Raw genomic sequence first — 60864 nt, 5'->3', positions numbered from 1 at the left:
GACGAAAAACCGCAATCCAAACAAGGTAAATTGAAAGCCCAAAGTTGTCTGAATCCCATTCCCCCTTCTTCTTTTTTTTTTTTTTTTTTACAGAGCTTGTCCAACTTATCTATTGAATAGGCCTTTCCTTATTACCATCACCCCACCAAAATTTTGTTATCATTGATTGAATATCAGATAATAACGAATATGGAAATTTGAAACATGACATTAAATAAGTAGGAAGTGACTAAATTTAGTTATATATACATTAAAAGGTTAAACAGCATATATAAGTACTTCTAGGAAGTGACTAAATTTAGTTATATATGCAAGACGAGCCTAAATTTTTGTGACACAAGCCTTCTTTTATTTGTTGAAAGAAATCGAGCCTAATACAAACTCTCACAAGTCACAATCTAAATTATGCGACTTTTATGCCTTCTTAATCCTTTCTTATCATTGGTAGTTCCTCAAAAGAAGTACTGAAAAAGTAAAAAAAATTTGCAATATTGGTAGTAAAGAAAGCAATATGTGACTGTTAGTTTCTGTTCACGGCTGTAAATGGTATTTCAAACTACTTGCTTACGATGCGCATCTATATATGCGTATTCTGACTCTGTCGTTCACATCAATTACAAATCATCTTTCCATGAATTGTTGGGTACAACTTTGTAGGCATTCCAAAGTTACACTCTCAGACATTTTCAAAGCGTAAAATATCTATTTCTCGCTCCAGACACTGAGGCATCCAATTTGGTAAAAGTCAGGTAACCTTTTGTTTCTGGCTTTATCAAGCTGCAACTTTAGATATACATAACTACGTATCTATTTTGTGATCAAGTCTTTGTTCATTTTGGTCTGTTTTTTTGTTGAGTGGAATTTTGCATGCCAAAGTTTAATCCATATTGCCACTGCGCTAGGTGTTCATCCAAAGCATAAGTCTAGGCATATGACATTTGCGTTCATTAACCATGCACACAATTCTTTGTTTTATTCATAATTGGCAAGTATGTGTGTGTGTATATATATATTTTTTAAAAATGTTTGTTTCTGAAATTTGTCCTTTGTGGTTAAAATAGTATACTTGCTTATTTGAATTTCATTTTGTTGTTTAGTTAGAGGTGTTTAATCCAAAAGGGATGAAGGAACACTTGTGTTAGACCGATAATACTCTTTAATTAAATTTATGAAAGACACTCTTCAATTAATTTATAGGCAAAAGAATCACGTTGCATTGCGAACACATAATCTTCTCTTTTTCTATTTGATGGATATATCAACTTGATCTAAGCAAAGTAGTTTTAAATGGTTGTAATTATGCTAAAGAAACAAAAAAAAATTATCCGACTGAACTTTACAGAAGGCAAATTGAATTGCCATAATCCTATGATTTAGATTGCTTGATTAATTAATTAACTATTTATTAGTTATGAGGATACAAAATAGTATAGTCGTTTAAGCTTAGCTTAACGCAGTTGAGTTTTACTGGGATCCAATGAATAATCAAAGTTGTTACGTAAACTTGATGAAAAAACAAATTTAAACACTCATATATTAAAGTATTCAACTCAATTGGACTTCTTTTATACCTTTTGATCCAATAGTTTTAACTTTGACATATACTTTCTTGAGCCAGAACCTCCAAAAGTCCACGCCTGATTCTAGTTGCATCTTTTAATCACCTCCACTGGCGTATTTCAGATTTTCTATATTTTGCAATATCTAACTCGTTATTCCTCTTTTCCCGTAATAATTATTCACATAAATATCCACAAATCATCAATCCACGGTCTCGAAAAAATTTTTAAGCCTCCTAGAGGTAGTGCTGCAATACTTGATATACTAGTAAAATATAACTTAAGTCGTGTCTATTTTGAATCCGAGAATTATCTAATTTTTATAAATATTATTTTTCTTACATCATAAATACGTTTTTTAATTATCTTTTTTGTATCACATATATCACATTACAAAAAATGGTACAATAATTATTCTAAGCAATATTTTAAAGGATTAATCTTTCCTACACTGACAGTATATACACTGTCAGCGTTAGATGAATGACAATTATGTAAAATTTGAATTTAAAATTCAACTTTTGCACATATGTCATAAATCCAACGATGATAGTGTATACACTGTCAGTGTATATAAGATTTACTCTATTTTAAGTAGTATTCTATCTAAAAGTATTAAGTAATATGAGTAGGGGTTGTTGCTATTATCGTCATACAATTAGTTACCCACTAATCTGATAAACTTCTCATTACCTAGGATTGTAAATGAATCGCGTCAAGTCGAGTTTTGAGCTTATCGAACCTAACTCGATTTATTTATATATGGGCTCGAGTTCGATGAGTCAAGAAATTGGAACTTGAGCTCATGCTCAACCAAAGAAAAGGCAAGCTCGAGATTGAGTCAACAAGGCTCGCAAATTGAAGCTCAATTTCTAGCTCACGAGTAGCTTGAATTGAGCTCGATTTCTGGATCACAAGCAGCTCGAAGTCAATATGAGTTTCTAGAAATTCAAACTATAAAAACAACATTTTCTCCATTTGTTCCTAATTAAATTTAAGCATAATAACAGCCTACAATTCAGGCAAAGTTCATAGATTTTCACATGTTTCTAATTGAATTTAGGCCTAGAAATTATCCACTAATACAATTATAAAATTAGAAATACATGAACACGTAAAAGTCCAAGAATTCAATGCTTCAATTATTCAATGATTGTCACACAATTAATCAAATACACAAACAAGGTTCAAAGGGGAAATGCATTGTCGCAGACAACTATGAGCCTATGAACAAGCTATGAGTTCTCCACTTCTCCTCTCCAGTCAAGCCTCAAGTCCTCAAGTCCAATTGCAAGTCCTCGATCTAGAAACTCGAAGTCAACTCAAGTTTTTGGAAATTCAAGCTATAAAAACAGCATTTTCTCCATCTATTCCTAATCAAATTTGAGCATAATAACCGCCCACAATTCAGGCTATAATTGATCATAGTTTTTCACATGTTCCTGATTGAATTTAGGCCTACAAATTATCCACTAATACAATCATAAAATTAGAAATACATGAACACATAAAAGTCCAAGCATCCAGCAATTCAAATGTTCAATCATTGTCACACAATCAATCAAGTACACAAACAAAGTTCAAAGGAGAAATGCGTTGTCGCAGACAACTATGAGCCTATGAACAAACCATGAGTTCCCCACTTCTCTTCTCCAGTCCTGCCTCAAGTCCTCAGCTCTGCACAATAGCTAAAATGCGCAACATTAACTACATTAAACAGCCAAAAAAATCTAGCAAGTAAGCTGGCAAAAAAACAGCCAAACACTAGCCAAGAAAAAGGGTCAAAAAACCAGCCAAAAAACTTTCAAAAACATGTGGAGATCAAACTTGCAGAGTATCTAAAATGTGAAAATTCACAACATATGCAGCCAAAAAACTAGCATAAAATAGCCACAGACTAGCCAAGAAAAAAGGACAAAAAACAGCTAAAGACCCCACAAGTAAGATCATAACAAGAAAAATTAAATGCAAATTATCTCAAACATAATGAAGTCAAGAAATAGGCAATGCAACCTCTTGTGCAGTCTTCATTTCTGCAAAAAGCAAAAAAATAAAGAAAAGGAAGTCAAGAAATAGTAAGAGTAAGACATATTTCAAATATTATGTATAGTAATTTTGCTTTTTAGTTACCTTTTCCCCTTTCTTCAACACCAATCTCCAACACATTAGAATTAAAGCTGATCACCTAAATAGGGGAATAAAAATGCTAGATGCAAATTTCCAAACATAAATATTCTGCATAATACATATGAAGAATTTCAATCAATCAGCTATATCTATTGCTTTGCAAGTGTACTCTCACAGACTCACCTACCAGTATTCCATATTGTGATCATTTCCAGCAACTCATACTTGAAATCTATCTACAATTTAGTGAACCTAGCCCAGCAAATGACACCTTGGACATAGCCATATGACCCAAACTGTTGGTCTGGACTCTAAAGAACAAATATGACAATTCAAAAGAGTCTAGCTTTCCTTGGTGATTCCAATTTTTTTCATGCTGCCACAATCTAATAATAATGAATGAGAAAGGTAACATCAAAATCATATCATTTCATGCCAGCAACCTCTTAAAAGAAAGTGCATCTTTCCTTTCCATTTCCCTATGCTGAAATGGTGCAAAAACCACAAACATCAATGCATCTTTCCTTTTTTCATTTCCATGTTCATCAAAACTAAATATCATAATCAGCTACTCCAAACATAACAAATGGCAATACACTATAGTCTGGCTACAAATTTCTTCATGTATTATCACTAACTACTGCTAACAAATGAGAAAGGTAACCAACAAAACAATAACACGTTAGACTAAAGAACTTTTAAAAACCCCTAAGCTGAATTAGAATAAAAATTACATTTAAACAGTCATTGGCACGAAAAGAAGATATACATTTTAAATCAACCTGCAGAAAGATTTGTTCAGGAATTTAGAATCCAAAAGAGCCACCAAGTTATTTCACACATGCATACCATATGCCTAAACTAATCATGTAAAAAGAACCTTCAATCCCCTTCAGGAATTTAGGCTAGGTTTGGGAGTTTAGGATAGAAAATAGAAGAAGGGAAAACTTAAGTTATGAGAGAAGAGAAGAGAAGGGATTGTTATGTTGTTTGGGAATTTTGAGAATTAATGGAATGATTTTGGATATGAAAGTCATTAAATATTTTTTCAAGACATTTTTAAGGATAAAATAAGTATTTTAAAAAACTTTCATAAGTTTCCTCCAACTTTCTCTCCATTTCTCTCCAATTTGGGAGGAAAATTTTTGCCTACTATTCATCTTCTTAAATCCTTCCATTTCCCTTCTTTTCTTTCCTACTAAAAACTAACAAATGAAGGAAAAGTTAACTTTCTCTTCTTTCCCTTTCTTTTCTGTCCAAATCCGCCACTGACAAACGAAGCCTTAAGAAATTCATGCTATGGTTATTTATCTCCATCAGCAAAATTAAAGTCCAGTGAGCTACTTGACCTTTTTTCTTTAAAAAAAAAAAACATTGTTATAAGATGATGTATAGCTAAGGGGTAATATATAGGATAGACTTACTTCGCCTAAGGATGATGTGAGGTAGTCAACAAGCTCCAAAACCACAAGAATATAAGCCCTCTTCTTTCCCTAAATATCAAAAAAGAAAAAGGACAAAATAAAGTTCAAAATGTAGTAACTGCAAAATCAAGCTAGAAAATGATGACATAGAAGTAAAAAGAAATGATGTAAGGTTAAAAGGCCCAAATGGAGTAAAACACGTACCTGTTGTTGCGACTATTCTGCTATTGCTAGCTAGTTTCAACTCTTCTTGGTCTTCGATTGAAGCCTTGAAGGTTGGTTGCTTCTTGACCTTTTCTAAACAGAAGTCTAGAAATTCGGCTTTTATAAACCTAATTCCAAAAGAAACCTCAAAAGCCGGCAACTCTTGAGGTCCTCCTGAGGACTTATAAATCCAAACCCAAACCCCCCAGAACCGATGTGGGATGGCAACCCCACAAGGGCACTTGAAGGTTGGTTGCTGGTAAGATGAATGATGGTATACTGATGACGGATGTGGTGGTGGTGGTGACTGGTGAGGTGAATAGTGGTGGACCAGTGGCGGATGGGGTAATGTGACTGGTGAGATCAATGGTGGTGGATAAGGGCAGATGTGGCGGAGTGGTGTTGACTGTGACCTAGGGTTTGGGTTGTTCGATTGGATCTTGGTGTGAGGTCGAAGGATTGGGGAATTCAAGAGGTACTTGTTTCACATATTGGAATCGGAAATGGAAATGGAATCATAAATTCTGATTTTGGAATTAAACTTTTCATTCCAATATCTAGTTTGGTTCACACATTGGAATTAGCATCATTCCAATTCCTGATGCTTGGTTTTATGAGTGTTTCGGAATTAAATGCAATTAAATTTCAAATTTACCCCTGATATAACAATTCTTATCAAACAAAAGAATTACACATACGACAAATTAACATCTCCATAATTATAACTACAATAGTTATTAACTTTTTTGATAAAATGTAAGAAAATCATAAACCATAAAAAAAATTAATACTAGAAAATAAATATAGTGGTTGTATTAACAAGGAGTAAATTCCCAAAAAAGATGGAGTTTTTGAACTAACTTTCCAAAGGGTGGCGATTTTTGAGTCTCTTCCCAAAGGGTGAAAAACGTATCCAAGGAATGCGTTCTTCCAAATTAAAAACACAACTTTCAAATACGTTATTTTAATTTTCATAAATTTGTTTAAATATGAAAAATTGATTAAATAGCTCATAACATACCAATTCTTTATGAAAAACTGGCAGGTTTTGTAATATGTTTTGTACCAACTCTTTATGGGAAACATACTAGTTCTTTATGGAAAAAATTGGTTAAATAGCGCCCAAAGGAAAACTAGTATGTTTTGTATTTAACATAAATTAAATATGTGAAAGTTAAAAAAAAAAAAAAAAAGAAAAAGAAATTGCCCATAACATTCCAGCTCTTTATGGGAAACTGGCAGGTTTTGTATTTAATGCGCTATTTAACCAATTTCGTTGGCCTGTGGAGTCCTCCCTCTTCCAAAACATGAACGGCTCATCAGTCAAAATCTCAGAGACCTCAACAATACATACATGATTTAACCCCAAGCAACCTGTAAATTCAAACTATCTGCAGTTTATAAATGAAAGGGATTGCGTTCACTTTTCTAAAGGTACTTTGTAGTCAGGAAAATTTGGTAAAATGTAAAATCAGAAGTTTTGGCTCGACCCAGATCGTCCATTTCTTTGTTGGCTAAGGATTTTCCACAATCGGCCAAAAGATGTAGGCCAAATTCGAGAAGAACAAGAGTTGTTATGATTGAGTGCCTCTTTATCGCTGAAGATATTTGTCCATTCCTATCCCATTTAGATCTACTTTAGATTTTTTTTTCAAGAAATTTTGGATAAGAGATGAAAACTATATGATGAAGAAAATGAGTTAGGAAATCTGATGAAGAAGAAGAACAGAAGGTGCGGCGTGTGATGGAGAGAAAGAGAGGGTAGGTCCGTCATAAATGTTGTCTGAGAAAATAAGTTGAGAGTTTTGTCTAAAACCTCCCAATTTGCTCGGGAATGGGATAAGTCCGATTTTTTAGAAATGATTCCAAAAATTGCATTCCAATAGGCTTAACCCGAACAACAAATAAGGGGTTTATTCCATTCTGTGATTCCCAAACCCTTTAACCAAGCAGCCTCTCAGATTTGGGATTTGGGATTTGGGAATATGAGTATTAGATAATTGTATTTGGTGATTTTTGTAATGTTTAGAGGTATAATTGTCATTTCACATCTTAGACGAGCTTAGTCAAGTGGCTTGACCAGCGATTGAACCTAAGAACAAATAACTCGAACTTGACTCACTTATTCACACGAACCGTTCAAGTTCGACTCAAGTTCGGTATTGATTGATCTTGAGTCGATTTCTGACTCGAGTAACTGCTCACAAGTAGCTTGGACCATGAGCAGCCCTACTCTTGACTAGTGCCTTGCCCATTTTTTTTATTATTTATTATATATATATGGTTTATTATCACTTTATCTCCTTAACGTTTGGTGTTACTATCAATTTCCCCCTTAGCATTACCTTTTAGTCATTTTACCCCTAAGATTAACGGTCAAACTTAACAGAGTTTGTTAATTAAAGTGAAAAGACATGTTTAGCCCTTATAATTATTATCACTTTATCTCATAAACTATAGTGTCATTATCAATTTACCCTCTAGAGTTATTTTTTTGGCAATTTATCCCATCATTAAACCAATTTAACAAGTAAAAAAACTTTAGAAGAAAGTAGCCTACTCTTTGTATAATAAAAACAATAAAAAATTTAGAGTGATTTTTCTCCTTTTTAATATCAAGAAAAAAAGTCAAAGTATTAATCTCTTTTTTCTTCGCAATCTTATGAATATTGAAAAAAAATAGAAAGATGGGGAGAGAGAGGGGGGAGAGAAAGAGCGCTCAATTATTTTTTTAAGAAAATACAAAGAAATTTTATTATTTTAAAATTATTTTACTTTTTTGTTTATCACCCAATTCCAATTCTAATCCCGATAACTTTTAAAATAATACAATAATGTTATACTCTTCTTTATTTTCTTTCTTTGTAAAATCTAATTTTCTATATCATTTTCTCCTATCTCTTTTTCTTTTCCTAGTATTAATAAGTGTCAAAAAGAAATTTGAGAAAATCCTTTTATTTTTATGTTTTTGGATCTCTTAAAGTGAAAACAAAAGGAACAATAACCATTCCAACTTTTTTTAATTATATATAAAAAAGGTAAATACTTTTAAAAAAATTTTACTATACTGGTTAGATTAACGACAAGATAAAATATCTAGAAAATAATGTTAGAGATTAAAGAGATTGTATTAATATAATTTAAAGGGATAGAGTGATAATAATAATGTAGTAATGCTATATAATAAAAGGATATTTTTATCCAAAATTTCTTAAATATGTTGAGTTAAATTACCTATGGGGTAAAGTGATTAAAAGGTAATGTTAAGAGATAAATTGATAGTAGTGATACAGTTTAAGGGATAAAGTGATATTAATCCTATATACATACATACACTGTTTATGTTACTAAGAACAGAAAAACGACCGAAAGAACTGGAGCCTTTAAGGCCCGTTGAGTATACCGGGCTCTGATTTTCGCTGTCCGTCTCTGCATTTCTTTCTCCAATTGTGTGATTTAAGCTTGCTAGAGAAAACTTTATCAGAATCTATCTGTTTAGCCCTGAACTGGGCTGGGAAAATTTCGGAATTTTTTAGAAGGTAAACTTTCCGCCACGTTATTTTTGTTGGCACTAGATTCTTTAATTGAAAGGACCATGGACTTGTGCATTAATTTCGTTCGAATATCATCTGGGTTCGGTGTGAAATTGCTGTTCTTTGCGTTGTGGTTACATTATTGGGAAAGCTCTTTCCTTTTTTTTCCACGATCATGGGATTAAATTATTTTAATTGAATAGATATCAGAGATAAAGATTCAATTTTGATTTTTTTTTTGAGTAATATGATGAAAACTGTATTTTTAGCTTGTCAGCAAGTGTTGTAGTGGTGTTGTAAAATTTTGTATGTTAACCGTTTGATAGAAATCCTCTGAAACTTATGCTGTTTGTGATGGCAATGGACATTGTTATTTACATGTTGAATACTGGGGTTTAGTGTTCTTCCTTTATTGGTTTTGTGCCGTCCTATATTAGTCTTTTGTTATTTGAGGATATAGCCAGTATGTGCTTATTTAGGAGAATATAGAGAGAAGTTCTCTGATAAGTGCAACAGAGGTGTGTAATTTATGGTATTCGGACCTATACAGAGAGATACATGATTTACATGGCTGCTGAATGGATGCAGCTTTTGTGCTTCAGCGGAGGGCACTGATCCCCTGCCAAAGACTCCCTTCTTCTTCATAATCTCATTTAGGTCATTTTAGGTGTATATTTATTGAGAATGGAAGATTATAGCAAGTACTTGTCATGTTCTTGGAGACTTGGATAATGATAGCTAAGAAAAGAAAAAGGTTGTTGGGTTAGATGGAGCGTTTCTTTTTCCTTTACAGATTGCTTGTTATTCTCGATGTGACTTTTTCCATGTCTCTGGAGAAATTATCTTATAGAATAGATTTATATTACAAATTCTGCATGATCTTTGGAGTTACAGGGCAAAATGAAACCTTTTGTTTTCTATAGAATCAAGCTGAATGTTTATTTGGGCAGGGAATTTTGATACGGCGGTCATGGCAACAGCTTTGCGATCATTAACCCGGGCTATGAGGAGATCGAAACTGTTATCCATGTATAGTTCAGGATATATGTTGCACTCTCATGCTACTAGTTTTGGTGAGTCAACTCATCTTTCTATCTATATATCCTCCTTTGCATCATTATCTGGCCGAAAAGGCTATCTTTAGCTGTTTTTGAAGTGTTTTCATCCCACCCATTATAAGGAACAGGATGGTTTCCATTCTTCGACATGTTTCTGTTTTGGAGCTTTTTGCAATCTCTGACTTTTGTGTTTTTAATTTCGTGATAGTATGCCAAGAAACAGTCAGTTTGAAGTGATTGTTCAAAATTGATTCCATTTACATATATATATATATATATATATATTGACTTCTTTCAAAGCTGTTGGCAAGTCTGGTTATAGTGCAACAGATTGAAGATGCTTAGGCTAGATATTTTTAATTTAAGGGCCATGCTTTAACAACTGTGTTTACTTAAAAGGTCACAATTTCAGGGTATAAAGAGGTGCGGGAGGAAGAAAAGAGCCAAATGGTTGGTAACGTTTTCACCAGTGTTGCCTCAAACTATGACCTAATGAATGACTTGATGAGTGGTGGATTACATAGATTATGGAAGGACAGGTTAGTTTTTGGTGATTCAACTGTTTAAATTTTTTCCATTTCTGAAATTGGATGAATGACTTTCATTCTCTGAAATTGGATCTTTTGTACATCTTTTCCATTTAGATTGGTTTCCAAGTTGAATCCTTTCCCTGGAATGAAGCATCTTGATGTGGCTGGTGGTACAGGTGGGATTCCATTGTGGTGTTTACTGATTTATGTGACCCTGCTTCCATATAATCTTGTATCGCTGAAAAGAGAAGTGCCATGTTAAAATGCCGTGTGATGTTCCTGTTATTTTCTTAAAATTCCTTGTGAGTTTTGTTGTCCTCTACTTTCTGGCTTGGAGATATGATCCCCAAAGTTAAAGGTTCATAAAAGTTATTGGTGTATTTTTTTCTCTTGCTAAATATTTGAGCTTTTGTCAAATATTTATTGCTCTTCAAATCATCAAAACAAGTATCTGTATGGTATGTAATTATGTTGTAGTTTTGGATTTCTTTCAGGCAGAAGCTAGACTTATGCACAAAACAATTCCTATGCCCCTCTTTTCTTGATTATTAATATAATGCAATCTGCAGTCCAAATGCATGTTATACATAGGTATGGATATATCTGTTTTTTGTGCTATGAAATGTTCCTTAATCTTGGTTCTGGATCTTTTTTACTGGAGTTGCTTTTTCTCAGGTACATCTGCTTGCAAGGCTATTTTTCTGTAGCCACTTTGACCTTCCAATCTGATCATATGTCCACTATGCAAACACGTTTGGCATCTAAATTAGAGGCCTTTTGATATTTGAAACAAAATCTGAAAAGTTTGATTTTCGGCTCAGTACAAATTGTTTATGAAAACCTTTTGCTTCTAAACAAACTTTTGAAACCTGTGGAAGGAGTCCAACCTTAGATATCTTAAATGGCGAGATAAACCTTCATAACAAAGAAAGTTGATTTTTGGTACGATTTTTGTTTCATAACTAAGAGGAAATAAAGTTTCCATAATCTGTTGTCATTCAGGTGGTGAAAAAACTGGTACTGTTGAATTGAGTAAATTGCTTCTGGTTTTACAGGGGATGTTGCTTTTAGGATTCTAGAAAGTATAAACAGTGTTAAACGTAGAGCTTTGCAAGATTCTCCTGAAGATAATTTGCTGGAGGAAACTCAGATTTTTGTGTGCGACATCAACCCAAACATGTTAAATGTTGGTAAGAAGCGGGCACAAGAGAGAGGTAAGAAACCCATGTGAAAAGAATCTTCATTTAAACCCTTTGATGGCAATGGTTATAATTTTGACATGAAATTGCTTCCTGGAAACAAGAATTCGTGGTATTGAAGTGAGGAGGTATTTTTTTTGACTTCTCATTCAGGTCTTGCTGAGGATAGAGCTCTTGTCTGGGTAGAAGGAGATGCAGAAGCTTTGAATTTTGAAGACAATTCAATGGATGGTTACACAATTGCCTTTGGGATCAGAAATGTTACGCATATTGAAAAAGCTCTTGCAGAAGCTTATAGGTACATTCTTGCTACATTATGGTTGAACTTTGTCACATAGAAAGTTCCGGCCAGTGATGCTTGTACATATAGTTCGTAAAGTTTTCATTCCTCCTAGTGGTTCATTAAATGGTAGTAAACAGAAATTCTCAAAATTCTTTGGAGATGGTTGTTTAATAGCACTAAATGTCATATATGGCTGGCACGAATGTGTAACTTGCTATAGTTCCGGCACTTTCTGTGTAATTTTCATTACTCCTAGTGGTTCTGGCAAGTGATGCTTGTACATATAGTTCATAAAATTTTTATTCCTCCTAGTGGTTCATTTAATGGTAGTAAACAGAAATTCTCAAAATTCGTTGGAGATGGTTGTTTAATAGCACTAAATGTCATATATGGCTGGCATGAATGTGTAATTTGCTAAAGTTCAGCAAAGGGTCCTTGAAGTTACTTTGAACCTTATAATTTTATGAAGGGTGATTATCTTGAACTCTATATTACTATTTTGAGCAAGTACCAGAAATAAAATATTGACAAAAATCTCAAAGTTCTGGTTTAATAGCAACTAGAGTGAATTATTGGTCATGTGTAAGAAACTACGTTTGTGAGGTTTTTAAAAGAGGGGAAAGTAAGTTCTACATTTCCTGCAAACCAAGTTTAGATTGTGATTATGATCAGCGCTCTTTATTGGATGGTCAAACCAAGTTTAGATTGTGATTATGATCAGCGCCTCTTTATTGGATGGTCCATTGTGTTGTTAAAGCAAATGCTTCATGGTAAGAAGCACAATGCACGGTTTAATATCTTTCATCTCGCACGTAGAACTTGGGACCAAAAAGGTTTATTTCCTTCATGTCATGTTGATCTTTGCCCTAATGCTGTTGTTCAAGTTCTCAATGTTTCATTTTCCTATTAACATTTACCTCTGGATGACTTGGTACATTCAACTTTGTGTATATTTTTCAGGGTGCTTAAACGAGGGGGAAGATTTCTTTGCCTTGAACTGAGCCATGTTGAAGTTCCAATTTTCAAGGAACTGTAAGTGTCTTCCTTTACATGTCTCTGTCATTGTAATTTACTCAACAAATGGTTCTTCACTCTCTCTTTTTGACAGCAAGAAAAGATTGTATTTGAGTATGACCAAGGTCCAAAGTGTAATATGTTTGTAGCATTTACTTATGTGCTATACACATATAGTATACTGCCTAATGACTATCTAAAAGTTTTTGAAGTTTTGAAAACTATGAGCTGCTGATGTATCTATACTTCTATTCATTGCCTATATGATGCTTGCTTACTATAGAAGGTGTATATAGAAGGAAAATATCCTGTAAAAGATAGGAAAAAGTCTTACTGCCACAATTATATAGTTGGCACAGTTAGTATCATGTGATTTAGAACTTCATTCCTGGTAGATTTGGCATCGTTTTACAGGATGTATAGGTGTTCCTTAGTGTGCATTATTTGTCTTGTACAGTGGAGGAGATGAAAGTGACGTGTATCACTGTTGCTTCCTTCTTTCGCAATAGGTGGTTAACTCATTTCTTCTTTTTAATGTGTTCTATTTACCTTTTGGTAGCCTCTACTGCCATGAGTTAGATTTGATAGTGTTTGTGATTTGGCAAGGGCTGAATCTACATGAATGAATTTGGTCGATGCTATTTCTCCTTTTCTTGTGTTCCCCCTTCTCTCTCTCTCTCTCTCTCTCCCTCTCTCTCTCCATCGTACAAATGCACATACTTAAGCTTGAACCTGATCCTTCTTTCCCCAGGCACATCAGCTTATTCATTAAGCACTTACGCAGCTGAGGTTGATAAGTTAAAGATGAATGTTGGTCCATACCCCGTGCTAGAAACATTGATTGCTCTAAGAATCCTTTTAGCCACAACTCATAAATTGTTTATGTGTATTTTAAATGAGTTGCATTTAATGATCTGTAGACATGATTTTTCTTCTTATTTTTTTCAGGTATGATCTGTACTCTTTTTCAGTCATTAGTCATTCCAGCAGTGAGGCAGAGCTAGTTGCTGGTGATCGGGAGGTCCATATCAGGTATTTGTGGAAAAGCATTCGGTCGGTTTTCCACCTCAGGTAAAAATATAATTGCATGCAATTAGGGAATTACCATTCTCATGCTACTAAGGCTTTGTCAGTATCTTGGGTCGCTTTCTTCATCTTTTGCCTAACCACAAAATTCTGTTGCAGAGTGCTTGGGAAAGTTTAAATGTGTTATACTATCACTGAAATTCTTATTGCACTTTTTTTTTGCCGGACTGAATTGGTTCACTTTATGCATGTTTATTGATTCAGTGATACATGAAGAGCATATAGTAACCCAGCAGCTAGAAGCCCTGCTTATCGTAAACAAACTTGCCACAGGGTTTTTTTTTTCTTTTTTTCAAGTGGTTGATAGGATGATCTCAAACCAGGACCCTTCTCACTTCACACTCCCTCCCCCCATCCACCCAACCCAATCTCTCCCCCACACAGGCTTCTTTGCATCAGTCTAAATTCGTAGTTTTATGTTTAAGAAATTGAGAGTCAAGCAAGTTTAACGGTGAAGACACTCATTTCCTACCACTCGTTGATAACTATAGCTCACACTTGAAGCTTGTTGGCTATTAGCACCAACATGTGCGACCACCTGCATTTGGTTGTTATGCTCAATAGTAGCAATGCCTTTAATCTTCTTCCTGAGTTTGACTAGCAAAAAGCAGGTCGTCTCCAAGCTGCTAATTGTTTCATCTGCATTCGGCTGTATCTCTTGGTATGATTGTCACAAATTATAATAACAAATAAAACTACAATCACTTAGATGATATAGACAATAATACAGGTTAGGGTAAAGGTCTGTTGTATACGCAGAGTCTGGCTGGCACTCCTAAACAAACTCTTCATCTGAAATTAATTTCAAAACCATAACATGGATGCTAATCATTAAAGTTCTACATAGTGCCACGTCTATACGTGTAAATCTTACCTAATCTCTCTGACTACGACTGCAGGAGAAATTTGCTGCTATGATTGCAGACGCTGGATTTCAGAAGGTAGAGTATGAGAATCTCGTAGGAGGGGTGGTTGCCATCCATTCTGGGTTAAAGTTCTAATGCTAATTCGTGCGTCAAGGCTATATTTTCATCTTTTTATGGAAGAGTGAGGCGGGAGAAATGTTGTAGGGTATCAGTTGGATGTGGTGCAAAATAGGTTTTACCAGAGATTCCGTTTATGCTATACATCTCTTCTGTCTCAATTGTGAGTTCTCAGATGTACAGCATTTGCTCGGTACAGAGTTTTGCTCTCAACGGGCTAGGCTGTTGCATTCTCTGATCTTCATCTTTTAGGTAAAAATTCTACAATTTTGATGCTCATTTTTTCAAGAGAAGGCTCGTTAATATGCAGTTGTACCTAATTTTGCTGGATAAATGATCTCAAGCAGCTTATTACGTGATTCCTTCTGGGTTGGATCATGCTAAAGTATACTGACACTTGGCTTTTGTCCCCTCCTCCTCCTCCTCTCTCTTTTAACCTACAAAAAGTTCAGAATTCTGTTTGAATCTGGGCAGATAACTTCTTCATAGCATACTTGAAATTACGAAAAAGTCGATTCACAATTTGAAGCTAAGCCGTTAGCATTATCTATTATGTGCGTGCTAGCTAATTTGAAGTCAAAATATATGGCAAACTGCTAAATACGAACTACACTCTCAAGTTTTAACCCAAAACTTTGAGTTTAACTATAACAAACCATTTAAAAGGTCAGATCAATTTGCACAATTTTGAGGAACTTCAATTACATGAGAGGTTGGAAAATCAATAAAAACGAGTTCTTGCTTCTCAAAAAGAGTGGGAGGAGTGGCACTCAATTATAAGTGGTTTGTATTGTTTGAACGCTATTTAATATTAAAACTCCTATTTGATAATGGAATGTGTATTAACATTTGAAGAAAATTTTTGAGCACCCAATACTAGAAAACTAAAATTTGATATAAATATGAGATAGAAGTTTCTTCACGTCAATCACTATGGCGTATGAACAAATATCATATTGTCATATCATATTCAATAATGTAGAGCTTGCTCTCGATTACTTTAAATATAAACTAATTATCGAGGATAATCAGCTAAACCTCCTATTTGACAAATTCTTGATCTTAACTTTTTTGACTATTAAAAAATTTAAAATTTAAATACAAAAGCAAACGCAAAAATAATGTGTATTACTACGCTTCAAATCCTTTGTTCCCAAATCTCTTTGTTCCTTTATGTCCTTTCGAAGATTTACTACCACGTAACTATGGAATAAGAATTCTCAAATTCCTCTTCTCCTTTCAGAACAATAAAGGAAGTGTACCTTCACGTTGCAATGTAAAATAAAACATAGATAATAGGAATAACAACCCAAGTAAAATTCCTCCATTCTTCACATTCTCATGTAAATCAATCAAGCTTTTGTATGTCAAAGGATTCTGATCACTTGAAATCGAGGGACACAAAACAAGGATGTGGCAGTCCATTCTTTAGGAACAGCGGAACATAGAAGGATTTGGGACAGAAGATTTGAAGCGATACTGCTAATAGATTAGTAGTGGGTCGTCCCATCCCCGCTGTGCTTCAAGGGCAAAATAGTCAATTGGTCAATGCTTTGATCTGGCTGGGCGAAAACTTCTCTAGCAGTATCTCTTTAAATCGCAACTGCACCTGGAATAGTCACACTAATGAGGCATGGCCATGGCTGTGGCCTCACCCGTTACCGCCACCGCCACCGCCTGCAGAAAAATTCTCCTAAGCCGCTTTGCATTTCGCAAGCTCCGCCAGCCGCCCCCCACAAGAAGACTTGTTTCTTCTGTTCAGCCACGCCACCACTGCTATCGTGCAGCAACTGCTGCTTCTTCCGCCGGCGCGGTTGAGCAAGAGGTTCAACTGATCAGAAGCCCGGAACTCGTGGCACAGGAGTACGCTGACCTTAGTCTCGCCGACAAGTTTTCCGAGGTCGGAATTCTTGATTTATCATCAATGGTAGTAATTTATTTGTATGTCCAAATTTTCTGAATTAATAAAGTTTATGGTGGTGTTGTTGAAGGAGTTGGGTCATGTTCGAATTCGGCAGCATGTTAACCCTTTGCGCTCTACTTTCATGGTATTATGATTATGTCCCTTTTTCTTGCTCCATTTCTCTGTTTTTTTCTTTTCAAATTTGGAAAATTTTGGAATATTTTCTTCTGGGTTTTTTTTCAATTGATGTTTATTTGCTGCCGAGCTGGCCAGGTGCCTGCTGAAGTGCCTGATTGGAATGAGGTATACAAAGATCCCACATTGCCATTGATGGTGGATATAGGATGTGGTATGCCCCTAAATTTCGTCATTTCTTTCTGTTTGTCAAAGATAGTACTAATAAAAGTTATTAGTCCACGTTTTAGGGAGCTTCATCCAACCTCAATAGCAGTCCTATAAGTGAGCCTGGGAAATGATCATTTTATTTTTGGATACTGTAGTTATTGTTACTGTTTGGTAGTACTCGAGCGAATTCCTATTTGTCCAAATTTAAAAGTGCTCACCTTTTATAATAAATATAGATTTTGTAAAGAGAAAGACCTTTTTTATTTTGTATTGTGGCATTTGCAAAGAAGCTTTAGGTGTTATTTGGAACTCAGGAATTTGGGAGGAAAGGTTGGAGAAGTTTTTTGAACCTTTCCTATTTATGTTTGGTTTCAAGGGAAGTACAGATGAAGAATCTTGGACAAAGCAATGGTGGAGTTCTTTGGGAAGTTGGTTGTCCAATTCTTCAACTAAGCAAAACACTTTGGAACTTAAAACAAACTTTAGTTAAGAAAAAATATGGGAAAGTTTTGTTTTTCCATTCCTTCTGGGTTTCCTTTTGCTCACAAGATCAACTAGTCAAACAAAACACTTAGTTATGTGAACCAGTTTTAGTAACAGAAGATCAGGACTATGAAGAAAGGTGTAGAACTTTTTCCAGATTTTCCCTATGAGTAAAACTTAATGTTCCAACATCATTTTTGGCACTAAAAATGGTTTTGGGTTCAAGATATGTGAATCTATTTTGTGTTTTTATCCTTTTATGCTGAGTCTGTGGGGTCAATTACCTTATCATCATCCTTTAATCAATTTGGCTTAGAGATGATCTATTATATTCTCACAGTGTATGGGTTCTCAGGTAGTGGCAGATTTCTCATGTGGCTCGCCAAAAGAAATCCTAGTTCCAAGAATTATCTTGGATTGGAAATAAGGCGGAAAGTATGAAATCATTTTCCTGAGGTTTCTTGATTATGAAGTAAATGAATGTACTATTACTCATTCATTTTCTAATTTTAAAAATTGTGCTATGTGCTGAAAGTATAATTTCCTGGTGTAGTTGGCTGAACGAGCAAATTATTGGGCAAATGACCTGGCTCTTAATAATGTGTAAGCCTTTGATGAACTTAATCTTTTAGTTATGACTGGCTCATGGGAAACTAGTTAATTTGTTATTAAATAAATGCAGACATTTTGTCTTTGCAAATGCGACTGTGTCATTCAAACAACTAATATCAGCATACCCTGGGCCGTTCATGTTGGTATCAATCTTGGTAAGTACTATTCTCATGCTGTAATTGTCAAAAATATAGGAACAAATTGGAAGCACTTGCAGAAACAGAGATTCAGTCTTTGGTTTGGATAAACTGGTTGTTGCCCAACAATAATTAATAGGCTAAAATACATAGAACCCTCCTGTGGTTTGCCTATTGTACATGAAACTCCCTTATTGTTTAAAAACACCCACATAACCTCCTTGTGCTTTGGACTAATTTGGAAAATGGACAGAAATCATTCAAATTGACGGAAAGATGTAAATTTCCTATCTTAATCCTATTTCCAAACTGAATCAAAGGTTAACTCAGGGCTCAATTAAAGTTTTAAAAACTTTCCTTCATTTGAAACAAAGGTAGAACTAAGGGGCTCATTTGAAATTTTATAAGATGTATCATCTTCTTCAAGGAAATGTCAGAACATTCTGGGCTTTTGTTTCTTCCTTTTTTTTTAAACATTTTTCCTGTTTTCCTGTCCTCTTTGATTTTCCTTTCTTTTTCTTGCCCCATCAATCCAGCCAGCACCACCCTTTCGTCGCTGCCATCATCTCGCTATCACCATCTCGCCATCTTCATTTTCAACAGCATCTCTATCACCACCAGTCTAGATTCATGACTTTTTCATGTGTTCTTCTGTAAAATTAAGAACCCAAATCTAAGCATCAACTTTCTTTGGAGACTTGGGTTGCTTAGTCTCTTTCTCCTCTGAATCATTAGTTTTCTTAGGCAACAAAACTGGCTCTTTCCCCTGCATCTTCATCGCCAATTGTTCGAAGGTCTAGGCCTTATCGCAGTTGATTAGGAGGCTCTGTCCTCTCAGTATTCCAAGCAAGCCAAGAGGGTCTTCACTCTCCAATTACATGAAGGCAGTGGACCTCGATTTCTCCTCCTTGCCCACCGGTTGATTTTTCTTTTATCGCTTCCTTTTATCTTTCCTTCCATCCGTCCTTCAACTGACACCACCGACAAATGGCCATCGGCAGATCTAATTTTGCTATTCATGTTTCTATTGAATTTGGGATTAATTTGAAGTTGATAATAGAGCCACTATGTGATTGATATATGGGAGGCTTTTGATGTTAGGTTGGGATCATTGATTGAGAATTTTTTGTTAATATTTTGAGACTATTAGATTGAGAATTTTTGTTGTTATTTTGCGCTCTATCTAATTGGAAATTTTTTGGTGTTATTTTGGGATCATTGAGCGTTGAAATCAGTGATGATTGGTGGTAGAGTTGCTGGTGATTGGTGGAGCTACTGGTGATCGGTGGCGGTACTGATGATGATTGGTGTTCACCGGTGTCATTGACCAGTTTGGTTGTGAGCAGGGAAGAAATGGAGAAGGAAAATAAACAAAAAAAAAAAAGGAAAGGAAATAAAAAAGGAAATGACAAAAAACTGTAATATACTGAATTGTCCTTGACAATGTCACTTGAAACTCCCTTAATACATACACGAGTGCATCTCAAACTCCGTTATTTTTTATGCTTTTCATCCAAGTTCCAAAGAAGTCCAAAGTATAGGGAGGCTATGTGGGGGTTTTTAAATAATGAGGAAGTTTTATGTACAATAGATAAACCATAGGGGGGTTTACTGTATTTTCCCCTAATTAATAATAGCACTATTAGAAACAGCATTGGTTAAAGCATATGGTTACTCATTCTTGCTTGCAGTGCCCTGACCCACATTTTAAGAAGAAGTATCATAAAAGGAGGGTTGTACAGAAGCCTTTGGTGGAGTCCATTGTGGATATTTTAGCACCAGGAGGGCAGGTATGTTCCTCAAAACTTTACAATTGCATTTTCTTAAAAATTTTCAACAGACTGTGTATATGTCAATGTTACCATAAAATATTATTGTGCTTTTGTTATACTTAATGGCATTAGAAGACTTGAGAGGATGGTTACTCAAGTCCACTTTGGTGTTCTTGAAGTTGGAACAAGTGATAGTTGTATCCAAATTTTTTGGCACATGATTGCATACTCATGGAATAAGTTTGTTCTCGATCTTGCTTTAGGCGATGATTCCACTCATGTATGGTGTAGAGAGAGAGAGGTTCAAAATAGGATTGCTGTTTTGTCTCAACTTAAATTTCTTACTTTTGACTGTAGACACACTATTGAGAAAGAGTTGCTAAGAGACATAGTGTTTCACACTGAAAGTTGAAAACTGTTTTGGCCCATTATGTTAGTCAGTGCAAATTTAATGGAAAAGAGGGAAATGCAATTGCCCTTATCTATTTAGTGTGCGGAATACTTATTTTTTGGAGTTGAATTTCCTAATATAGAAGACAGATATTATTTGGCACACATCTTACAGTGGAGGAAATAATTCATTAGATTTGGGATAATTGGAGTAGTATTTTATCATTTATATTGCTGCACAGTTTATCTTGCTCAGAATGAAATTTATAATCAAGTTTTTTTTTTTTTTGAAAAAAATTAATAATCAAGTTAGTAGCAGTTTTATTTGTGCTAGATACATGATGTAATTTCACCTTACTGCATGCATTGTGAGCGCCGGCAGATTTTTTTAAAGATTTTTGCAACCATAGTCATCATAAAAGACATTGCTTGCAAGCTCAAAAGTTTACCTATGGCTCATTCTGCAACAAAATTTTACCTAGAAAAATAATATTGCAATTGTCTGAAAGAAATGGGAGGTTGCTTAAGCAAGAACAACAGGATGAATGCTTTTGAAAGTGTTGCAAGGGAGTTCTAAATACTGCAATTGTCGTTCAACACCTAGAACCATGTTAATGTAAACCTAATTGATGTGGGATTTCTGAAAACACCTATTCTTTTACTTCTTCTCTTTGATGCAAAAACGAGAAACTTAGATCCTCCAGCCACTAAGAAGCGTACATGTCTCATGTTAACTAGTTTGTTAGCATGTGATTCCAAACCTCAATTGGTAGTAGCATTTAGTCTTCTCTTTTTTTACATTTTTTTGGGCAAATTACACTTTACTCCCCTGTGGTTTAGTGTTTGTTTACATAACCCTCCTATGGTTTCAGAAGCTATACATAATCCTCTCATGGTTTGGATTAAAATGTCAAAGTGATGGAATTTGCAATCCATAATGGAGTCAACTAAAATGTCAAAAATGCCCCTATGTAAAGTTGAAAATTAATTATTAATCACAGGGGGCTTATGTATATATATTGAAAACCATAAAAATCATAAAGAGATTATATAGTAAAGTGCTAAACCATAAGGGGATTATATGGTAAAATATAAAATCATGTGGGGTTCGAGTGTCAATGCATAGTATGTTTATATATTATGGTCACTTCAGCCATTGTAGTTTTCAAACAAGGGTAATTTCGACATTTTCATAGGTTCCGTTACGAATGATTATTTCCGTCACTTTGACACATTAATCCAAACTATGAGGGGGTTATATATAACTTTCAAAATTATACGGGGGGTTATGTTCTAATTAGCTATATCACAAGGGGATAAAGTATAATTTGCCCTTTTTTTTCTGTGATTTATTGTTAATAATATTCTGTCCTGTGCAGTCATTTTATACGAGATAGTTGTAACAGTATTTCGGGGCCATAGAGCTCATGACTTGAATTCCTCTACACACACTTTACTTCTCACATACGCTGTTGGTGTAGGACCATATTTTGCAGCTCTAAAACAAAAGTTTCAGTTCACAGGTAGAGAGTAAAATTGCAAGTTGATATCTGCTTGCAATGGACATTCTGGCCTTTAGCTGTGAACATTTGAATTGGGCATTGATGTGATAATAAATTGGGAATTTCTTAAAAGCCCACGCAACCAAATATAAAGGGCATGCATGTGCTTGCATTTGTATAAAATCAATTAATGGTTGCCAAATATTCTTCTTCTCATAGGCCTTATTTCTGACTTTCTAATCGACTTCACTTCATTCCACGTAAAAGGAGGTCTAAGGAATGAAGGTCATTCTCATGAAAAATGCAGATGAGAAAGGAAAGCTGTTGTTATTCCGTGGAGAAGAAATGAGAGAGATGTTTTCTTGCTTGAAGGATGCGATCTTTCCATAATAAGTAGACATGTCATTCAAGGATGTTCTGGCTTTTCTTCACTTTTTGAAGTTGTGTTATCACATCTTAGCTCATGATACATTAGCATATGAGATTATAATAAGTATACATTTCATAGGACTAATACTGCACCATTGTTTTTGGGCAGGTTTTTATTCAATCGGATGTGCTAGAATTGGCAATAGACATGAGAGATCAATTTGATGCAAAGTCGAATAAGCTTATACATGTTGACAAGATCGACCCCAATTTGTCATGTGACACTGAGGGATGGTTGATAAGTAATCCAATGGGTATAAGAACAGAGAGAGAGATCCATGCAGAATTTGAAGGTGCTAGAATATACAGGAGGATGTATAAAAAATGCGTCCAACTTTCTATGCCAAGTGCCACAGATCAGGAATCACAGTTGGTAATTTTTTAAGCCCGAATTTTGGTATCAGGGCTTCTCTGAGAATCCTGGCCTGGTACCTGCTGCTTCTATTTAATCCTGAACAGACTCTCCGGTCTGTTTTGCTGTACCCCTTCGGAGTACTTTCAGTGGACACAGATCAGCTGCTTGAAATTGAACGTGAGGCATTGGACCCCATTGCAAGAGAATGTGGCCTAAGTATATTCATCAGCTCCTCTGCGTTGGTTTGCCATTGCATCCTTGAGAAGGAAAGAAGCTCGCTTTAGTGCTGCAGTGGTTGCTGGATCCCTGGTAGCCACTCTCGAGAGTATGAAGGGGAGCTGTTCCGTCTACACGCAGATTCACTGGCTTTGGAAGCAGAAGGTTTTCGAGTTTTAATACCTTTCAAGTCTCAACTCCTTGCAAGGAATCAATTAGGCCACCATAAATACTTGAAAAACGAAAAGAAGAGGTAACATTTCTACTTATTTATACTTTTATTGTTCTTACTGGCATTACAAGAGTTTACATAAATCAAAAGATTGAATAATAGAAAGTATAGTGACTTAAAAAGAGCAAAACAAATAATGATCAATAATCTGGCCTTATTTCCCCTAACTGAAAATGAAGCTGTTTCAGAAGGAGATTATTTATAATTTGCACTTCTATGTACCACCCTTTATTTCAAATTGGATTTTTCTAATAGCCGTTAAATTCGCACTTGTTAACACACTTAAATCATACCTAATTCACGTATACCTAATTTACTACGTGAATGTACATAATAATAATTATTATTCTCTTTTATATTTGTATATTTTTTTCTAATTAACTTTTTTTTTTCAAAAATGTAACATTTTGTTTGCATCTTAATGATTGCTCACTGGACGCTAGTTAGATAGACCTTTTAAAATTAGTCAGACAGGCAGTAGTACATTTAGTAAGCTAACCTAGAGTAAATTATTACATAATAGCAAGATTGTACATTACATGTATTCTGCAAATTCCTTTACCACAAGATAAAGAAATCCAACAACTACATTACATTGAAAATTGGAGTATTGAAACTTATTTGCTGGATTGGAAATTTAAGTGGGCAGAGCGAATGTGCAAATCTTTTCTCTTACTCCTATGGCCGCTAGAATTGATGCCTGTTTATCTATTTCATGGCTCATGCTATACTCATTTGTTGCCTCAACATGTTCTCATGTAACAATCCAACAAAACGTTGTTTAAATTCCTATAAAATTTCCTTATCACCAAATTAAGGTTAAGGTGCTTGGCCTTGTCATATTCCATTTGTGAGTTCTAGTGCGTATACGGATTGAATCTAGTAGTAACAAACGTGAAAAAGATGAAGTTCGATGTAAAGGGTTTTTTTTTTTTTTTTTTAATGCTTTCTTTGACCGCCTATATGGTCTATTTCATTCAGTTAAATCCCCACTAGAAATCTGGAAAGTTTTGGAGATTGAAGTATACTTCAGAAAAGCAATGTATGGATACAATTTCTTGCATTGGGATGGTAAATGTCCTGTTGAATAGAAGAATATGTATGTCATGTCAATGGCTGCTAAGACAGTTGTCTAATCTAAAAGGGAGAAAAGAGTACAAGGGGATATCATGGAGTAAGAGAAGTTGAGGACATAATCGATACAGTATATTTTTCTACAAAAAGTTAGCAATTTAAACGAGCAATCTCAACCTTCGGTTAAGTTGCCTTTGCAAGACCTTCTTTCTTGTCATGCAGGTGTTTAATGCAACGAAATTGCAAACGCAATGCGCTGTAATAATCCATAATAGCCATTTTCATGGATTCCCAGCAGATGACTATGGTGGAATTGGGAGTCGTCTTCACTTTTATTGAGTGCTCCTCCTTTCAATGAGTCAATACAGAAAAATACTTAAAAGCTAAGGCTGATTGAAGAATAATAGTCATGGGCAGTGCATATATGCTGTGTCATCATGTGTATATATATATATATGAGGATATTCTTGGACATTTATGGTTTGTCCTGGGTTAGGAAAACCAACTCCACCAAAAAATTTTCGACAGCAACGTCACTCGGCTTTGCTCGAAATTTCTGATGGCAATCGCTTTCTCACTTGGCATGTCTGCATTTTGGAATATACAATTAGCTATATCAAAAGATGGAGAAATTTGACAAATTTCAAGTATATATAAAGCCTGCACAGATGTCCTTATTGTTCTGGGAAAGTTTCTTCCTCACTCGCTGTAGTAATGGTCAAAGTTTTCTCTTGAAGTTCAAGCGAATTACGTATTGGATTGAGTTCGATGATTATTATTATATCAAATTTGATTTTTTAACGTCCAAATAGGAGAAACATGAAATAATCCGATAGTTGTTAAACTAATTGACGAGTCAAGTCGTGATTGATACAGAGCAATCAGTAAACTTGAAAAGTCCCTTGCATCATTTGTTATGATTGTTCACCATGCTCTCGAGCAATCAGTTGTGCTTGTTTCATTGTAACAGCCGTTCACGACACGTATTCTCTTTTACTCGCAGAAACGAGAAGCGAAATTGTTGCGCTAACTCTTCATTCACTCACCCGCCCCAAATCATCAACTTATTGTTTGCATAGAGATTATTTCTCAAATTTTATTTGTTTGTGTTGTCGATACATTTTCAATCACTTTTTTATTTCATATATATCACATCATCAAAAAAATGTTACAATATCTTTTTTTTTTTAAATTATCCCAAATAATATACTATCCAATTACACAATGAATTGACAATTTGAGAATTATTTTTAGGTGTACAAATGCACGTTCGACCAATTTATCACAATTCTTACCAAGGTTGATTTTGCAAATGCTGGTTTAACGTAGAACTAAAAGTATCAAGAATCAATGCTCTCCGATCCTTTCAAAAAAAAAAAAAAGAAACCCCCCTTAATACCTGGTTTGGGAATATCTTAAAATAATGAGTTTAGCTAATAAGATAGTTTCCAATGTTAATTTTTGACGCAGAAACTAATTCGAAAATATATAGGAACAATAAATATAAGTATGTGCATTTATCATGTAATAAGTTTGGTATAATTTAGATATAAACACTCGTTACAAGAATTCTTATATGCAAATTGAAAAACGTGAGAACTGGCTCCGTTTTGAATTAGCTGTTTTTGGAGGTATTTTTAAAAAATTTTACTGTAACAGTGTATATTAATAAAAAAAATTTTGAAATATTTAATATATTGTATAGATAAAATATTTTTTGAGTTAATTATGTATTACTATAATATTATATTTAAAGATTTTATTTTTAAAATAACAGCAAACCCAAACGGAGCTGTCACACTCCTTTGTCCCGCCTTCCTCTCTTCCTCGTGTAACCACGTATGATAAACCGGCATTGAAGCAACCGCGTTCGAAAACAAACAAGATAAACATCGCGTGTGCAAACAGCCATGGCCCAAAGCATAACCAATTCTTTTATGGCAACAATAAATATTTGGTAAAGCTACTTCTACTACTTTTTTTCTCTCAAATTTCAATCAATCCATTTCCTACCAAGTTGCCGAATCAGGTAATATCTCCTCTCTCTCTCCTCTTTTTTCACATCCTACATGCATATGTTCCTGCTATACATGAAAAATATTGATTGAATTCAAGCTGTTTGTGATTATACTACTGTTCTGTGAGGTGGCTTGGGCTAATTGGAAACGGGTTTCTTAATTTATTGCTTCTTGTGTTTTACTTATTTATTTGGGCTTTCTTTTCTGGGATTGCATGTCCAAGATGGCTGTGTTTCTTTGGAAGGAGGATTATGTTATCTTTGTACATGTTTGCATGTGTGCTAGTAATTAATCACCTAGTCTTGCACAGTCCTGTTCTTCTCTATTTGTTGGATTTTTACTTATTTGGTAATAAAGCTGATTGCTTGGTACATGTTTATTATAATTGCTGTTGTGGTTAATTTGTGTTTCAGCAGAAGCTGAATGGTTATCCCAATTGAATTTTGCTTTCTTCTGTGAGGTTTTGAGTTAGGAGTTTTTGTGTGTGTGGGTTTGGGGGGGGGGGGGGGGGGGGGGGGGGGAAGAGTGTAAGGAATTGGCTTTCTTGTTTTGGACGTGTATTTTATGAGAATCAAGTCCTTTCAGAGTGATTCCTGAGTTTTTGAAGTTGTAACTTGCATGGCGATCAGGAAAGAGTGATTCTTGGGGGAAGGAAAGAAGGGGGGTTGTGAAGTTGTTTATTGGAAAGTAAGGTTGGCAGTTTCTCTAATCGTTCATATCTGACAGGCTATCTATATTTTCTGGTAATGCTCTTTATTGGAGAAAGTCATTAATTTGGATATTGTTTTATTATGTGAAAGACTCTATTCCCAATATTCTTCAAGGGCTGTACTTGATGATATCAACTAGAATTACTCATAAGTTGGAGTTAGATTTCTAGATATCATGTGAATTTAGGTTTTTATTGTGTAGATTAATATTACAATCTCAATTGTTGCTAATCAATGAGCCTCTGAAGCACAGGATGCATCTTCTGTTCATACAAGGATTTCAAATTCTTATATCTTCATTTTTGCCTGAACTTTTCATGGTGCATATGTGTAATTTCCTGTCAATAAAGGATCTTCCCTGAATTATTAGGATCAAATGTGTGAGGAAAATTCTTAGAGAATTATATTGCCAATTATTTGTCTTGAAGCAAAATATTCCATTGTATAAGCTGATCTGAGTGCCCTGTCTTTTGCAGTTAGTTTGTGAGTGCGCTTAACAATCCAAGGTTAATAACAATGGGAGACAATGATGATAATCGGGACAAAGGGTTATTTTCACATCTTGCTGGATATGCTGCTGGACACTATCCACGGCCACATGGGGCATACCCTTATCCTCCTCCTCCTGGTGCATATCCTCCTGCAGGTTATCCTCCTCCTGGCGGATATCCACCATCTGGGTATCCTCCGCCTGGTGGATATCCTCCTTCTGGGTATCCTTCTCCAGCTGGATACCCACCGGCACCGCCACCAGGATATCCGCCACATGGTGGATATCCTCCTGCTGGTTATCCTGGTCCCTCAGGTCACCATCACTCGGGTAAATATTTTGTGTGTTCTCAGCATTATTGTTAGTGGATGTCATTCTCTATCTAGTGTTGACATGATGCAGTTGCATGTTTGTATGCCTTTTTCTGCCTGTCCTGCTTTCCTAATTGTTTTTATTAGCCACTTTGAAATGCCTTGCTTATCTATCTAATAATATTCTTAATTGGTTACCCTGTTGCTATGTATTCCTTCGTACCTGCCATAGTATGAAATACTATGGTTAGCATAATTAAATGAACTTTCGAGACATAAATATCCATTTACTCCACAAATTGAGAATGATGTATATTTGTGTCAACTTGGTAACATTTTAAGAAGTTATTTCCTCTTGGTTTCTCTACGCACATGGCTGTTAACTTTCACGTCTCGTGAGGCTCACTTCCAAATCCTGAATCATGTGTCCGCCACGACCTACTCAGTTCTTGATGAGGAAGTTGACATTTTTCTTGCCATTATTGATACTTGGTACCAGTGTAGTAGTATTGTAGCAACCTTACTTATTGTGGCCGGTGAGACATCTTTTGGTGGAAATATCATTCTGATTGTTTGTTGCTTCACTAGGGGTTCCTTTCTCTTGTTCTTTTTCTGTTTTCCCTTTATCTGATTATTGGACTTTGATCCTGCCGGAGGGATTCTATGTTTCACTAAAGATGGAAGTTGGATAACACTGAGGACCCGATCTGAAAGAGATTTGATAGTCTACTTGTAATCATCAATTATTATTCCTCGTGTATGGGCTAGCTGTTGTGGCCCTTTCCCTATTTTCTGATTTGCAAATTATTGCTGCTGTCTAGTATGCTATCAATTTTTAACCTTGCTTTACCAAGTGACACTCCAAAGAGTGCAACTTTCTTGAGTCATTTCATTGATTTCATCTGGCTGGAAACGTCCACTTTATGCAGGGCATGGACCTCCAATGGGTGCATTACTAGCTGGTGGTGCTGCAGCAGCGGCTGCTGCATATGGGGCTCACCATCTGGCACATGGTGCACACCATGTTGGTCATGGTGGGTATTATGGTCATCATCATCATCATCATGGGAAGTTTAAGCATGGGAAATTTGGAAAGCATGGATTCTATGGAAGGCACAAGCACAAGTTCATGGGGTTCAAGAGATGGAAGTGATTTGTGTGTCTTGGGATTTGTTTCTTCCATTCTGTGTTGCTGCTTTCTCCAGGATCACTGTGTTTTATTGGTTTGGTTGAAGAATTTTTTGAATAATTTGGAAACTAAATTCAGCGTGTATATAAATACATATAGCTAGATTTCAGCGTGCATTTTTCTCTATATAGTTTAAGAATTTGGTCACTTTGCTGTCACTTAGCTTGTTTATGCAGATTTGGTTTTTGGTACTTACGGATGTTAGTAACACTATCCTTGTGTTAGTATTTCCTATCTCCCTCATGAGAAAAATAAATAACCAGAGACTTCTTGCCTACTTGACATGTTAGATCAAGTTGCCTAAATCAGGGGTACATGGTTCCTTATTACCTGTGATTGGATGTTGGCTGCTAACTGCTGTGATTTAGAGGATCTTTACATACACTGGTTATCTGTTATTGTAGGTTCTATTCTCGTTAGGAGGACAAAAGAAAAGGCCATTATGTCCTGAGATGTATGGTTTCTGTTCCACTGAGGGTTAAATGCCCAGTATTTGATCCTTCCCTAACAGATTGGATTAAGCTTTTGATTTTCTCTGAGGATTAGCTAGATTACCTAGCATGAAAAGGCAGATTAACTTGGTTGTTTCAGGCCTCAATCTTGCTATTTTCTTCAGACAAAAAAAAAAGAAGCTTAACAAATCAAGGGGCTAAATTTCAAAGAATACGGGCAAATGTACTAAAAATGTAAAGCTCACTTACCTTGGAAATGACCCCTCTGCTTGGTAAGTAGCAGGCCTTATCTTGTTGACTTGGAGCACATTTATTTCTTCTTCAATTTCAGGGTGGATATTAATCAGCATTAATGATTCAATATATCAGAGGTCAGGTCACTCTCTCATCTTTAAAGGCCACAGGATCTGCCGCTTTAAGGTTGGGAATTGGGATGTCTTTTAGTATCATTCTATCCGACTCTGCATGTGCTGTTGTCTCCTGATGTCAAAAAAGCTTAGGCATTGGGAGAACAAGTCCAATTGAATGGGGACGTGATCAAGTTCATGTTGTTGTTTGGCACTTTTTTTTTTTTAAAGCTACTGCTCCCAACTTTCCAGATGAAATTTCTTCCAGGAGTAGCTCATTCAATCAATCCACAAATTTAAAGCAGGAAATGACAGAACTTTCTCTTCTTATTCAGTGTCAAATGCAAGAGTATTCTCGACCCCCCTGATAGGAGAATTGTGTAATGGTCCTCATTCCTTGCCCATGTGTGCCTCCCTCATCTGCTTTTTGGCAATTTGGTGATCAGTGTCAAGATCATAAAAGGTGCCTATCCACATACACTACTAAGCCAAGGGATACTCGAGAAAAAAAGGAACTAATGAAGGAGGTAGATGATAGGCGAACTGAACTCACAAGAATGTGATGTGAAATGGTTTTTCTTTCTTCCAATCCATATCAACCAAGAAAAAATAAAAGAAAAGAATGTTTTCGTACCTTAAGGAAAAGGGTAGAAGTGATTTTATGCTTTTGGTTTTAAAATTCTGACTTTGCCTGTCTCTTCTTGGACTTATCTAACATTTTGAATTTCTAACAATTAATTGTCTCCGGGCCTGATTTTTTTGGAGTCACTCCCACTAAAAAGTCATCGAAATTAAGGAGTTCCCCTATTTAGACCCACATTCCTTGTGGGAAGAGTCTCAGTCCATGGAGACAGACAAACATGGCAAATTTGTTGTGGGCCTCTGTGAAAGGACACAAAGATTAGATAGTTTTTCCTTTTTTTCCTTTTCTTTTCTGAAATGGCACAAAGATTAGATAGTATATTAGCATGAATTATTAATCGCCCCGTTTGGAAGGTGAGTTTTTTGAGTGTTTGTCTAAAACTTTACTGTAACTTACTGTAGAAGTTTTTTAAAAAATTTTTGAAGTGTGTTTTTTTTTTTAATATTTTGAAGTGTATAGTTTAAAATTTTTGAAAAGTTTTTTAAGGTTACTGTAACTAAAGTTTTTAAAAAACTTGTAGCAGACAAACTTGGCAAAAAACTTGGCTTCCAAACAAGGACAGTGTATACACAATCAGCGCTGGATAAATGACAATTATACAAAATTTAATTTTAAAATTCAACTTTTGCACACATATCATAAATCTAACGGTGATAATATATACACTGTCAGTGTGTATAAGGTTTACTCATATTCAGCTTGAACTTTGTGATTGTTACAGTTCTTGGCTTATGCTTATAGTACCACTTTTGCATGCCTTTACATTGATTAGATTACTCCAACAAATGATGAATGTATTAAGCCTTAGACTGTCTCTTTCTGACATTTTCTTACAAAAGTAAGAATTTACGTAAATAAACCTAATTCCCACAAAAACTCCAAAAACAGACAATTTTTGGAGTCCTGCGAGGGACTTATCTACCCAAACCCCAACCACTCCCGATACCGATGTCTCGGATAACCCATTTTGCATTTTGTGTCTTTTCACCTAACCAGTAGCCAATGAGAAATGCATGTATGTATGTACTGCAGAAAGGTTATGTAGCAATCATGGAGTCTTTCGTGTTTCGTGCACGATCCCACCATCGATCTTTTTTTCTCATGTTGCATGCATATGGTCATTTTTCCTTTTTGTCATCAGTTGTCATTGTGCCATTTGAGATCTTAGGTACTTGACAAGGTCACCTTTTCACACTTTTGAAGCTCATCTGCATTGGTTGCCTCTGGTTTAGGCAAGAGAACAGGTGCCCACAAGAAAATGCAAATCAAGACGATTCTAAGAGGTTCCAAGAACTCAGAAAAGACTCCTCTGGACGTATAATAGGAAAGGAAATTTCTCTCAGAAATCATAACTGGGAAATTGGCAATTCGTGCAAGATTGTGTTATTATGTGATATGATGATAATTTCGCAGGAGTGAAAGCATTTTTTAAGCATGGATTGCAATTTTTTTTTCAAGAAAATTTTTACGTTTTTGGTGAACACATCTGCCGCTCGCCTTTTTACCTTACGTACATCAAATCGCTACGTTATATTTTTTTAACAAAACATAGCAATCCAAAGGGGCTAAAATATTTCACAATGATGTACGGACATATCCTAGCTAGGTAATGCAATATCTGCATTATTATCTCTCCTGTTGTCGATTCTTTCTTGGATTCGGCTTTGCGGTCAAAGATGATAAAATCCCGGCTGTAATCTTGGCACTGATCATCTAGATGATATGATTTTTTTGGACCCCGAGAAGAACAAAACCATGACCAGATGCATTTTCTAAACATCTAGTAGGATCCCTGCCCAGCCGTTTTCCTTTATATTTTTTTAGTTTAACCCTCACTCCTTATGTTCGTCGTCCCACCTCAATTATCAAACGTAGGATTCAAATATTAGAACTAATACACAAGACTTTAAGAACCCTCACTCTGACCACTAAGACATGGCACTTGGGGCTTTAATTGACCTCTCAAGCCTTGGGTACAAATTTAACTAGAATCTACATTATTTATCGTTTGGACTAAAATTTTGTCAAACAATTTTGTTCACATCCATGTTAAAAGAATGGGATAATATGTACAAAATATTTTTTTTTTTTGCGCGTTTGGTAAGTGAGTCTTTTAGGTGTTTGTCTAAAACTTTACTGTAATTTACTGTAAAAGTTTTTTTAAAAAATTTTGAAGTGTGTAAATTTTTTAATATTTTGAGGTGTATAGTTTAAAAACTTTGAGAGGTTTTTTGAGGTTTTTGTAGCTAAAGTTTTTAAAAAACTTGTAGCAGATAAACTTAGCAAAAAAACTTGCCTGCCAAACAAGGCCATCTTTCTCAAAAAATGCTTCTGGCACTGCTTAAGTACTGTATTATAAATTGATGGACGAAACTAAACTCCACTTCACTTCTGTACTCACACCTGCAAGCCTCTTCTTCATCATCTTTTCTTTGTCCATATATAACGGCATGCCAAAAATTACGGCGAAGGCATCTCCCCTTAGTTTCTTGTCCAGATGAAATTATTTCAGTTTGTGACGTAGCCTCGTTTGGATTGTGATTGTTTCTGCATCGACACATTTTTCAATTAAAATCCTGTTTGGAGGTGTCGGTAGCTTATTGAAAAATATTTCTCTAATAGAATTTTAATAAAAGAGCTTATTAAATGTTTAAGTACTTTTAAGTATACTGTTTGGAGATGTAGTTTAATAAGTATTTATTGTGTTGGATAACGTGTGATTTGAAAATTTTTACATGCATTTATATCTTTATTTAATTTATAATATAGGATAAAATGATTAAATTTAATATTTTATTTTTTTGAATTGCAAAATCTACTTTAAAAGCATCAAATTTGAACTTTTGCTAAAAGTGTTCCAAACACCAAAAATACCACTCCTAATTTTATGAAATGATATTCACCAAACGTTTTAAAAGTACTTTTAACACCTAAAAGTATTTTTTTTATCAAAAGCACCGCAATCCGAAATGAGGCCTAACTCATATAAGTCAAATTGTTACAATATAATTTTTTACAAATATTTTTAAAAATGGCAATTCAAATGGGCATACAACAAAGAAAGCTTGTTTAGTGGCGCCCTTTGTCGAAGCTCGGTGATGGTAGTGGCTCTCTATTACTAACATTTAATTCTTGCTTTTACACAAAAATTGAATTAGATTCTCAGACCCACAATATCAAGGAGCATCTCAGTATGCGTAATCCGAGATATGGAAGGATAAATTTTAAAAAGAAAAAACTTACTTAATAATTCTTGATTATTGAGTTTTATTTTCTTGAGCAAGTATTTAGAGAAATTGGGTGTTTCCTTCTTTTTTTTTTCCCCTTTTTAGGATTCGTGGTCCATTAAAGATTAAAATTTGTTTTATGTACAATGAGTTAGATTTTTCCAAATTTTGGTGATCGTTGTTTAAGCATGGAAGTAGCTGACACCTCTAATTTGTGGTTATTCTTGGCAATTTTAAGATGCATTAAACCTAAATAGAAACCTTCTTGGGACTAGTTTAGAATTTAAAAAAACAGTAAAGCACAATGATATTAGAGTGAAAAAGGGATTATTTGACGTAAAAGGTTAAATTGAGTTGCCCTCCATGGAAGGATGATCTTGATTCGGAAGAGCAAAAACCATGAGAGACACACAAAAAAAAAAAGGCTTTGAGTTTGAGCAGCAAAGTGGCAAAGGGTGTTTGGACAATTTCTTGCAAATATTTATTTTCTTTATATCATAAACATATTTTTTAATCACATTTTTATTAAACAAAAATTGCTATAGTATAATTCCAAAAAATTTTCATATAATCTGCTACAAGCATGCTAATTTTTGGAGTAGCAGAAACTTTTGCTTGAGTACAAATTAAGCTCATCTAGATTACTACTGTTTACTGTAGTAATGTAATGTATATGATATAAAATAGGTGATTAGAAAATACATTCATAAAAAACATAAAAAAAATTTTGGAAGAATAATGACCATCCAAACAAGGCTTTAAATTTTCAAAATCTGAATTGCAGGAAGACATTTGATAAAAAAAAAAAAAATACAATTAAAGAAGAAAAAAAAAAGGACCAAAGATTTGAGTCCATACATATACACATGGTGGTGAAGGGGATTAGTTGGCATCAAAGTCTGAAAATGTAAACTAGTAGTATTTGGTTAACTGCTCTTTTTGGCATATATTAATGTGTCATGTCCTGCTTGGCCGCAAAGTCGCTCTATTTGGTCCCACGCCGCCGCTAACCTCACATGCGCCTGACCTGTCTTTCTTTCTGTCTGTATTGCTTAGTCGTCTCTCTACCTCTACCTCTACCTCTAAGCAGAGTCTCATTTATTTATTTTGACGGCCGCCACGGGGCATGAACTATGAATTATGAAGAAGAATCAACAATCCAAGTACTACGTACAAATCTACGGTACAAATACAAATATATATATAAATATATATATTCTTGCAAAATAGAAAATATAAATACAATTAACTAATTTCCACATCATTTGAAGGTAAATCGAATGTCATGTATTTGTCAATTTTCTATGTGAAATATTCCAGAAAGGCTAGGGCACACGAAGAATGACATGTAAATGAGTACTGAGTAATTTTTTTTATACACTATCAATATATACACGATCAGACGTAGATACACACTGCATAATCTAATTATAGATTTGAAATTCACTTTTTGTGTAAGTGACATACATCCACATTTGTTAGTATAAAAAATTTACTATATTGATAGTAATATAATACGCAACAAAATAAAATTTTAACAATTGCCCAAAACAATGAATTTCCAAACCTCAAATCTTTTTTCTTGTTTTGGTTAGTAACTGTGAAGAATACATATGTAGTGATACGAAAGATGTGCTCCATATAAAAATTTCTAAAGCTTTTTTTAAAGTTTCCAATGCATTTTGTGAGGATCATTTTTCTAACTTAATGAAGATCAAGCAGAGACGCAGAGTTTGCCCTCGTAATGAAGGTAGGAACTTGCTTTGTTAAAACTTAGTATTAAATTGCCAATTGAATTAGGTTCTAAGCATCTTCTTAAAAGATTGGTTGGCAAGCTCTAATTGTGGTAGCTTTTAATGTTACTAAAAATTTGCTAAATCCTTTTGGAAATAAAAAAAGGTAGAGGTTTTTTCAAAATGACATCAATGAAAATTTGCTAAATCCTTGGGAGGATTGCTTCTTTCTGGTCGGCTCAAATGGAGTTAGTGATGTCCTACTGTCTAAATGTCATCTACCACATTGCAAGTGGTGGTCAAAAGATACAAATCTAATAACACTATAGAAAGAAATAAGTCAAATTCCAAGTTCTTCTCTTTTTTTTTTTTTTTATGTCTCACTTGTTTTTTTCCCTTTGTTTTTATTAATCTCTGGGTTATTATCACTTTACCCCGTTAACGTTTGGTATTACTATTAATTTTCCCCTTTACGTTATCTTTTAGTCACTTTACCCTCAAGACTAACGATCAAATTTAACGGAGTTTGTTAATTAAAGTGAAAAAACATGTTTAACCCTTAAAATTATTATCACTTTACTCCCATAAAATATAGTCTCATTATCAATTTACCCCCAGAGTTATTTTTTAAGCAATTTATCCTTCCATTAAACCAATTTAGCAAGTTAAAAAATTTTAGAAAAAAATACCCTCCTCTTTGCATAATAAAAATAATAAAAAATTTAAAGTGACTCTTCTCCTTTTTAGTATCAAAACAAAAAGTCAAAGTATTTATTTCTTTCTTCTTGGCAATTTTATTAATATTGAAAAAAAATAGAAAGATGGAGAGGGGGAGGGGGAGAGAGAGAGCTCAATTCTTTTTTTAAAAATTACAAATAAAAAAGAATTAAATATTTTTATTATTTTAAAATTATTTCACTTTTTTGTTTACCACCAATTTCCAATGCTAATCTCGACAACCTTAAAGTAATACGATAATGTTAGACTTTTCTTTATTTTCTTTTTTTGTAAAATCTAATTTTTTGTCTCCTTCTTTCCTATCTCTTTTCTTTTCCTAGTATTAATAAATGTGAAAATTAGAAATTTGAGAAAACCCTTTTATTTTTATATTTTTCGATCTCTTAAAGTGAAAAAAAGGAAGCAAAATCATTCAAACTTTTTTATTTTTAATTATATATAAAAAAGGATAAATATATTTAAAAAAATTTTACCATATTAGTTAGATTAATGATGAGGTAAAATGTCCAGAAAATAATATTAGGAACTAAAGTGATTGTATCACTATAATCTAAACGAATAAAGTGGTAATAACAACATAGTAATGCTATAAAATAAAAGGGTATTATTGTCCAAAATTTTTTAACATGTTGAGTTGAATTACTTATGGGGGTAAAGTGACTAAAAGATAACGTTAGGAGGTAAACTGATAGTAGTGATATAGTTTAAGGGGGTAAAGTGATAATAACCCTTAATTTCTTTGTTTTAGTTTGTTGTCATGACGTTTAATTGTCTTTATTTTATTTACTAAACATGTTTGCATATGCCACATTCAATCCGATCAACGGCTTGAAAATTTTAGAAAAGAAGAGGGTTTGACCTATATCTTCTTCACACGTAGGAATATTATTAAGAAATAGATTAATGCTATTCGTGCATCTGTTATATTCCTTGGTTGTATTGTTGATGGAGGAGATGCTGAAAACGATGTTGCCAATTGCTGTCTCCCAAATGTTTTTGCGAACAAATGGATGAGGGGCAGGAGCGATCATCAGATGGACTGCTCCTGAGCTGTTAATGGCTAAGATTTGGCTCCAGAAAAATGTACGGTTTAGATCACTTCTTGTACCTCATTTTTAACATGTGTAGAGTCAACAAAATTTTGCTCTAAAGTTACACGTTGTGCAAACAAAGTTACGTCGTGTGAAAACGAAGTTACACAGTGTGCAAAATGCGCAAAACTGTTAGAAACGGTTGCACCTGCCCGTGGTCCCGAACGGACACTAGGTTGGAAGCCAAAAAAGGGGGGAAATTTTTTTTCCTTTCTTGAGGCTGCCATCTGCAAGTTGGTCTCCATTTTAAGATAATCAATTTTGACCAAATAATTTGTTTTGGATTATCAATTTCTTCTTGGCCTTTCGTAAAGACTTTTTTGGATAACTGACATACTACTTACGTCATTACACAATCACTTGAATAAGTTAAAAATATGTGTGAAACCCTACAAAGGACATTATGTGGAAATAACTATTTGATTTAGTAAAGCTAGAGCCAACCAACTAATATCAAGTAAAACGCGATCTCAAACTATCCTTTTGATGTTATTTAAGCCATAAACTTTCAATTTTTAATTATTTAAGAAGCGGAAAATGAGAAGGAGGACTTGAATCCAGAACTTCTAATTCTTAATAGCTCAATCACTTATTTTCTTTTGTTCCATGTCATTGTGCATAATTTTTGGTGTGGCTTCTTTATGAACATTTCAATTCTTTGTTCGCAATGGTTTCCTCTCTTTTTTTTTTCCCCTCCAACTTAAATCTCTCCATTTCATGATTGTTGTTTAATCACTAGAGCTAAGAGATGGGTCATTATCATTACCAACATGTGCACTCACTCAAGTCATCAACCTGGTATCCTCTTTCTCATCGAAGTTTAGTTGTTAAATGTATATATGTTTCAGATGAACTGTCCAATGATTATGGAACAAGAACAAAGCCAATCATATGCATCATTATACTGATGATTTCCATCAGTTGTTAGAGATCTGGTCAACTTTTAAAACTCTCCAGTTGCTTTGATTGGCCATGCTTATCGCAAGATCAGATGAAACAGCATACACCAAGAAGCTGTGTTAATTGGAATTAAAAATCGTTTAATCATCAATCCTCATTAGCATTCACATGTACACCAGTTTAAAAAGCACATAAAGACGTCACTCACAGTGAATCAACATTATTTGATTCAATGATTCAAGTCACATTATTGTTCTCCACAAAACCCACACTTTCTGACTTTTCCTTCTTGTATTTTTTCTACCCTAAGGCAAGAAAGTTGCACGCTTTTCTTTATGCTCTTTCTTGAATTCAAAGTCTCTGCCCTCAACTATATTGACAAAACTCGACTTTGTGTGGAATATATCATTGAGCAAAGCTCCACAAATTCAAACAAAAATCAACAGATTGATATTCAAACATTGTACTAGTACGGCAATTTCATTGGCGAATCAAATGCAATTGATTTCAAGATTCTCTTTTGACCAAGCAAGGCAATTATGACACCAGATAGGTATTCTATTGACTGCCAGTAATATACCCAGAAGGTTTTGATGACATCTTTTGTTAAAGTGTGTATACTTCTCCAAATTCTGAAGAAAAATACACTTAGAGACAACAATGGTATCTTTATGGCTTATTTTGATAATACTGAAGTCTGAAATCTAAATTTTAAAGTCTGAAAATTAAGTGTTGAAAATATTAAGTTGCTGAATTGATTAAGTTATATCTATTCGATAACTAATTGAATTATAGAGCTGAATTGAAATATTACAGATATATTATTTTTTTTATCTGTAAAAAAAATTGCCTTTATTTGTGTATTTAGAGAGAAAGAAAAGTGTGTATATGTGTGTTTGAGAGAGATAAAAAATAATGAAACAATTTAAAAGTGGTGTTTAAATGTGCATATTCTGCGGGAGAATGTATATTTGCATGCGTGTGTGTGTGTATGTAAAAAGAAAGAGAACAACTGTGTATTTTATGCGAGAATATGTATGAGAATTATAGTATACGTAGTCAACTCAAAAAAATACAATGAAAAATTTTCACTTAAAAATTTATACACGAACTAATCAGTGTCTAATACATTAAGTGTAAGGCATGTATGTTACCAAACATGCTAAAATTAAGAAGTTCAGAATGAATTAATTTTCAACATTAAGTAGAGCTATCAAGCAAGCCCTTAGTATCACAAACAAAAAAATAAAAGACATAAATGATGCATAAGTGAACAATGTATTTAGTATAACAAACCTAGGGAAGCATGACAACTTAAGATTCGGTTAAGTGAGTGATGAATAATTTATTAGAATTTGGTAATTCCTAATTACGCATAAGTAATTCGGTATAATTTGGAAAGCGCGCGCACACACACACATATATATATCCAAAACCCGAAACCTGATGTAAGAAAACAAAATTCCGAGTATTTAGTAATCGATTTATCCAATAATAAGCATAAATTGGTTAGATATCCCTGCAAAATAATTACTCTACAACCAAACATATGAAAATATTCTTTAACTTTTTGAAATCGTGGAAGGTCAAATGAAAAAAAAGATACCAATCTAGATGCTGGTATATCTATAGTTACCTGTTTTCCCCTATTTATAGCCACAAAAATAAAATAAAATAAAATAAGACACTCAAAGTCATATCGTTTTTCAAGTGATTAGGATTCCAGTCCATGAAAGCCGATAAACGTTTTCCACGTATATTAGGTTTACATCAATAATTTTGTAGGCATAAATGGGATTTGAATACTAAAAAAAAAAAAAGAGCGATATATATTTGTCTAACACATAATTCTTTGTTTATCTGACATATATAATTCTCTTTTTTTTTTTGGTTAAAAACTATCGTTTCAAAATCTGAGTAGAGTTTAGGGGGAAAAAATGGATCACAGGTTTGGTAAATACACTCTCAAAGTTAGGTAAATAATGAATTTGGCACAGACAAAATTTGGAAGAATGCTGGACTTGTAGCCATCCCCACAGATTGAGGCGTTGACATTCCAATAAATAGCTATATATTACTAAAAATTGTTCGAATTATTTTCCCATTTATTAATATAATTTTATGGATAAATTATATGTAATCCCCTTTGATTTTGCATAATGCTATATAACTCTTGCCATATGACCTTTCTCTGCTTTGCGCGTGATGAAATTATAATATCTACTTAATCCCCTTATAAATTTATATAAATATCCACTATATCCTTCTAATTTTTGTATTTATCCACGTAATCCCCTTATGATTTTATATAAAGTGATTAACTCGTTGTTCGATTTAGTATTTAAGTAAGGACGCTACTGGTGTTTCAACTAACGACAATACATAAACTATTTTTCGCCAGATTTTCATTTTACATAAAATCATAGCACGGTGAAGTGAATGTTTTAAAACATTAAGAGGGTCCTTTGATAATAAATGAAATTACAAGATGGTTATTTGTAGTAAATTGTAATAAAATAAATAGGCAGTTACGTTGATGAAGTCAGCCTCATCCTTCCAACCCCAATAAGCGGGTCTACAAAACGATTCTCATTTCTCCCATTGAGTCATTGCGAGCAAAGCGTTGGTTACAGCTGTATCCAATTTTCCCCATCGCTGTCCCACATTAACTCATTTATATATATTATCCCCTATTACTTTTCTCCACACACAACAATTTATTATCCCATCATATCATATCATAATTAAAAAGAATGTTTGTAATTAACAACTAATTCACTTATTCTCATATTCCTCTTCCAATTTTTTTTTCTTTTTTTTTTAAAAAGGAGATTCTTGCTTGTTATCATCCTAAGATGGACAATATTACTATTTGGTACACATAACCATTTGACAAATCAAAAGTTTTATTAAAGTGTGCCTAGCTTCACAATGTATGGAGTATATAAAGTCTACAATCCAAGTTAAGTTACTTTTTTTTTTTTATATTACTTCCTTTTGTACTCTACTAATAAAGTAGTATAGTCTGAATTAATTGAAAAAAAAAACACAAATCATACAAATTTTTAGTTATTTGCATAGTCCTAACACATTATTTACAAGTTCGCAATATTCTAATTTCTTCAACTGTGATATTATTCACAACTCCACAATATTTAGACCCCTTATTGATTAACGTGGAAAAAAATAGTAATAAGAACACCCAAGAATATACTATACCTTTACCTCTAATTTTGTGGTACCCTTTTCGGTGGGGGGGGGGGGGGGCAATTGCATTCTTTTGATTGGTTCATGATTGATATTCTTTCCTATCAGTTGGAGAAAGTGGACTATTGTGAGGTAAAAGTAAATTAGTCCAAAAACATTACTTGGCCATTATAGAAATAAAATAATTTTAAAAAGCACCTACTAGTATTCTTGGGAGCTTTATAGATTTAAAAATATATGAAAATAGCATTTTCATATTCCGATTATTAAAAAATCAATAATACTCCTTTACTTTCTCCGCCTGTGGCGTTTTAAACAATAATTTGCTCTCCATTTTCTCTCCAAATCCTTTGTTGGGAAACACTTAAAATACACACATTTACAGTGTACGTCACTGTGTGTATATGTGCAGGAGAACAGTGAAAAAGAAACCACCATTTGTCAAGAGCTACAGCTAATCTCCACAGTATATATACGTACGTAGTTTATATATGTATATCTTTCCTCGTGATCTGTGCATTGTCTACGTGATATGCTCGGAGGAGGCTGTAGTTTTTGGTGGCAGCTATTGCTATTAAAGGACCCTTTTGATCATTTATTCATATTGTAATTGGATCTTGAGAGCGACCCTTTTGGATATACAGTCCGTTTTGGTGATATAAGTGTCAAAGTTTCAACCTTTTTGGTTATTTTCTTGGAAAATTGAATGACAAAGTTATGAGGATTTTCTCAGCTTTCTGGGCTATTTTCAGTGGACTTAGCTTCAAAAGTGGCTTTGGTTTTGCTTTGGAGATAGATAAAGCATCATAGCAAAGGTTCGTTTCATATTTCTTTTGTTCTTTCCTCAAATTTTGCATTTTTAAGTGGCTTTGACTTGTCTTTTATGGATGATTTTGTGTATTGACTAGTATGGTTGATTAATGGCTTAAGTTCATTGTTGACAACTGATGTTGTCAGTTGGTACATTTGTATGGGTTTCTGATTTTTAGGTAAATTAAAGCTAAAGGCTATGCACTTCTTAAGTTCATTTATTTGGAATGTGAAAGAGATAAAGGGAAATTAAGTAATTAGGCAGTTCTGGGATTAATTAATTGTGAACAAAGTCACACAAACGGGAAATAAAGGTGATATCAATCTGATAGGAATCGCTTTAGTTGAGGAATTTTCAGGAGTTCTTCTATTGACTGGATCAGAATTCTGACCAATTTTTCACCTGATGTATACTTTATGAACAAATCCTATATCTGGCAATTTAATGGTGAAGAAATTTAGGCTACTGCTTGACTTTCTAGGCTACTAATTTTGAGCTGAAAATCAGCATTTTTTGGGTTTAACCTTCATCCCTTTTTGTTTGATTTAGTATTGAGTGCTTATATCCAAGATCATGATTGAGTTTAAGATACCATATATCTTGCATAGAGTAAATTTTCCTTATTCTTCCAGTAGAATGAAATAGTTTCGTGAGATGGGAGAGAATTTCTTCACGGGAAAGGATTTTTCCATTCTTTTACAGTAGATCGGGTGCTGGAAAGTTCTAAGTTTTGAAAAGCTGGTTAACTCTGCTTTTTGCTCCTGATGATGTTTCTGTTGATCTGGATTTTTGGTCATTATTTGCTATGCTCATGATCAGACAGAAGCTGCAAATATTAGAACCTTATTTTCCTTTATGTCAGGCAACCAAAAAGCCTCAGCTACAGTGGCCATTGATATTGTTAATAGTCCTTGATCAATGTTGAGATACCACAATTTATTTTCTGTCCCTTAATTTCACATTGTTAAGTTGGTTATGGTTGGGAGACATGGTCATACTCAATTGAGAAGGGTATGAAAATTGGAATTCAGTAGACCGTTGATCTATGTTACTTAATGGAATAAAGGCATATCCTATACAAAATAAATACAGTTTGGTTTGAGGCCTCTACTGACACTAAGTATTAGCGATTACTTTACTTTCCCCCCTTTCTCTCTCTATCTCTAAATCATATCATTGTTCCTTGTTTCAAACAAAATGAGGATTACTGAATTGGTCTTTCTCTAGTCTACTCATTCTTTTTTTCTTGTTAGCTGATTACTTTGCTTAATGTATCATAAATGTGCGGTAAGTCCTTTGTCTAACCATGTGCCTTGTGGTTAGTACTCAAAAGTACCAAAAGTATTTTTGACATACTGTGAATCCATGCACACACAAAATCCTTCACAGTTTAGGATACGTGTTCATTCATGTCTATTATTTACTATATGTTAATATGGTGTCTAGGTCTATATTAGACCTACTGAAAAAAATAACATTTAATTTATAATTTCCCATCATATGTGAAGCTTGCATCTTCTCATTCTATGGCAGAATTCCTCTTTGATCCAGTTACTTATTAATTTTTGGAATTTAATCTGGAATTCAATTTATAATTGGCACAAACTGCAGCAGATCCTTTCCGCTCATCGTGCGCAAGAGCATTATAGCGTTCACAACTAATACTCTAAAACATGAGGTTTATTGCAAAGAAGCGAAATACATAGTAATCTATGTTGATTTAGCTACTTTATGCCCTTCAATCTACTTATCATTAGCTGATACTTCTTGTCATAACAGGTTTTTTTCTGCTACAGTGCTACAGAATTGTCCAATGGAGAAGGACTTGTGACAAAAATGGATCCTCAAGCTTTCATAAGGTTGTCAATAGGTTCACTGGGTTTGCGACTTCCTGGGACAGAACTGAATTCTTCTAAGTCTGGAATTAATGCTATCTCTTCTCCATGTGTGTGTGAGATTCGCTTACGTGGTTTTCCTGTGCAGACCTCCTCTATTCCCTTTCTATCCTCTCCTGAAGTTACCCCAGATGCTCAGAGTGTTGCCTCCAGCTTTTACCTAGAAGAATCTGATCTCAAAGCATTGCTGGCCCCAGGCTGTTTCTACGCATCTCATGCATGTCTGGAAATAGTAGTTTTTAGAGGGCGCAAAGGTACACATTGTGGTGTTGGTATTAAAAGGCAACAGATTGGAACTTTTAAGTTGGAAGTTGGTCCTGAATGGGGAGAAGGAAAACCGATTATACTTTTCAATGGGTGGATAGGTATTGGCAAGAGCAAGCAGGGTAGTGCAAAACCTGGAGCAGAGCTTCATTTAAGAGTGAAGCTAGATCCTGATCCAAGATATGTGTTTCAGTTTGAAGATGAGACCAGATCAAGTCCCCAGATAGTTCAGCTTCAGGGTACATTTAAGCAGCCTATTTTCAGTTGCAAGTTTAATCAAGACAGGTAATATCGATTTTCTAACATTTTCAGGTTTCTGTCAAATCTTTTATGGTGGATTATTCTGTTTAGAATTGACAATTGATTCCATGTCAATAAGGCTGACTTTCTTGTCATCTATGTTTGAACTCTTAACTCTTCAGTTGTTTGACTTCAGTGGTTCTGACATCATTTTACAAGTTGACAATGCAGACAACAGCAATTTTAGTTCTCCCATTTTTTGATGTGTGAAAATTGTTATGAATTTACAGGGTAACCCAGTTAGATCCGCTGAGCAACTTCTGGTCACATTCAGTTGACAGTTCTGATCAGGATGTAGAAAGAAGAGAGAGGAAGGGATGGAAGGTGAAAATTCACGATCTCTCTGGCTCAGTTGTTGCAGCAGCCTTCATAACTACTCCATTTGTGCCTTCATCAGGCTGTGACTGGGTAGCAAAATCCAACCCAGGAGCTTGGTTGATTGTTCGGCCTGATGCTTGCAGGCCTGAGAGCTGGCAGCCATGGGGAAAGCTTGAAGCATGGCGTGAACGTGGCATCAGAGACTCCATCTGCTGTCGCTTCCACCTTTTATCTGAAGGACAGGAGGGTGGGGAGATCCTCATGTCAGAGATATTGATTAATGCTGAAAAGGGTGGCGAGTTCTTCATAGATACAGATAGACAGGTGAAAGCTGCAGCAACTCCAGTTCCAAGTCCACAAAGCAGTGGTGATTTTGCTGCACTAAGTCCTGTCCATGGTGGGTTTGTTATGAGCTCTAGGGTACAAGGAGAAGGGAAACGTTGCAAGCCCCTGGTGCAACTAGCCATGCGATATGTGACTTGTGTGGAGGATGCAGCCATTTTTATGGCTCTTGCCGCTGCTGTTGATCTCAGCATTGAGGCTTGCAGGCCTTTCCGAAGAAAGGTAAGAAGAGGTAATCGCCATTCTTGGTGATATGTGTTTTTGATGCTCATTTACGTTTCATGAACTAATGGATCATCCTTGTATTACTTCTGAATTATGTAACAATTTGACATGGTGTACATAATCAATCTAGTTTCATTTACATTTTCAAGTACTTGCAATCCAGCGTGGATAGGTTTGGCTAAATCCAATCTCAAGCTGAACTAGAAAGCTGTCCTGGGCATGCCGAAGTTTTGTGCCATCATCTAAATTGTAATCAAGATTGTAATGGACAACTCACAATCTTAATTGCTAGCATATTTTCCTTACCAAAGTCATAGTGTCTAGTAGTCCATTATCTTGTTGAAGTCTATAGTTGTCAGCGAAGGTACTTGAACACTAATTGCTAGTAGTATAAAACTCATAATTTTGTCTTTTACTCAATGAATATTTACTTACTCCATTGTGGGGAAATTGTTTCAACAAAATTAAATTCCATTAAGAGGAAGAAGAAACTAAAATATCATGTGGAGCAGATTATTAAAAAGATAATGCTACAAAAGAATATGGTTGGATAGCAGTTGTTCAAATCTTAGTCGAAAGTGCATCGTTTTAACCATAGTAAAGTGCATGACCCTCCTGTTTGTGAAATTCAGCTGCTATATGATTTCATCAACTCTTGTGTCATGATTAATTAACAAAAGCATAAGAACAATTCCAATTTGATTATATTGTAGAATTTGATATTTGCATCAGTCAAGGCAAAGATATGACACCACACCAGGTTTGATGTTCTATTTGCTTCAAAAGGTTCTACCTGTCTCCGCTTTTGTGCGGTTTATTTTTTAGTGTACTCGGTTTCTTGTTAATTTAGATTATACGTTTTCAATTCATACCAAGTCTGTCCTTGGAGAACAATCTGAACTAGTTCAGGAAGGAACTTGTACTAGAGTATGAGAGAGAAGAAAAGTAGAAGGAAAATCGTCCTCTCATGCTAACATAGAACATTTAATTCAAAAGGGTTTGATTGTCGTTGAAAAATTGGACAAGTGAAACAGATTTCGAGATTCCTCTAATGTTTTAGGACATGACCCGTGACTGGTGCTTATTCATACTTTCCTTCAGATCAAACCCAAGCATATTGTACCTAAATTTCTGTATATTGCGACTCATTTGGTGCAATCAGCTGGCTTAAAGGAGATAATTTTGTTTCCCAAGTCATATTGTACCCAAGAGTTAGCCTGTGCTATATTTCCAAGTATGCCAATGTCATTTGGGGCAAATCCTAGGCACACTGGAGAAGATGAGGTCCTATCAAAGATGTTTTCTGGGTTCAACTTCAAATCTGCACCTGTAAAATGTAACGTGACATTGGGAATATTACTGTCAAGCAGAGATGAGTAACACAATGTAAAGTCATGTTCTTGGTCGACCACTATATTCTGTGACCCAATTTCACGTTGTATGGCAGCTTTAAAATCACTGTAGAGTTCTTGTGGAAGAAAAGTATAAGGTGTCCCAGAGTCTATGAAAATGTTGCCTGATGTTGAAGAGGGTGTATCATAATGATACTCCAATCTTGTATCTGCAACACTAATGGCTTCTAGTCTCAGGCTGTATGTGAAATCAAAATGTAGCGGCGTTGAGACCACCCCTTCTCTTCCCAAGAGTTCAGGATTGTTACCGAATCCGATTTTTCCAGGCTTGGAGACATCATTGGATGGACCAAAACAATAGGAAAATTTCCCATTTAGTGAGGAATTTAATTGTGAGATCAGTGATTGGTGCTGGAATCCTAGGCCAACAATGCCAGAACCCTCCTTAGGAAAGTCACCACCTTGTCCACATCCGAAAATAAAGTCAGGGAAAGACACCCTATCCCCAGCAGATCCTTCCAAAGTTATAGTTTCTCTTGCAAGTTCGCCATAAACGTTAGAATCATCTCCATAAAGTACAAAGAAAGCACAAGCTGAACTGTCCTGCGTGCACATGGAACTTGAAAATTGGTCACATGTTCTTGAATGACAAGAAACAGACTCATATGTGGAAGAATTTTGTGGATCAAAACGAGGGAACTTTTCCTGGGAACATTGAGTGCAAGGTAGGCATTGGGTCCATGTAGAAGCATCAGCAGTGTTAACAACTGCCTGTGTTTCAAATGGTGGCGTCCCATAAGATATCTTCATCAGGTATTCACCACCACTAACGATTACACTTGCTGATGCGAACTGATTCGCACGGTCTAATGAACGACGAAAAGTGTTCTTTAGGCGTTGAGAAGGGGTTAAGAGGGGATCATAGAAGGGTGATTTTGGTGCATCTCGGTGGATGAGATCGGCGGTAAAGCCACCATAATTGTTGGCTTGGACAAAAACGGATGTAGAACAACATACAAGAAGCGTTGTTACTACTACTAACACAGTCGAGACAATGTGGGGGAATCTCATGTTGAACCTACTAGGTGTGATTTTTCTTAAAGAAGAAGCTTTATACTCAGAGAAGCTAAGAGAACATCTGGACATTTTATATTAGTGATTACATACTTTTAACTAGTTTAGCTTTTGTTGCAAAGAGCGTGCATTGTCCTAACAAAATGTATCCTGTCTTGGCATGAGTTCACCAATCTTCCAAAAACAGACAAATTGAGCTACTATCCTGTCTTGGCATGCGTTTTGGAACTAAAATTATCCTTCAGTTGTCCATTGCACGACTGGGAACCCAATCGCCTAGACCACAATTTTTTGTTCATTCTTGGATCTGCACTGTGTAGTTAATTCGCCCTTTACAAATGTCGAAGTACTCTGCCAATCAAGAACAGATCAGTTTTTTCTGTGCCTGGCTTGGCAGCTCCATGCTCAACGTGTTTAGGAAGAGAGAGGCAGGGAACATAGAGGTTATTCTATTTGTTTCATCAACTTCTCGTAGCCTGGACTAGTCTTGGGAACAATTTAGCCCAAGGTGCAAGAAATATTATATCCACTAGCGGAATTGCAAGGACTTCTCGTGTATCAATTCAAAATATTCTAGCAGAAAACTGTTGAGCCCAAGTGGCTAGTAGCAGACAAACTTAGAATCATATGAATGGTCTCTATCTAATCTATGTTCTGGCATTTGTAAAAGACGATATAATCAGGAAAGGATGAAGAACATTGCAGATAAAAGTGCATAAGATATATGCACAAGAATCGGGTAACTTTTTTTTTTTTTTTTGTCGCAACGATAACATTTGTATAATTTACTCTAACCTAGTCTAAGGAGAAGCCGACTCTAGCCTAGTCTAAAAGATCAGATACTTCATTATACGAAAAAGCGCATCCTCATTAAACATAGAGATGTTCTTAAATGTCTGCCAAGTCAAGTTGCTACATGAACCAAAAGACAATTTGAAAATTTATTATGTTTTCCAGATCTATTCAAAATGCTTCAGATATATTGTATCTGTTGTTAAATTACGTATCCGTTATTTATAGTGCATGCTTGATCTACCATTAGGACAATGACGTAAACTTAAATTAGCGTGTAAATACACATATTTACATTAATTGCACCCTTAAATTGTGACATTTTCTTGAATTAACTATTTTTCTAAAAAAATTAACACTTGATGTCCCTCTTAAATTATTGCCATGTAGCAGTGTGTGAAAGTTTCAGTTTCTCTCTTCCATTCATGTCCCAGTTGGTCTCAAATATGGATTAATCCTAAGTAATAATACTTACCTTTTAATTGTATTTTTAATTCTTTTCTTTTTTACACTTATTGGTAGTATAGCTGACATTGTAACTTCATAAACATACTAAAACTCTTTCAGTCTTTTCTTAATCTGTACCACGTGGGATTTTAAAGATTGCAAAATGTATCTGCACATTGGGGATGAAGATACCTAAAACATAGAGTAGATAGGGGAAAGGAATAATTCATTTTGCGTCCCTTAACTGTACCTCAATTCTAAATTTGGTCCGTAAATTATAAATTGGGACACTTTGGTCCCCATACTATAAAAATCGTCCCACTTGAAAGACCATTACTAATGGAATACCCAAAACTAATATAATACTAGTCAAGTAAGCAGCAAAAAACATTAAAGAATAAGCCAAAAAAATCATGAAATTAGAACAAAGAAAAGATTTTAGAGACCAAATTGAGAATCGAGGTATAATTCAAGGATCGTTGTTAGTTTATAGTAGTGTTATTGAGTTCTAGTTTCCACCATGTTATGGTACGTACTTTTACTAATTAGAAGCTAATAAAAGCAATTGTTAATGTAGTTCTCGAGATTAGTTTAGTTAATTACACACTCTTTTTTTTGGGGGTCCTATGGAGGGCCCTGTCTATTGCGGGCAACAAATCTTGATTGGCCTCTAGAAGACCATGTTCATGTTGATGTTCTTCTTCTTCGCTAGGCAGTCTGCACAGCTATTTCCTCCTCTTCATGAGGTATCTTACAACTCCAATCCTTGCATAGCAGCCACCTGACCGGGACAATCAGATTATGGTATGAGGAGGACTGCCATGTACATTGTCTTGAACAAGGGAGACACTGGTCTGTGATTATTATACAGCTGCTTTTGTCTAGCTAGCAAACAACTGCCAACCATGAGTAAGCTAAGCATAACAGCTCATCGAAAAACAATATAATGAAAAGCACAGTTTAGATCTCTTCATTCTACCTCATTCATCATGCCTAAAAGTGGACATGTTTTTTGTTTAAAATATAATTATATCAGCACCACATCAAGATAGAAATTGTTCATTACTTCTAGTTAAATAAACAAGTTTGATACAACCATCTCTATATTAACTACTGAAAACATCATTGACTAGCGCAATCAGCACGTTGAAATGAAAGAATTTTGTTTTTCAAGTCGTATTCGACCCAAAAGTTGGCCTGTGCCAAGTTGCCGAGCAAGGCAATACTGTCGCTGGGGAAAAATCCCAGGCAGACTGAAGTAGGTGAGGTTCTCTGAAAGATGCTTTCTGGATTCAACTCCAAATCTGCACCTGCAAAGTGCATGGTAATATTGGGGATAACACTATCAACTAAAGAAGAATAACACAATTTGAAGTCATTGTTTGGGTCATCCACTCTATTTTGCGACCCTATGTAATCTTGGATAGCGGATTCAAATGCATAATAGAGTTGTGTTGGAAGAAGCGTGTATGTTGTTCCCGAGTCTATGATGAATTCCCCGGACGAAAGCGCACCATCACTATCCTCCATTCTTGTATTTGCAACGCTAATACCTTGTAGTTTCAGAGAATAAGCAAAACCAAAATACAGTGGCGTTGAAACCCTGCTTCCTTGCAAAAATATTGGATTGCTACCAAACCTTATTTTTCCGGGGTTTGAGACCTCATTTGGTGGACCAAAACAATAGGAGAATTTGCCATGAAATGAAGAACTAAGCTGTGAAATTAGTGATTGCTGCTCAAATCCAAGTCCAACAAGTCCAGATCCCATTCCCTCGTCAGTAAAGTCACCATCCGAGTGATGAGCGCATCCAAAAGTAAAATTAGAGAAAGACAGCCTCTCCCCCATGGAACCTTCCAAAGTTATAGTTTCAGTTGCAACATCTCCCCTAGAGGAAGAAAGATCCGCGTAGATTGCTTCGTATTCACAGGTGGTAGCATCAGCCTGATTGCAAAAGGAATACGAAAAATCGCGACATGTTTTGGATGTACAAGGTACTAGCTCAAATGTGGATGAATTTATGGGATTGAAGAGGGAAGAGATTGACTTGTGACAAGTCTTACAAGGTAGGCACATCGTCCAGGTAACATCGCTGCCTGTGTCGACAATTGCTAGTGTCTCAACCGGCGGTGTCCCGTAGGATATTTTCATGAGATATTCACCACCATTTGGTACTACACTTGTGGATGCAAATTGGTTCGCACGATTCAATGAAGGTTGAAATGCATTCTTTACAGGTTGTGATGTTGTTAAGAGGGGATTGTAGAAGGGCGATTTCGATGAATCCCGACGGATGAGATCGGCTGTAAAGCCACCATTGTTTGTTTGGACAGGAAGCAATATCGTAGAACAAAATACAAGAAACACAACTGTTCTTGTTGCCAAAGGAGTGCAAAGAACGTTGGGATTGAGCCTCATAATGGAACAACGGACTTTAATTAATTACTTCTCACTTCTCTTATCTGGAAATGTTTTTAACTGTGAAGAATCAAGATTGGCCTGCATTAAGAGAATCGAAGAAAGTGAATATCAATTTTATATGCAATAAAAACCTGATGACATAGAGATGAAGTAGTAGTTGCGTCCTTTTTGTTAGTGTGGAATGTTTTGGCAAAAAGAGGGTGCACATCCTGTTAACAAAGTTACATAATAATAGCTTAAAATTGTGTCTCTTGGCGTGAGTTCACCAACCTTCCCAAAATAAAGAAAATTAACTACTACTTGCTTAGGCTCTTTGCCCCATTATTATTTTGGTTATTTTAGAGTAAAAATTATCCACTTTCTGTCCACAATGTAATTAGGTTTATGTCCTACCACCCAAGTTATGGTACGCACAATTCACTTTTCAAGTTTGCAAAAATATTACTAGGAATGAGGTTTAATTAGTGTAAAGGAAAATATTTGTGTGTTTCCTCCATTTTTATATAACCTGATGCCAAGTTTGTTGTCTACCAAAATAGAAAGAAGGCCTAAAATAAACACACATAAGAACTAGTAAGCAACGATTATCTATCTACCTATTATATAAGACATGGGAGTTTATTGTAGCACTCCAATTTTTTGACACGTGGTGTAACTCTCTTTTGAGAAAACTATGATTTTTCTCTTATTTTTTATTTTTCCACTTCTACCTTGATGGGTCAAGACAAAAATATACTATATAGGCTAAAATAGGTTATATTACTGCAGGTCATTTTGCTTAATCGATCGCATGGATTTCTACTGTTTTTATATGTTGTCTAATTTATGACCATAGGATCAAATTTTACAAAATAGTGAAAAACTTTTAGTCCTTGAATATTGATTAATTATGTTTGATTAGTAGCTCTTAGATTTAAATGTCTCCTTTATGTAATCGATTAAAGTCTTTTTTCCTGTTACCCTATAAATTGTTTCTCAAAGTTGCGCAGGAAAAATAAATTGTACTCAACCGTGCACTTGCTTCATTATCTTTCTTCATTAAGCTCAAGATTAGTGATGGATTTGATAGATCCTATGTTTGTTGCCTCCTTGATTTAGAAGAGCTAATTTCATAGATGGAATTTCTCTTCACAGCAAATTTTAATTGTTCTGATACTCAAATTTTCACTTGTATTTCTGTTTATTTATTATGTACCAGAAAAATTTAGTGCTATGTGTTCAACTAAACTACTAGGGGTCAAGATTGCGTCTTGCACAGCAGACGTACCTCTAGTGTTAATATACGAAAGGTATACGGAAGACCAATTGACAGTAATATCACTGTCAATTTCCCTTTTTGTTCTCAAGATGAACTGATAATCCATACTAATTCTAGGATATATTCTGTACTTCACTATGATCAAGTTACTTGTATATCATTCTGCGAATCCTTCTTGTTCTTTTTATCTTTTTTTTTTCTTTCTCTCCTCCATCCATGCGCCAATTGATCTCTAACACGCCTTGATTAAGTATAACATGCATAGCTTCAAGTCTTTTTTTTTTTTTCAATTAATGTTTTACACATTGTCAATTTAATTATAGTTTTTTTTCTTTACAATATTGAAAGGTTTAGATGCATGCAACATGAGCAAAATATAAATTTTAAAATATGAATGAAGATTATGTGATATATATTTAATCCTGCAAATGTAATGAAAATTTTTACCCTGATAGTGTATTTTAAAAAATTAACCTTTTTTCTGGTTCGTTCCCAATTTCGAAACAGTCATGCATGTATGTAATATATATCAACTTGTCAAAAGTGTTGTATTAATCGTATAGACAAACAATTAAAGTCAATTAAAAGAAACATTTTCATGAAAAATAATTTATCAATTTGCCAACCTTAGACTATAAAACCTGAAAAAATATATCATTGTACTGTCGAACAAACATTGAAACGATGGGGGAAAAAAAACACTGATAAGACGCTTACAGCCATTGTATTTGTGTACCAGATTTTAAAGCTTTACGACTACTGTTGGGAGTTTTGCCTAGCTCAGAATACCAACCCCAAGCAATGCGAATCACAAATTTAAAGGCAGAGCTGAATCCCCATACTTGTACCCATTTTTCTTGACTACAAGATATAATTAACATTAGCAAATTATCTTTAATTTTTGGATTGATTGTTTATATATTGACTGACGGTGAATCCAGTACGACCATTAGATATATGATAACTAATCTAAATTTAAGTTTGAAATCAAAATTTTGTATATATCATGTATCCAACCGTAATAATATATATTGTCAGTGTGTATAAAATAAATTATTGACTTTTTAGGCTACTTTTCACTTTGAACTGTTAAGTTGTAGAATCCTTTCCACTTTAACCCTTAAATTTTATTTTTCAATGCGTCATCCTAGAAAATTTGTTTGGATTGCTTGTTTCCGTCAGAAAATATTGTCATTTTCCGTGATCACATTTCCCTATCACCTTTTTCCCTCACATATATCAAATTGCTACAGTAATTTTTCCATGAAAAATGAAGGAAAATGCAATCCAAACACAACCTTAGAATTTCACTTTGATCCCTTAAATTACATACCCACTCTCACTTTAGTTCTTAAATTTCATTTTAGGATACTTTACACCAGAAAATATAAAATTCATCCCACTTTAACTCTCACAAACTCCAATTTGCACACCTTATCCCCTAAAGTTTGAAATCAATTCCGTAAAATTGTCAAAACTAAGGGATTCATGGGTAAGTGATGTTTAAAATGTAAGGATTATAGTAGGATAAGTTTCATTTTTTTAAGCAGTAAAATGTCCACACATAGTAAAACTTAAGAACTAAATTGGGATAGAGCTTATGCTTTAGTAGGATAAACTTCATACTCTAGGGGGCAATGTGTCCAAATTGAAGTTTACGGACTAAAGTGGGATGGATTTCATATTGTTTGGACCAAAATGTCCAAAAATTAAATTCAAGAGCTAAAATGGGAGTGCTTTTTATAGTCTAAGGGTCCAAAGTAAAATTTACCTAATTGTTTTTCATGCCTGTTAACATCTTCCATTGGCATGTATGAAGAAAAGCAAAGAAAGTGAAAACCAAACTTATAGTGAAGGAACATCTCACGGCACAGAGATAAAATAGTAGTTTCGTCTTTTTATTTAGTGTGGATTTTTTGGGCAAAAAGAAAGTGCACATTCTGTTGACTAAGCTCAATTAGCGATTAATTAACTCTGTGTCTCTTGGCAAGACTGCACCAACCTTCCAAAAATGAAGAAATTTAACTACAGTACTTTGTAGGCTCTTAGCCCCCAGGTAATGCAGAGCAATTTTATAGTATGTTCTGTACCTAATTAACTCAGTCATGCCATTATGTGAATCCTTCCTTTTCTTTTTCCCCTTTCTCTTCTCCATTCATACCCCAATTGATCTCAAGTCTCGATTAAGTATATATAATGAATTGTTTTAATGGTAATTTGAGTTTCTCTTTTTTTTTTTGTCACTTCTTTGCCATTTTTGTATTCTTAATATCTGATTATCATGCAATATTTTGTTATATATCAATTTGTCTAAAAAGCCGTGTTATTTATTTATTTATTTTAAAGCAATGAGAGGTAGGACTTACAAAAACATCTAAAATAAACGAAACATGAAAAATGTTAAATGATTTATCAATTTAATTGCCACCTATAGACTAAAAACCCTGCAAAATGGATAATTTGTGTTGTTGAACAAACTAATAAATTGTTTATCATCGGAGTGCTAAAAAAAGTGAAGAAAAGAAAAGGCCAATGCTAGTGGCGAAGCCACATACACTTAAGGATGGGCAATTGTTCGCCCGCCCCCTCCCCCTTCCTCCACCCCCACCTTCTTCCCACCTCCAAATCAAGTTTTACAAAATTTCATTAAAGACATAAAAGTTTGCAACATTTTCAAACTTTTACTTTACTTGCCCTGCTCTTGACTTTGTAAAAGCGCCTTTATTTATTCCTTGAAGTAATTTTATATATACTGTTAGTGTATATACTATCGCCATAAGATATATGACATATGTGCAAATTTTGAATTTGAAATTTAAAATTTGCTCATGTGTCATCCATTCAACTGTGATAGTGTATACACTGACTGACAGTGTATATAAAATTTATTCTTATTCCTTTCCCTCCCCATAATTTTATAAAATTCTGCAAATTGACACCTTTAACTTTACAAAGTTCACACCTTCACTCCATTTTCCTTATTTAAATATATTAAATTCTGTCCTCTATGTAAGAATTTTGAGATAATTACTTTCAAGAAAAGTGTGAGATGTATCTAAATTAAATATAGATGTCATTTTATAGGGAAAAAGAAAGTTTCACCTTTCTTAACTTGATTACAAGTAACCTAATTAACTCTATTGATTACAAGATGAAAATTGTCTCCTCCCCACCCCCAAAATCCCCTACCCTTACAATCCGGCTTCAAATTCTCAGTTACGGAAGTTTTCGATCCCAATTCGATTGCCTAAATCAGATACTGTCATGTGGATTTCACTAATTCAACTCACATGTAAAATAAAAAGAATTGTCATGTAACGAGATTAGTAAATTTCACATGAAAAAATCTTTTACGTATGTTCGAGACCGAGAATTTGAAGCTCCCAATCCCGACCCTGCGAGGGCACATTTTTAATGAATTCAAGCAGCATACATGAACCTAATTAATGTCAAAAAAAATCAGCATACATGTTTCATTGATCTATTTAATGAAACCTAATTAATTTTTAATGCCAAATAAATGAATGTCAAATAAATGATCATTCCGGCATTAAAACAAGTGCCTTTAAAAATGAACCTTTTGCTGTTGTGATTTCTTCTATTTTGTATTTAGGTCATTCACTAGACTTAATTATTTTATGGTTCTAAGTCGAGGAATATACTATGAATTTCGAATTGAAGTCATGAAAATTTTAACTTGGATTATTTGCTTTACTTTTCTCAAAAAATTGAATTCCAATAGAAGAACATATTTTTTAGTGTCTGACCCTATTACACTTTTTTGCGCGCCCATTACTACTAATTTCACATCCGCGAGTGGTGTTTCAGATATTCTATGAAAATTCCAATTCAACATAGATTTAGTACCTAAAAATATACACTACTGTCTAGATTTATAACATAATAAATAAGATATTAATCATTTCCACTTCTAAACAATATCTTGTAAGTGTAGGGAATGTCTTAAAAGAGAAAGACATTTTAGACATAAATAAACATGAAGCGAATAAGCAAAGGAAAATTTTAAAATCATAAATTTGCTTATTGAGCAAATCGTCTTGCCCATGCAGTCATACTTTAGTTACATGCAAAAAGCCAAAAAAAAACATTTGAAACAAAACCAAAAGAAAAATTAACATCTCAAATTATTTATCAATATGACTTTTCAAAGTTGTAAATATGAAGAAGTTTATCCAAAAAACCAAAAAAAAAAAAAAGAGAGAGAGAGAGATGTAAATGTATAGCCGCTGAAAGTGAGAGGCAAATTAGCAAATTTAGGGTTTCCTTAAATTTCTGGATGATCTTTGCCTTGTGAGATTTTTTTTTTTTTTGGGCTTTCCTCTTTTCCTTCTTAAAGGCGTACTTTATTCTGTTTGGGCCCTATCAGAAACCAAAAATTGATTATCCCTCAGTGGGTGGGCCCAAGTAATGAGCCCAACAAGTTCTGTAAGATATCAGAGGCTGAGGCCTGAAAGCATTTGCATCGACAATCTGCCCTTGGTACACCTTTTTCTCAGAATACCAAATGGCCTACCGAAAGAAAGAAAAAGAAATTACAGGATGAAAGATCGATTGGACTTGAAAAGAAAATGAAGTTTAACTATTCTTTTAAGGCAACAACATAGAAGAAGAAGTGGAGAAATGCAGATTGCTTGAGAGGCTTCACATATCCTGCAATAAGTATTAAAGAGGACTTAATCACCTCATGCTAGTATGAAAGTAATGACAATAACTTCAAAGAAATTGTCTTTAACAGATGGCAATTATGTTAAAAAAAAGCATTTGCAGAAGAAGACTTTTAACAAATCAAACAAGTTTAGAACTCAAGTCACAGACAGTGTATTTCCAAGACACAATATGATCAGACAAGCTCATTCTCTCCACAATATCACAAGGATCTTTCCCATTTGAAAATTGCTGTATACATATATATGGCTTGAATGTGCATGTCTAAATCCAAGAAAGATGCTAAAAAGACAATAACTAATGACAATCAAGTACGCAGCATATCAAATTAGTCCAGATGTGTATAATCGATCCGTTAACCAACCTAATCCAAGAATGTATAGTCCAAGCTTTGAAAAAATCAATGTGAGACTTTGCCTCAAAACGGATATTCAAACATCATTCGAGATTTGCTACATGAAACAACTAACTGTACAAACCTGCTCTCTCAAAAGGCAAATCAAAGCATAAACTAGACAAACTTGAGAAGAAACATGCATCAGTATCCATGATATAATCAGAATAGAGCAAGCTTACACGAGGATGTAAACTGTTGGAAGATGATGACTAGAAGCAACAAAACTACAGAAGATTTCAGCAAGGGAAAACAAGGCAATCATTAATAGAACCATGTAGCATACATATATCTAAAGTCTGCCAAACTGAACTATTAAAAAGGATAAGCATACTCTAAATCTATGTAAAGCTTTTTGAAATTTCATCCGCAAAAACAGTCCAGTTCTCAAGCATTTAAGCTCTGAATAAACATAAACATGTAAAAGGAAAAAAATTACAAAGATCAAACTAAGATACTAAAGGTTGAACATCTGGAAAACAGATAAGAGAATCCCTAAATCATACACATAATTGCAGATAAGATATAATCTAATCATACAGCTCAACTTCATTCAGGGCTAAGATCGGGATCTTCCAAGCTAAGCCTGCTAAGATATAATCTAATCTCACAACTGAACTTCATTCAGGGCTACGATCCGGATCTTCCAAGCTAGGCCTGCTCTGCATCCTTATTCTTCTTTTTCTTCTTTTCCTTTTTCTTCTCGCTCTTTTCTGTATCGTCATCATTTCCTGCATTAGCCACAGGCAAAACAGAATCACCATTCTCTGCATCTTTGTGCTTCTTCTTCTTTTTCTTCTTCTTCTCAGACTTATCCTCATCTGATGATGCAGCATCCTCCTTCTGTTTGTCCTTCTTTTTCTTCTTTTCCTTTGATTTCTCTCCATCAGCAGATACAACATCATCATCATCCTTTTTCTTTTTCTTCTTCTTCTCTTTTTCCTCAACTTCCTCAGCTCCCTCAACTTTCATCTTCTTGGCAGCATCAGGGGCAGGGCTATCATCAACCTCATCATGTTTTCGTTTGCGATCACCCCCTCCATCAGCACCTTCCTTCTCCTTATGTTTCTTCTTCTTTTTCTTTTCAACCTCAACCACAGCAGTCTCAGCATTCAATGCACCTGGCTGCTCAGCAGAAGCAACAGCAGCAAGGCCAGCAACGATAGAATCCCCTCCTGGAGGCAGAACCACGTTCCTCAACCACTCAGCAGGAGTATTTTCATTCGATTTTCCATGCTTATCCAACTTCCCTTCAGCAATCAACTTTTTCTTCAATGAAGCCCTCGGCCCCAACCCCCATTTCCTGGGATAGGTATCCCTATCCATCACAACCCTCTTAATCTTCGCAACCACCCCATGATCACAAGTAGCCATAACTGCAGTAGTCATCTCAGCAATCCCCAACGCAATTGCCTCCCCTTTCGTAGTCATCAAAACCACCTCCTCCCCAACCTCAATATCATTCTCAAACCTCAACAACCCCGGAATCATCAATTTGGCACCATAACAAATTGCATTAACAGCGGAATCCTTCACCACAAGCCTCTTGTAACTAGTCAAAACAACCTCCAACGGCATAATCACCCTCCTCAAATAGCTTTCATCCCTATAGTTATCATAAACCCATTGAGCATCCATCACATCATGCATAGTCACCATATTATCCTTCTCCCCTAAAATCCCCGACCGCACCCTCCTCAACTCCTGCATATGCCCACCCACACCCAACAACAGCCCCAAGTGAACACACAAGGTCCTCACGTAAGTCCCCGCCTCGCACGAAATCCAGAAAACAACCAAATGTCTACTAGCATCATACTCCAATAACTTGCTTTCATAAATAGTCCTTATCCTGAGCTGCCTCTTAACAGCAGAAATTAAAGGGGGCCGTTGAAAAACAGCCCCAGTTAAAGTCTCCAGTGCCCTTCCCACCTTGGCAGCATCGGGCACTGCAGAATGCAATCTAGCAATACAAACATACTCTTTCCCGGCACCCTGCTGGGATTTAACCAGCCGGGTGGCCCGGTCAATACAAACAATCAAATTACCAGTAACTTTGGGATCCAGAGTACCCGAATGACCAGTTTTCTCGACCCGGAGAATCCGCTTGATCCACGCCACGACCTCATGGGAGGAAGGGTTCGCCGGTTTGTCAAGATTCAAGATTCCGTAGCGGATATACTCCAGCAGGGGGCGTTTCAGCGGCGAAAAACCGGAGGACAGAGGGGTGTAATGGCCAGTTCGGATGTTGAGGCGGTCGTAGTTCTTCAAGAGGATTGGCCACTCGGAGGTGTCGATTGTTGGGGTGAATTTCTGGGGTTTGATTGAGAAATCGTCGGCATTTTCGTTTTCGTCAGGTTGTTGGGTTTTCTGAATCTCTTCGGGTTCTTGTTCGGTTTTGGAGTGTTTGTTCTTCTTCTTTTTCTTGTCTGAGCGGGAGAGCTCGATTTCTGTCATGGTTTGGGAGAAGGAGCGAGTGAAGAAGAGTGGAAATTTTGGTTTAGGGTTAGTTTTTCTACGTGAGTAAACAGGTGACGGGGAGGCTATGGCTAGAAATGGGAGGGTAGAAGAAGGCTGGGGTTTAGGGTTTAGGGTTTGGGATAATTTCACAAACCTCCTCTCAGGTTTCTACCACTTGCACTGATACCCCTTGAGGTTTTAAAAATTTCCCTGACCTCCCTTGGCAGAGATTTGGGGCCCTTTTGCTTACATCATGATAGCTGAAATTACCACTTGATCCTATGAAGTTGGGGCTAATGACTAACGTAAATTTGGGAAA

General features: G+C 35.0%; 7 protein-coding genes across 9 annotated transcripts; 4 read left to right on the top strand and 3 right to left on the bottom strand.

Moving 5' to 3' along the window:
* Window positions 1-8679: 8679 nt before the first annotated feature.
* On the top strand, window positions 8680-15019 carry LOC113762484 (2-methoxy-6-polyprenyl-1,4-benzoquinol methylase, mitochondrial-like). Its single transcript, XM_027305948.1, has 9 exons — window positions 8680-8853; window positions 9798-9920; window positions 10318-10444; window positions 10550-10611; window positions 11491-11649; window positions 11788-11932; window positions 12878-12949; window positions 13880-14002; window positions 14917-15019. The coding sequence occupies exons 2-9, from the start codon at window positions 9818-9820 to the stop codon at window positions 14933-14935; spliced, it is 810 nt and encodes a 269-aa protein (XP_027161749.1). The 5' UTR covers window positions 8680-8853; window positions 9798-9817; the 3' UTR covers window positions 14936-15019.
* A 1538-nt stretch (window positions 15020-16557) lies between these two features.
* On the top strand, window positions 16558-23581 carry LOC113762363 (tRNA (guanine-N(7)-)-methyltransferase). 2 transcript variants are annotated; one of them, XM_027305783.1, is made up of 8 exons: window positions 16558-16900; window positions 16992-17048; window positions 17177-17252; window positions 18087-18166; window positions 18285-18334; window positions 18414-18498; window positions 20172-20270; window positions 22683-23581. In XM_027305783.1, exons 1-8 carry the CDS (start codon window positions 16634-16636, stop codon window positions 22956-22958), a joined length of 990 nt encoding a protein of 329 aa, XP_027161584.1. In that variant the 5' UTR covers window positions 16558-16633; the 3' UTR covers window positions 22959-23581. The 2 variants fall into 2 exon arrangements, with proteins under 2 accessions (XP_027161584.1, XP_027161585.1); XM_027305784.1 differs by lacking the exon at window positions 22683-23581 and adding an exon at window positions 22412-22671.
* Window positions 23582-26306: 2725 nt separating this feature from the next.
* LOC113763747 (glycine-rich protein A3) lies at window positions 26307-29445 on the top strand. The gene is made up of 3 exons (XM_027307660.1): window positions 26307-26479; window positions 27655-27998; window positions 28909-29445. The coding sequence occupies exons 2-3, from the start codon at window positions 27695-27697 to the stop codon at window positions 29130-29132; spliced, it is 528 nt and encodes a 175-aa protein (XP_027163461.1). The 5' UTR covers window positions 26307-26479; window positions 27655-27694; the 3' UTR covers window positions 29133-29445.
* Window positions 29446-41844: 12399 nt separating this feature from the next.
* LOC113762816 lies at window positions 41845-45809 on the top strand. Of its 2 annotated transcripts, none has more exons than XM_027306418.1 (3): window positions 41845-42321; window positions 44114-44761; window positions 45007-45809. In XM_027306418.1, exons 2-3 carry the CDS (start codon window positions 44154-44156, stop codon window positions 45686-45688), a joined length of 1290 nt encoding a protein of 429 aa, XP_027162219.1. In that variant the 5' UTR covers window positions 41845-42321; window positions 44114-44153; the 3' UTR covers window positions 45689-45809. The 2 variants fall into 2 exon arrangements, with proteins under 2 accessions (XP_027162219.1, XP_027162218.1); XM_027306417.1 differs by having other exon boundaries at window positions 44097-44761.
* A 922-nt stretch (window positions 45810-46731) lies between these two features.
* On the bottom strand, window positions 46732-48159 carry LOC113759402 (aspartic proteinase CDR1-like). Its single transcript, XM_027301976.1, has one exon. It carries the CDS (start codon window positions 48157-48159, stop codon window positions 46807-46809), a length of 1353 nt encoding a protein of 450 aa, XP_027157777.1. The 3' UTR covers window positions 46732-46806.
* A 2289-nt stretch (window positions 48160-50448) lies between these two features.
* LOC113759401 (aspartic proteinase CDR1-like) lies at window positions 50449-51744 on the bottom strand. Its single transcript, XM_027301975.1, has one exon. The coding sequence runs from the start codon at window positions 51742-51744 to the stop codon at window positions 50449-50451; it is 1296 nt and encodes a 431-aa protein (XP_027157776.1).
* Window positions 51745-58416: 6672 nt separating this feature from the next.
* LOC113762527 (H/ACA ribonucleoprotein complex subunit 4) lies at window positions 58417-60615 on the bottom strand. The gene has a single exon (XM_027306015.1). It carries the CDS (start codon window positions 60540-60542, stop codon window positions 58737-58739), a length of 1806 nt encoding a protein of 601 aa, XP_027161816.1. The 5' UTR covers window positions 60543-60615; the 3' UTR covers window positions 58417-58736.
* Between the last annotated feature and the right edge of the window lie 249 nt (window positions 60616-60864).

The sequence above is a fragment of the Coffea eugenioides genome, chromosome 2 (assembly GCF_003713205.1).
Source record: "Coffea eugenioides isolate CCC68of chromosome 2, Ceug_1.0, whole genome shotgun sequence".
NCBI classification, from domain to species: Eukaryota; Viridiplantae; Streptophyta; class Magnoliopsida; order Gentianales; family Rubiaceae; genus Coffea; species Coffea eugenioides.
Note: the sequence above shows the minus strand (reverse complement) of the source record. Positions and strands in the feature narration are given on the sequence as shown.

Bases quoted from the DNA above. Each gene is read 5' to 3' on its own strand.
- LOC113762484 (XM_027305948.1), top strand. From the start codon at position 9,818: ATGGCAACAGCTTTGCGATCATTAACCCGGGCTATGAGGAGATCGAAA. The intron at 11,933-12,877 runs GTACATTCTTGC...TATATTTTTCAG, and splicing joins GCTCTTGCAGAAGCTTATAG to GGTGCTTAAACGAGGGGGAA. The intron at 12,950-13,879 runs GTAAGTGTCTTC...TATTTTTTTCAG, and splicing joins GTTCCAATTTTCAAGGAACT to GTATGATCTGTACTCTTTTT.
- LOC113762363 (XM_027305783.1), top strand. From the start codon at position 16,634: ATGGCCATGGCTGTGGCCTCACCCGTTACCGCCACCGCCACCGCCTGC. The intron at 18,335-18,413 runs GTAAGCCTTTGA...AAATAAATGCAG, and splicing joins GACCTGGCTCTTAATAATGT to ACATTTTGTCTTTGCAAATG. The intron at 18,499-20,171 runs GTAAGTACTATT...TCTTGCTTGCAG, and splicing joins TCATGTTGGTATCAATCTTG to TGCCCTGACCCACATTTTAA.
- LOC113763747 (XM_027307660.1), top strand. From the start codon at position 27,695: ATGGGAGACAATGATGATAATCGGGACAAAGGGTTATTTTCACATCTT. The intron at 27,999-28,908 runs GTAAATATTTTG...CACTTTATGCAG, and splicing joins CTCAGGTCACCATCACTCGG to GGCATGGACCTCCAATGGGT.
- LOC113762816 (XM_027306418.1), top strand. From the start codon at position 44,154: ATGGATCCTCAAGCTTTCATAAGGTTGTCAATAGGTTCACTGGGTTTG. The intron at 44,762-45,006 runs GTAATATCGATT...ATGAATTTACAG, and splicing joins TGCAAGTTTAATCAAGACAG to GGTAACCCAGTTAGATCCGC.
- LOC113759402 (XM_027301976.1), bottom strand. From the start codon at position 48,159: ATGTCCAGATGTTCTCTTAGCTTCTCTGAGTATAAAGCTTCTTCTTTA.
- LOC113759401 (XM_027301975.1), bottom strand. From the start codon at position 51,744: ATGAGGCTCAATCCCAACGTTCTTTGCACTCCTTTGGCAACAAGAACA.
- LOC113762527 (XM_027306015.1), bottom strand. From the start codon at position 60,542: ATGACAGAAATCGAGCTCTCCCGCTCAGACAAGAAAAAGAAGAAGAAC.